General features: G+C 41.6%; 3 protein-coding genes, 1 long non-coding RNA gene and 1 pseudogene across 6 annotated transcripts; 3 read left to right on the top strand and 2 right to left on the bottom strand.

The window, feature by feature from the left end:
* Positions 1 to 4,501: 4,501 nt before the first annotated feature.
* On the top strand, positions 4,502 to 5,875 carry LOC112193310 (protein GL2-INTERACTING REPRESSOR 1). The gene is made up of 2 exons (XM_024333395.2): positions 4,502 to 4,986; positions 5,096 to 5,875. Exon 2 carries the CDS (start codon positions 5,101 to 5,103, stop codon positions 5,440 to 5,442), a length of 342 nt encoding a protein of 113 aa, XP_024189163.1. The 5' UTR covers positions 4,502 to 4,986; positions 5,096 to 5,100; the 3' UTR covers positions 5,443 to 5,875.
* A 3,432-nt stretch (positions 5,876 to 9,307) lies between these two features.
* On the bottom strand, positions 9,308 to 13,268 carry LOC112191587 (serine/arginine-rich splicing factor 6). 2 transcript variants are annotated; one of them, XR_002933018.2, is made up of 3 exons: positions 13,019 to 13,268; positions 10,510 to 12,458; positions 9,308 to 10,376 (listed from the first exon to the last, which is right to left on the bottom strand). XR_002933018.2 is itself a non-coding variant. In XM_024330956.2 (2 exons), the coding sequence occupies exon 2, from the start codon at positions 12,435 to 12,437 to the stop codon at positions 10,614 to 10,616; it is 1,824 nt and encodes a 607-aa protein (XP_024186724.1). In that variant the 5' UTR covers positions 12,438 to 12,459; positions 13,023 to 13,268; the 3' UTR covers positions 10,382 to 10,613. The 2 variants fall into 2 exon arrangements, 1 of the variants encoding a protein (XP_024186724.1); XM_024330956.2 differs by lacking the exon at positions 9,308 to 10,376 and having other exon boundaries at positions 10,382 to 12,459; positions 13,023 to 13,268.
* A 12,836-nt stretch (positions 13,269 to 26,104) lies between these two features.
* LOC112193835 lies at positions 26,105 to 28,767 on the top strand. 2 transcript variants are annotated; one of them, XR_002934049.2, is made up of 3 exons: positions 26,105 to 26,482; positions 26,597 to 26,703; positions 27,900 to 28,767. It is a non-coding gene; the product is annotated as an uncharacterized LOC112193835 (long non-coding RNA). The 2 variants fall into 2 exon arrangements; XR_002934048.2 differs by having other exon boundaries at positions 26,106 to 26,482; positions 27,883 to 28,767.
* A 2,332-nt stretch (positions 28,768 to 31,099) lies between these two features.
* On the top strand, positions 31,100 to 34,104 carry LOC112194271 (annotated as a pseudogene).
* Positions 34,105 to 46,550: 12,446 nt separating this feature from the next.
* LOC112194272 ((-)-alpha-pinene synthase) lies at positions 46,551 to 49,129 on the bottom strand. The gene is made up of 7 exons (XM_024334522.2): positions 48,998 to 49,129; positions 48,644 to 48,920; positions 48,131 to 48,509; positions 47,826 to 48,044; positions 47,575 to 47,713; positions 47,097 to 47,345; positions 46,551 to 47,016 (listed from the first exon to the last, which is right to left on the bottom strand). Exons 1-7 carry the CDS (start codon positions 49,121 to 49,123, stop codon positions 46,723 to 46,725), a joined length of 1,683 nt encoding a protein of 560 aa, XP_024190290.1. The 5' UTR covers positions 49,124 to 49,129; the 3' UTR covers positions 46,551 to 46,722.
* Positions 49,130 to 72,089: the final 22,960 nt, after the last annotated feature.

Consider the following 72,089-nt stretch of genomic DNA (forward strand, 5'->3'; position numbering starts at 1 on the left):
AAGTCACCGAGCCCAAGCTGAGTAAGCAGTCTGCACATGTGACTCCTCCTCCATTTCGAGCCCAAGCTGAGTAAGCAATCGTCAAGTCTCTGTCCAAATGTTTCGTTAACTCGTGACGTGGCAAATTGTAGGACCCATTTTAAGGGTAAAGTTACTATTATACCCCTGACTTCCTCCCCTTTAATTTATTTTTTATTTTTTATTATAAACCAACACCATCAACAGGCCACCATTCGATCCTCCAAACTTGTCGAGGATTGTTACTCCTATTAATATTATCATTATTAAAACTCATCATTCTACTAATTACAAATAAAATACAACCCCCTTTTCACTTTCTTTTTTCCTCCCCCCCTCTCTCGTTTCTTAGTGTTGCTCCCTCTCTCTATTGACCTCTAACCACAAATCACTTCAATTTCTGGGTTTGATTGCATCTTAGTATCAATGTATTGAATTTTAGATTCCAATTCTGCAAAGTGTTCAAATTAAAATAAGAAAATTTTTGGTTTGGTTATTGTTGCCCTTGTTGCTATTAGTAACAGAATTGTGGTAATGTGGAATGTGAATGGGAGAGAAGATGGGGGAGGAATCCTATCGGCGGCGACATGGTGAAGGAAGAGGCTGGTGGTGGGACTGCACATGAGGGTCAACACCCCATCCACCTCCTAATCTCTTATCCCCAAGTCAGGTCCTTTCCTTTTCTCTCCTCCTAATCTCTCTATCTATCTGTTGTTTATTTTCCCAATACCCTCTACTCCACTAACTTCAAATTGTTGCTTCTTCAATTTGGAGACTTGTATGATTCCGCTGCTTCAATTTAAGACCAAATCACCCCTTTTTTCCCTCTTAGAAAGCTCTCAGTTTAGGAAGCAAGACTAAAAATGCTGGTGTTGATGTAATTTCATGTTCAGGTTTCAAAACAAAGAGAAGAATTAAAAAAAAAATTCAAAAATTAAAGGAGAGGAAGTCAAGGCTTTACTAATAATTTTAGGGGCCGTGACCACTTACCCAATTTTAGACTAAAAATTGCCCACTTACTCCACTAAGATTTTTTTTAACCTCATTTACCCAATACAGCAGTGTTTGACAGTATTGCCCTCATTTTAATTTATAAATTACACTCATGTCTATCTCTCTCTCTCTCATCCCTCCAATCTGTGTTTTCGCCCTCTCTCATCCTCCAATTCTTATATGCACAATCCTCTCTCTCTCTCTCTCTCTCTCTCTCTCTCTCTCTCTCTCTCTCTCTCTCTCTCTCTCTCTCTCTCTCTCTCAGACATGGCAGCTACGGCGGCCCATCTATCCAATTAACATTTTGAACCGATCGCCCAACTAGGAAGAAGGCGGACTCGATAAAGAAGAAGGCCACAGAGGTCGACGCCCGAGTCAATGTAGTTGAGACGGCCATGGGGCACCTTAGGGCGGGGCGGCGACGGAGGGTACGGTGGAGGAGATGAAGCCGTGTAGGGCAGCGGCGGACGAGAGTGAGTTCCTGGATCGGGTCTTCTTCTTTCTCGTTCACAGCACCGTCACCATTCTCATTCACCAACAGATTGGGTCTTCTCTGACGCCGCCGGTGTCATCGTCCCCGGTCGATCCTATCTGGTGCTCAGAGCAATTTCTGGGTGCCTAGAGCACTTTTTTTTTTTTTCGTCAGAGGTCCGGGAAGCTCAAAGCTCCATGCCGGAATCGGGTCTGGGCTTTGCTGGCAGGGCTCAGACGACGTCACTCTCTTGGATGGTGTGGTTCTGTTTTTTTTTTTTTTTTTTTTGGTAAATTTGGTAAAAGGCTTATAAGGAAAGAAGAATGAAAAAAAAAATATTGAGTAGTTATACATGTCTATTGCGGGGCAATATTATGATTATTGGGAGGCAATAATATGAGTATTGGGGGCAATAATATGCATATAAATTGATCAATTGTGCCTGTAGTGTATTCATTTTGGTTTTGGGAGTTTATACAATTCACTGGAGAGCAATAATATGATTATTGGGAGGCAATAATGATTATTGGGAGACAATAATATGATTACTGGGGGGCAATAATATGGTTACCGGGTATTATTAGGGGCCAATAAATTCAAACACCGGAATCCAGTTACCAGTCCGATGGCCGGATTCAGGATTCCGGTGACCGGTCGCTGGATTTGGGTCATCGGTCGCAGGATTCCAGTCACCGGAGTTGGATCACCGGACCGCCACCGGAGTCAAGCAAGGTCTCCAATGACTTCTTTCTCTAAGTGACAAAGAAGGAGAGGGCAAAATTGTTCCAAAAATAAATAAAAATGAATTAAAAAAAAACTTAATTGGGTATTAGGGAAATAATCTCTTAGAGTGTTTCGGTAAGTGGACAATTTTTAAATTAAAATTGGATAAATGATCATTTCCCCATAATTTTACCCTTAAAATGGGTCCCACAATTTGTCATGTAACGAGTTAACAGAATATTTGGATAAAGACTTAACGGATTGGACATAATTGGTGGAAATTCAAACGCCAAGGAGTTTTTGGATAAAATTAGAATACGAGGCACTGAAAATAATTTTTTATAAAAAGTATAGGGAGTAAATAGATGATAGTCCAAATATATATATATATATATATATATATATATATATATTAGGACCTAAAACTGAACGGTCAAGATGTGGATATGCAAGCGAAAAGTAACCATAAACTCTAAATGCGCACTTTAATTTCAAAGCGAAACTTCACTCTGGATAATATATATATATATATATATATATATATATATATATTGATATCCTTACATAATTTTGAAATAATTTGCATGGGTTGCTAGTGCCTACATTTATAATTTCAAAAGAGAGAAGGAAAAAAGTTCACGTACTCAAAGCTTATCATTATATTGTTTTCGTACGTGCTCATCTTTTCCGCATTGAGACAAAAGCTCATCAACAATCTGACGTTGAAGTTGAAGCCAACCATTCATTAAACCAATTCTTGCAACTTACGTCGGAATTTATTGAATTGAAACCAAAGGTATCATCATTGTTTTCTGAAAATTCAATTTCAGAACAGAAATTTGTTTATATTCATTTGTTACAATTTCCTAAACACGTGTACACTATACTACATAGTTTCATATACTCCATCCTTTTGGGGACCTGGCTACTACTTTGTCAGCACTAATTCTTAGAATTAGCAAAAGAAATGTCTTAAACAGTGCATTGTCTCAGAATTATTCAAATAAAAATCAATATAGCGAAAAATTTTAATTTAGAAATATATCGTACTTTCTAGTATGTAATGTTATGAGTTTTAAACAATTATATTAAATAACAGTAATTCAAGGATTGAAAAATCAAAATATCACAAGCTCAATTTATAATGACCAATCTTGTTTTCTCCTGCTTTAGGTTGTAGTCAAAAAATTGACATAATGCGATCCCCCCCTCCTTTCATAAATTAGGCCGAAGACTTAGTGTCATTTGCTCGGTGTAAAAGGGTTTAGCATGGTCAATTACTCAATTTGAATTTTGGTGACACTACGTCATCAGCCTAATTTATGAAATAACTGAAAGTTTAAGAAAAGTAGATATGTGGTTGCCATACATAAATATGTGCTTATATCTCGAGTAATTTGAACAATTTTTCCTTATCTCAGTTTAGATTTAAGGGGCTTTTTGGGCACCTATTCAAACAAAAAGAAGAGGGTTTTCTTGGATCACGGATAATGATTTTGAATGCCCTATTTCATAGGGAAACCCTAATTTCAGAAGCTCCATTTGTAAGCCTAGCCTGAGTACACTGGTTAAAAACTTGAAAAAGAGAACCCTAGCTATTATCATTATCAACTTTCCTTTCTTTTTCAATGAATCAAAGAAGAAGGCCTAGATACACGAGAAAACTGTGTGAATTTGTTAGTAATAGCAGATTTGATAACAACATAATTTCTCTGATCGATAGGTATTGATGGCCAACCAAAGGACACATACACCTGATAATACATGTATCACTAGCTCAGCTAATTCTGATCGAGCTTTCAATTTAGACATGTCAGTAATTTTGTTGCAATAAAATTAAATTTGAAGATAATTAAGAAGAAACTGTTCCACCGTTTAATTTGAAAGTTCTGGCAAATTCAAAACAGGGTCAATGATATTTACTCAGCTACCAAATAGAAATGGATATGCATGGCTTCTGATTTAATTTTCTGGGTGTGAAGAATTAATTGCCTGGTGTTCTTTAGTGTTTGATTAAGTTTTTTCCAGGATGCTGTTGAGATATATATAGAGATATATTTTAAATATTATGGTATTAGCTGTTACACTTCAATTTTCCAAGGCTTCCCATTTATGAAGTCTTTGTTTTTCTGAAAAATAATTGAAAATTGTAGCCAGATAGATAGATGGAGGTTTGAGACTTGTTCTTGAATTTTTTTTATTAATTTTTGGGGTTGGGAGAGGTTTTAGCTTTAAAGCCATTGGGTTTTTCCTGTGTTGTATTGCTTTGCAATTAAACACCGACTACCCTCTAATGCAATGAATGATGGAAGCCCTCCCTGCACTTTGTAATTGCAATATTTACTGCAAATTTCCATTTCCTGCATTCTTATTGGGATCTTTTCAAACCATTAATACATTTCCTGGCCTCAATTTACACTCTTCTTCTCTACCCAATACTTCAATTCAATTCACAATTCAATTCAATTCAATTCAGTTCCTATCTCTTTCTCTCTCTACCCTCCTCCACCTCTCTCTCCCCCCATAATTAAATCAAGCATTAAAGAAAATCCATCTTCCTCTCCCCCTCTCCTTCACTTCCCTTGTACTATATATAATGGTGGTCTAAGCTCCATACCATTTCACCATGACCTTTTCTATGTTTCCTCAGCTTGTCATGGTTCTTGCCTAACCTCCCTTCTTCCTCACCAATCTTTCCATCAATTAGGTTCAGAGCAGCCCTGCAGACTCTGTTTCTCCCCTGTTTCACTAGCTAGCTAGAGGTTTCTCAATTCCCCAAGGTATATCATGCATGCTACCATTTTTACTCCTTTTGGTTATCGCCATGTACAACTAATCACATGGAGTCCAATTCCCATGTCTAATTTTGTTGAATTTTGGTTTGTTTAGGTATCATGAGTCGCAGAAACGGAGGCGGCCCGAAGCTTGATCTGAAGCTTAACCTTTCCCCACCGAGGGCAAACCGTACGGCTGAGTCTCCCGGACGATCATCCACCGTGTCCCCCACGTCCCCGCCGAGCTCATGCGTGTCGTCGGAGCTGACTCAGGACGACAACAACAACATGAGGTACTCCAACAGCCCCGAGGCCACTTCCATGGTGCTCGTGGGTTGCCCCAGGTGTCTCATGTACGTCATGCTATCCGAGGACGACCCGAAATGCCCCAAATGCAAGAGCACTGTTCTGCTGGACTTCCTCCATGAGAACAGCAACACCATGACGACAAGGAAGAGCTAAGAGCTTGAGAGAGAGAGCTAGAGTAGCCTTGTGATGATGGGAACCCGTTTTTGCTATTTCTGCGGTTTTAGTAGGACCTAATATTAGGAGGCTCTTTCTTGGTTTCTCTTTTCCCAACCCCTTTTTACCCTTTTGGGGGTTTTGCTATTTCCGCTCCATTTTTAGCTGCATCAATCCCCGCTATTAGAGTGGGGAAATATTTGATCAGTGTCGGTTAGCAAAGAAAAAGAAGAGAATGGAGCATGAATAGCACTACCTGTTTGGTTTTTCTTTTGCTAATCATAGGCATTAGGTTATGGAACGATGGGCAATTTGGGGGGTTCTGCAGCTTTTTCTTAGCACTTTAGCAGAAGACTCTGTAAACCGGTGATTAACTGTAACTGCCCAAAATTTTCATGGTATCTAAAATGTTAGGTTATTTTGCCTTTTTTTACTTTCTTCTCTATTTCCTTTTTGGTATTTTATGCATATGTTATCAGAAAACCAAAAATGGCCAGGTAGTTTAACTGCGATAGAACGCAGAGATTGGTAAAGTCTGTGTCGTATCGAGTATAACTGGTCTGAATATTTATCTGGACTTGTACACTGGAAACTTAGAAAGCAAAAATTCTATGCTGGGGGAGCTTCATCAGACCTGGTTTGCAGTGAAACTGGTACCCACTTTGGGTCCACTTAAGTCCATGAATATTTGCTCCAACTTATGTGCAAAAATATAGGGCAATTGCAACATGGGACCCAATCTAAACAAATGACGTAACCCCAAGTTTATGATTAGAGTTTGAATCTTTTCTTTTTGTTAGTTACAACTCTCGTAAGTTCTGTGTTTTCATTATTTTGACTCTCGTGTTTCTCTTTTTTTAAGGCCAAATCCTGCACTTGTAACTCTTTTCTCGCAATAAAAAGAGGAATGATAAACCAAACGTTGCCAACTACAACCGAAATTTGTTCTTGAACAAATAACCTAATAATCAACTTAGTTGGAAAAGATGGTTAAATCTCGAAATTTCAATATATATTTTGGTACGGATCATTCCTCCATCAATAACGTTTGATAGATAGAAGTTTCACAGCTCTCGAAAGACTTCTACTATAAAAGCTTTCATTGTATGTATATCCACCCTCTTTGGACGCCCTTAAAATAGGCGTAGCTCATCGGTTCCAACTAGACCTGTAAATGGACCGGATTTTGATCGGATCGACCTAAATCCAAATCCGTTTACTATAAAAAAAAAACTGATCCAAACCCGCTCCGTTATCCCAGCGGATCATTGATAACTTGATCTAAATCCGAACCATTTATAATTTCAAATATTTTAAAATTTTAAATAATAATATTAAATTTATATCATGATACCTCATAAAATATTAAAACAACATGAAAAGTATCACCAAAAGTAGAATTACATTATCAGAATTCTTAATGCTTCTTGGAATCTTGGGTGATGGATTGTCTCTTAGATTTCTGCAAAAAATTTGTATTAGAAATTCTTCATATTTTATATTTTATATTTTTTTAAAATAATAATATATTAATAAAAAATAATATTTTATTATTATGAAAACGGATCGGATCGACCTAAATCCGTATTTGATCCATTAAATAAACGAGTTAACAGATTCGGATAATTAACGGATCAAAATTTTTTATCCAAACCCGTCCAATAGCCACGGATCTAGAGCGGGTCCGGATCAAAATCCAGTCCATTTACAGGTCTAGTTCCAACCATGCTCCAACGTGGGTTTGCTGGGGAAGAACATTATGAACCTGTGCAAAGAGTTCAACAAACTTTAAAACGTTACAAACCGCCATTAAAAACATAAAAAACATGACTTCGGTATCTGTCCATATTAGGTGTTTAGAGCATATCTTACACAACCAACAATGTCGCCAAATAACTCATATCTGTGTGCTACTAAATGTTACAGATATGTGATGTGAATTTATTTGGGAGGGCATAAAGGGATAATTGGGTAACTTAAAATGTGGGGTGGTTTGGGTAGTTCGAAGCATTGAAATATAAAGAGGGAGACTATATTATTAGATTGACAGACCATTAAAATCACATAAATGCAAGAGTAATTGAGACAGTTGAGCATAAAGAGGGGTATTACGTCAGATAATAAATACAAATTTAATTCCACCTTCACTCCTTTCTATTTTCTTTGTTTTCTTTTTCCTATTTTTCTTAAATACCAAGTTTGTTTCTGTGTCTTCGTTTTCACTCTCTTTAAAAACCCATAAATGCCATCTTTCTGCTCGCCATTTTCTGTTTTGGTAAGTTGGTATAAGTTGGTATACCTCTCGTCTTTCTCCTCCTTTATTCATCCTCTCATATTCAATTCTGCTCAACCTCCTCTCTTTTTTTCTTTTTTTTTCCTTGTTTTAGTGATTCAATCTTTGTTCTCCCTTCTTCCAAACTTTCCCTAGCTCATACAACACCTACTGGTCAAAAATTTTGCATTAATGATATAGGGAACACAAATAACCGATAAGGGTTACTTGTGCTTCCTAACCTTCACACGCAACATGACATGTTATGTTGACGGATAATTTGGCATGTTATGTTGTCTGATTACATTTGAACGACTAATAAGATCAATTAGTAAATGAACGTTTTATCCAATGCGAATGAGTAAAAAAAAAAAAAAGGTTTATCCAGGTTAACAATCTAACAGCACAAATGCCAGATATCACGGCAAGAAAAAAAGCATCTTAAGAAAAATAGCCGACACTTACAAGGTCACACCAGACTGTAGCTACATACCCTTTCAAGTTCCTTTTCTACTAGAGTATCTATGTAGCAGAACCACAACCATCTATTTCTTGATGCAGACCAGTAATGGCTTCTGATTTTAAGAGAGAAAAATGGTGTGCCACCAAAACATAAAAAGAGAAGGGTCCACAAGCAACAAGACATGAGGTAGAGCTTAATTAGATTTAATGTGCCTTATTAATTGTATAGATCAATCATAGTCAAACTGTAGACAAGGCTTAACAATTTAGACCTTCCAAGCCTAACATGGTCAAAGAGACTTTGTAATAATACACATATACAATGTATACTGTAGCTAGACAGTTACAACAAACAGGGAATAATTTATCAAAGTCATATCTAGAAAAGAACATGTTCCGGGTAAAATTTGGTGAGTTTATGTACTTATAAAGTCTTAGACTATTCTGCAAGTTAAAGCTTGTTTTGACTACTACTTCATAAGAGGAAAAAATAATAGAAAATTATGTAGTCAGTGCAAATTTGCATGAAAGACAAAACTTAGTACAAACTAGTAAATTGATCCGGACGAAGTGATGTTAACTCAGTGGTTAGAGCACCCATTACCTAATGACGAAATCATGGGTTCGAGTCACCATGGGAGTAGGAGTGAAATCATTTGATCATCTTTAGAAAAAAGAAAAAGTAAATTGATCCGCGCGATACTGTGGGTTTGTTTTTTTTTTTTAATTTCACATATAATAGATGAATATTCACAATCTAAAAAACATCGGCGCTATTTAGAATATAATTTATTTTGTTGTTAATAATAGATTAGCAACAAATGCAAACAATAATAAACTTTTTCCACCATTTGTAAAAATTTACAAATACAAAACAGAATTGTTCTACCTTAAAAATAATAATAAATAAATAAATATGAAAGGATATAGCAGAATTGTAAAAAAAAAACAAAAAAAACAAAAATATGGCAGAACTATAATTTCAATCAAAAATCAAGGGCAAAACCGTCACTTCACTGTTACAAGTATACGTATATATATATAATATAATATCTGTCTCTTTATCTTTTTTCGCCACTGTCATGGCTAAGTATATGGCTTAGTCTAGTTTCCTATATACTTTCAGGTATACTTTTCAAAACTTAATAATACAAAACAAAGTTCTTACTTCTCAAATACTAGCAACACATACAATTTCAGAATATGTCAAGCTTCAAGAAAAAATAAAATTTGGCAAAAAGTTCACCATGAAATGAAACAGGAATTGATCTCTGTAGGCCATTCCATGAGTTGGCATAAGCATGTAAAAAGTAAATTGAGAGGCACGAGTACACGTCCGGATGGTAAGCCCTCAATGCAATTTAAGTTTTGGGCCAAGGGGAGCACAAGGCTGCAATTGATGCAAACCAATAAAAACGCTGACCGGTTGGAAAGAGTAGTGTTAAATAAACACAGATCAGAAGAAACTATATATAAAGCAAGAGGGAGAGATCAATTGTTTTGAATGTGATCTGCTATGAGTCAAACTTTCAGTAAAAAGTAACACAAGCAAAAGAAAAACGCAAATAGTGCAAAAGAAAGATTTACCAACACTCTTTCAATCTTCAATGAACCAACATTACAGAGATGAACCAATATCATCAGATGTATCTAGAAATGTGGATAGGACTTTACTAGGGATATAGAATGATCTCACCTCTCCTCTGAAGCCTGTACACAAAGCACTCTTCATTTCTCACCAAACAGATCAGTAGCGATCATCTTCATTAGTTTTTGAGGTATATCCCTCATTCCCTCTTCATCCCAAAAAAAAAAATCTGGAAATGGGCTTGGTTGCTGTTTAGTGTTACAAATTGGACTTGGTTTTAGACTGGGTTACATTAAATGGCTTTGAAATGTATCTTTTTTATCTTATGAGGGTACATAAGATTTGGTTACATTTAATACGGCAGCCAGCAGGCATATTAATGTCCCCTAAAATGACATGTCTAATATTCTAAACCAAAGCATACCTAGGAACGTCAACGGGGAAAAAAATATTACAAGCAGAGTGTACACGACCAACATTCAGTACAATTTTAGACATAACAGTCGGCGGTTTGAGGGCATCATTACTAATAGGGAAACATAAGTAATAGAGAGAGCCACATTAGATCAGGAAGAATGAAATTCCAAATCTGTTATCATCCCCTTCCAAAACCTGTATTACAGAAAATTTGCCATCCACCAGCATCATACAAATGATTGAGGAAAGATATCACGTCATAAGGTCACTACAATTCATTGTAGGGGACTAAATTAATTACAGTAGAGAATATATTCATCAAAATTACCTGTTCAAAAACTTCATGAGAAATCCACTTCAGTTGCAGCTTGTGAAGTTCCAAGATAGAGAGCTGTCAAGTACTACCTACGTTAACAAAAATAACTTGGCACTTTAATGGTTTACCTTGCAAGGGTTTTCCTCATCTATTTCTCCCCATCCACTACTACTTCGGACGTACTTATCAATGATGCCAAACTCTTGGTTCTGAGAAACTCGCCTGGCATAGTTCTCAACTGAAACGAGGCCTTTTTTCAGCCTCCTGTAATAGATGATCTCCCATGGCCAAAGGCGAGCAGAACCAAGATACTCCTCTATCGGTAAATGCCTTTCACTTTCTTCCGGAAGTTCCATGCCATAGTGCTTCAAAACCATGCACATTTCCTCTGAGGATATGCATGTTGAATTGCCATTGCAATAACTGACATGCATTTCTGAAGCTGGGTCCTTCAAATGAGTTTCTCCCACAACCAGTCCACCAGAATTTTCTGGATCAACCTTCTCTTTTGAACCCTGTGCAGACGAACACCCAGCAGCATCAGAACCTGGATTTTGAACCCTCTGGGCATCACCTCCTATTGGCTGTCTCTTTTCAAGCAGAATCTCCTTGGATTTGGGAGTTTCAGTTTTAGACACAGGGCATTTAAGATCTACATGTGCCTTATATGATGATCGGCTTAGTGATTCAGACGACGAAGTAAAGGAGCTTGACCTTGACCTAGACTTGGACCTTATCAATTTTGAGCTGGATCTTGAGTCAGATGACAAAGACTGTGCCCTCATAAATACTGATTGTGACCTAGCTCTGGAACTACTACACCTTGACACAGACTCTGATGATTGAGAAGCTGCACAAGACTTGGATGCAGGGTAATCAGAATGAGGTGGTGATAAAACTGACCTTGCTTTCTTAGGACTATGCCTTTTTGGAGATTCGCCTTCCCATCTACTTCTCTTCTTTCCTCCACGATCCTTCATTTGAGTCCTGTCAGTTGCCTTACTCTTTCCTGAATCACTTGCCCTCATACTCTTCCTGTGCCCAGAAGCACTATCCTTATTCAACCGCAGCTTCTCCAGTGAGATGGATCCAAATCTTTCTAGCTCAGCTTCACCACTACCAATTTTACCAATGGCATCATGCTGCCTATGGTCAAACCTTTTAGGCTTTCTTCCGGATGAGTATTTTCTGGGACAGTCACGGATCTTGTGTCCCAAATCCCCACAGCTGAAGCAACCATTCTGCGACTTTAAATCATTAAAACGGTTCAAAGTAGTGTCAGTGATCTTCACTGTCCTTGCATTCTCTTGAGGTCTTTGTGGAACAGAACCACAACCAGAATATGCCATCTGACAGTTTTCATGTTCATCTTCCCCTTCATGACTTTGGCAAGGTTCATATCTGTCAAATTCCACCTCATTATCAATCCGATTGGCAGTGTCCACCAGTTTGGCAACACCATCAACCGGCAGACCTTCGGTCAAATCATGATGTTCTCTACTATCATCATTAGCATATTTGTTAGGGTCACCTCTGCCTCCATTGAGCATATACACAGAACTAAGCTTTTCACCATCAGTATCTGGTTGATTTATATCTGATCTGTAATCTCTCGGGTCATTTGAACTCATTCTCCTACTAGCAAAACCTCCCCTCCTGGCAGAATGCCTCCCATGATGTAACGCGTAGGATCTAACAACTCTTTGATGTCCCTGGAAAGGTATAGGCTGCTTTTTTGACCATGTTAGTATTAAAGGCTCCCCACAGATATTCCTACCCTGTAGTGCTCTTAAAGCATTCTCAGCATCTTGCGGGAAATCATATACTACAAACCCATAGCGATCTTTCAGATTTAACATACATTGTCCAAACTTCCTAAAGACACGCTGAAGATCATCTCCGCGGGTGCGAGCTGATAGATTGCCAATAAACAAAGACATCTGAACGCCCCTCCCCCTTCCCTAACAAAAGCAAAAAAAAAACAAGAGAAAAAGGTCACCTCTCTATAAGACGACGCATCCACACACCCAATGTAAATTTATGCAAGAGTTGCATCAGATAAGTTACATTCAAATACAACACAGCATCCATTTCACACTAGTCCAAAACTTCAATAACATCCCTATCACCCGATTTTAGCTTCCGCTGTAAGCTACAGTAAACTTAAAATCGTTGCCTGCCAATCCGAAAGCTTTATGGATGCATACGCTTATGCTCAAAATAGCAATTACCAACATGGAAGTTATATTACCTGAAGAGACAAAAAGAGACTCTAGTAGACAAACCAAAAACTAAACCCACCGTAGTTGTAGGTAGCTCTGAAAACCCAATAAAAAAACAAAAGAAACTCGATAAATATTTGTGGGTGGCATTTCATCGAACAGGTGGTACGCACAAACAGTGTAAATTAGAATCGACCGACACGGGTGCGTCTTGAAGGAGCAAGGTTACATGAGATGGTGAATCGGTAGCAGAAACCCAAAAAAAGAGGAAGAGAAAGAAGAGAGTGAAAGGAGATTACCGGTGGTGGTGGTGGTGGTGGTGGAATGGAAACGCGTCCGGCGGTTCAGTGGTTCTCTGACTGTGAGGAGTGAGGAAAGGAAGACCGAAAGCTCCGTATTGGTTGTTGACGCGACTCGAGACGATTTCAGGTTATATTGAGTCTTGGCCCACAAGCTGCTTTTGGCAAATGGTCAGTCGATGCTCGAGAGAGGAAGCGACTATTTTTGTCTTGCACATTTCCCCATAATCACGCGGCAATGTTTCTATTGTTTTTTTTTTGTTTTTTGTTTTTTTATTTTAATAGAAACGTCAATGTATAAATAAGACAAATATTCTTCTAGAAAAAAAAAATTAGAGCAAAAGTTATCATCCACTTTAAGTCCACGAAAAAGTCTTGCGTATGGCAGACGCAAGGAACACGTGGTACTGGCTGACCAATCAGATCTTTAGCAGGGGGTATTTTGGGTATTTCACTTTTAAAAAGCAGAGGCAGTTTCGGAATGAAAGATATTTTTGGTGGGTTCTGATTGGGCAACCGCACGGCCACGTGGTGCAGCTGCCGTCTGTAAGAATTTTTCTAAGTCCACAGTAGTTGTCGAATTTTGTGTGGTATACCAAAAACTAGTTCACTTAGAATCTTTTATTATTTATTAGAGTAAATAGTTACTTACCGTTTGCATTAATAAACGGAATCAATTGCTTTAATACTTTGAAGAAGTTTATAGGTCCCATGTGATGGTCCGCACACCAAACACTTGCGAAATATCATTATCCTATAGTCAAGAATCATCACTTGACAATGTCAGATAATTCCGGTACCATAAAATAATTACTCAAATTCTGACTTTAAATATTGTTTTTATAAAGATAGAGACAAACACATTAAATTTGCAATTAAAACTTGATGGAATTCTAGATTTATTTAATGACAAATATTATTCTCACCCAAAAGCACATTAACCAACAAAAAAAACACACACACGCACATTTACAAAATGTTACATACTTGAAATTGACAATCAAAAACAATCTCAAGTTTATTATAGTCGAGAAAGTGAGGAAGCAACAACTCTGAGTGTACAAGATTGTTAGAGCCAAACCAAAAAGTTAGGCTCAAGGTGCGTAGATAAATAATTAGCAAATTAGTCTGCGCGATGTTGCAGGTTTGTTTTTTTTCCAAATTTCATATATAATAGACGAATACTCGTAATCTAAGAAACATCGACGCTCTTAGTAGATGATTTGATTAGCAACAAATGGGATACAACACAAAATAAACTTTTTACATGATTTGTAGAAATTTACAAATACAAAACATAATTGTTCTCCCTTACAAAAAAAAAAAAAAAACAAAATGAATAGATATGGCAGAATTGTAATTTCAGTCAAAAGCCAGGGGCAAAACTGTCATTTAATTTCTTAACCCAAACTCACAGTGGCACCCCGTAATTGATATAAAAAAAAGAGAAAAAAAGGACAAAACCATCATTTCACACCCTTACGAACAGTTGTGAACAATGCATTCAGTTTTAGTATATAAATAATGATAATAGTCTGAGGGGCCTAGATAAATAGTGCAACTAGTAAAAGTAATAGAGATTTTATCTACACATCTCATTTTTCTAATTGCACACCCCACTTTTTTGCAAAAATTTATAATTTGTTTAAGGAAAACTGAAATTGGGAGAGAATTGAGTCGTGCTTTCATTGATAATAAAGGCCTCTTTATATAGAAGATTATAAGACATAGAATCAGAGTTGTACAAGGAAAGTTAATCGTACAATTAATTGGATATATATGAATATCTCTATTTCCTAACCCTATTACAACTAGGTTAAGTAACCTAGAGTTTGGGTTAGACACATATTCTGAATTTACTTGAACACTCCCCCTTGTGTCGCCCAAACGTGGTCTCATCTCATTGCCTCATTAAAAACCTTGCCGAGTAACAAAAACCGTGTGGGAGAAAAATAACCTCCGTCGAAGGGGAAAAAGAGCACAACACACCCTTCACGTTTCGAGACTCTACATGTAGACATCTCTCCCTAATGTCTGCATCTCCCCCTAATGACTACGGTCATGGGAGTTCGGATAACTTTTACAAACGATGCTCCCAACATGTTTCTCGAAAATGGAATTTAGGCAATGACTTAGTGAGCAAACCGACCACACTATCCTCATATCGAACCTAATTCACATTGATTTTTAGGAGATTCTGTTGTTGCTGATTATCCTTGGTGTTGTCGCTTTTGATGTAGTCTTGCTTCATTTGTTCAAAACAAGCAGTATTATCCTAAATGCTCGTAGGCTCATTTGTGGTAGACTTCAAACCACAATTGTTCAAACATGCGTAATTATGGATCCAACCCATATACATTCACGAACCACTTCGTGAAGAGCAATGATCTCTGCATGGTTCGAAGATATAGTGACTAGGGTCTGTTATGTATACCTCTAAGATATCATAGTCTTTACCCATGGTAAACACTTAACCATTTTGGGAATGACCTTTGTGTGGGTCAGAGAGATACCCAACATCAGCAAAACCTTCCAAAACACTTATATCATTTTGGGATGGGGATAGAGGTTGCATGCCAGTGTTGGCGGTGTTCCTAGTGTGTGATGGATCCGAATCCATCATCTCTCTGTAGGGATAGAACAAGCTCATATCAATCGTACATCTCAAGTACCGAAAGATATCTTTTACACCAATCTAATGGCGTCGCTATACCTTAGCTAACAAGTTCACTGCAAATGAGATGTTCAGTCTTGTGCATTGAGTTAAGTACAATAATGCTCATATTGTACTTAAGTAAGGCACTTCTGCCTCTAGCACATCTTCGTCATCATCCTTTGGATGAAGAAGATCATTTTCAGGATCAAGACTACGAACGATCATGGGGCTGCTTGAAGGTTTGACCTTATCAAAATGCCTAAGCATCTATCAACACGATGCTCAAGTTCCAAACTGAGACATAATCGTGTTCTCCCAAAATCTTTCATCTCAAACTCGAATTTCAAGTGTTCAGCAGTTTCCCTTAACTCTATAAGGGCTTCCAATGAAGATCATGTCTAACATGAACTGCGATAAAATCTGAAACTTGTTATGGAAAAGCGCGGGCATATCCCTTCCCAATCAAGTAGTCACTTTAATGAGCGTTTCAACCTTATTGTAAACGTGCTCTGTGGTCTAGAGCCACTTGACTTGGGTAAGTGAAGTTCATCACGATAGAATCCGAAACTTGTTATGGAAACTCGCGGGCATATCCCTTCCCAATCAAGTAGTCACTTTAATGAGTGTTTCAACCTTATTATAAACGAGCTCCGTGGTCTAGAGCCACTTGACTTGGGTAAATGAAGTTCACCATGACCTTCATGTATATTCCGTATCTAGATCCCTATAGAGATACGTAGTGACCACATTTGTAAGCTGCATGTTCAGTTATTCGAAAACTACCAAACTGACAAGGTAGTGGAGTACAATGATATCCATTACGAGAGAATATGTCTCATCGTAGTCGATTCCAGGGCGTTTTGTAAGAAGCCTTGTGCCATAAGGCGAGATTACTATCTTTTTTTCTCAACACGTTTTCTAACGAAGACCCATTAGTCAATAGGTTTTATGTTAGGAGGTGTTCGCATCACTGGCTCAAAAACCTTCCTCTTCGTTAGAGAATCCATCTTAACCTGGATCGCATCTTTCCATTTAGGCCAAATTTCTCTACGTTGGCATTCATTCATCAATGGAGCGTGGTTCGATATCATCGAACTCAACAAACTCATGCACAACAAAATGCTCAACTACATCATCAATTATGATGGAGTTTCTATCCCATGTCTCATGTACACTAATGTAATTTTCAAAGAGCTCTATATTCTCATGAATAGGTTCTGACGTTAAGGCATCCCCCAACAATAACCATAACCCGGAATTTTCTCATGAGACGGATTTTGAGTCTTGATGTTCAAAGGATAGGAATGTACCAAAGTATCATTCGAATCCACGGGCCTCTCGTAGGGACGTCCTTCTTTGCAGGCATGTTTGCAGAAGATATGTATGATCTCGTCACTTTATTGGGGATCAAGATGAGACATAGTGGGGACAGGCCACGATAATTCATGTTGTTCCTGCTGAACATCCGTGTTCTTATCTCCCGCTAACGATCAGAAGACTGTCTCATCAAAGTGACAACCCGCAAATCTAGCAGTAAAGAGATCGCCTTGCAAGGGAATTAAGTGGCGGACGATTGTTGGAGTCTCAAATCCAACGTAGTTTCGCATTCGTCTATAAGGACCTATCATAGAGCGCTGTGGCGGCACAATTGGCACATAAATGGTACACTCAAACATGCGTAAGTACGATACTTGTACCCAGTCACTAGTTGTAACACAGAGGTAGATTGAGTGGCAGTGAGTAGTAGACGAATTAGCATAGCTGCATGAGATATTGCATCACCCCAAGCAGATATAAGGAGATTGGTGCACATTACCAATGTCCGGGCTACCATAATAGTCGTTTCCGTGAGACCATTGGGTGTGTTCATGAGAATATGATGTCCAACATCAGTCCCAATGCAATAACCATCGAAAGTCTTCGATGTAAACTCTCTAGCATTGTCAATTCCAATTGGCTGAATAGGATGATCCAGGGAGTGAGCCCGTTGTTATATGGTATGTGCTAGGAGTGTAGTATAAGCAGTATTTACAAATGGACAATGGCACAACACGTAACCAGCGTGTTTGCTTGTCAACCAACATCATGAGATATTTAAACGTCCGCAAGTTGGTTGAACTAGTTCACAAAATCCCTACGGATTCTATGTAAGAACAAAATGAGTATTTTCATATCATTTACATAGGACGGTCTCAGTCCTAACTTTCCTAAGGAACAGGCTTTGTAAAATGAGCGAGAAGCTTTAGAAGCAACCAATGAAGATTTTGGTTGGGTCTGAGCGTCTAAAGAGCTATTTGAAGCAAAGTTGGTGTTTGCAGCATCACCTTGGGCGCCATCATCATAATGGACGCCATCCATGGCGTCATGGATAGGGACTATGCCAGCCCTAGGCTGGTGGTGGACGGCAATGGTCACATTTAGTCCAGGAATCAACTTTTGAATTATGTTTCGTTTTTCTCTAGAGAAAGGATGTCCATGTCAAGTCTTTAGTAGATGGATCATCATATCATGACTAGGATGACCTATCCTATCGTGACAAAGCCAATATTGTCTAAATCCAAGAGATCTTCTCTCATAACTTTATTGGATTTAATAACTCGAATAGTGATATAAAGTCCACTAGAAAGACACTGATGCGCCTTTGTTCGCAATCGTTAGAGGCATTGCAAAGGAACTCACTTCCATTATCTACATGCGTTTTTGCATGGAATCCGTTGGCTATTCATAGGTGCGATTTGCCTTAGAAGCGTAGAGAGTTTCTGTGACAATAATCAAGGTGCCATTTGGCAGGGAAACTTGGGCTATTTCATGTCCTTGAATTAATACTGATGGCCCAGCCATCATAGTCACAAAGTAATATGCTCAGAATTAAATGAAGTCATAATGAAAAGGACTCGAAATTTTATTCATAAGCCAACGGAGTACATCATTGTCTCTTAACCATTAGGAGAATCTAATCCAAATGCTAGCTAATGCAAAACAATGGTAGTCGTTTGACTTCTTTCGGTAACTCCAAAATAAATATCACAAGATGAGTAGAGAGATGTCGGTGGAGTAAAGCTCGCTTAAGTACCACTTATCTCAAAACCTTCCTAGACATCATACTCAATTTGGATGAGTCTATGTGAAGAAAAACTAAACCAATGGCATTTACTACAAGGTATATGGAAATTGCCAATTACATCTCTTGGAAAAATAAAGACTTAAACAAAATTGGCGATCTATTGATCCCAGCCAGATTTGTAGTCTTCAACCCTTCACTCTAGATCATCTTCTCGATCTTCTTGTTCCACATAGTGAGCTTCTCTTGCTTCACAATATGCTTTGTAGGCGGTGACAATTTCTTCACGAGCTCTGCAAATGTGTGTCCAATGACCGGATACTCCACATAGAGAACATACATCTCTCTGCTCAAACTCCATTGATAGAGGCACTTTGAAAGCGTCATTTAGATGGCTCTTAGTGTTGGTTGCACCACCAACATGGCCAGAGGCGTTGCCTCCCTCTCTCTTTCCCCGTTGACCTCTTCGGTTCTGTGTTCGCCTATTTTGGCCGTTACCTTCCCAAGTAAAGAGATTATATAGACCCAAAAGTCCAGAAGTATCCATAAGATTAGGGTTTCGCTCTTGGCGCCCTCTCTTAGGGGCGCGACCATAATTGGATTCTGGAATATGCTTTGTTTCTACGGATCTTGAATTATAGTTCTTCACAAGGATGTTGTCATGCTTTTCAGCGACATTCATAGCTCCAATGAGCTTATGAAACCTTGTGATCCGTCCTGCAGTAACATCGATTCAATAGTTCTTAGTAACCATCAATGCAGAGACGGGAAAGGTAGAGAGAGTCTTCTCAATCAACATCGCATTTGTGATCTCTTTACCACAGAATTCCATTAAGGATTTAATGCGAAGTGCTTCCGGGTTGTAGTCAATAACTGACTTGAAATCACAAAAGCGGAGGCTATGCCCTGCATGGAATCACGGACGTTACCAAAGCTTTCTTCGAGTGAGACCCACAACCTTCTGGGGTCTTTTTCATTCAAATACTCGTATTGGAGTGAATCATCCATATCACGAGTCATTAGGATGATGACTTTCGCGTTATTTTCCTCTAAGGCTGCTCTATTTGCTTCCAAAGCTTGAGCTTGCTCAACAGTTAGCACGTCCTAGCTAGTCTCGAAAATCATATCCAGGATTCCATCGGCCTTAAGATGCTGGCGAATATCACGAACCCACTTGTGATATCCAAAGCCAATTGTTCCCAATGGAGCAAAGTCCAATTTGTTTAGGCTACTCATCCTGAAAGAAAACAAGAAAATGGGTTAGTTTCAGAGCGTAAAAGGCTACCACGAAAACAATAGAATTTCTGAGCGTAATCGCTTCCAAGAAATTAGGAATTTTTTAGCGTAGTCGCTTCTAAGAAATCCGGTTCCAAGAGATGATATTGGATTAGATCGAAACAATGATGTAACTGGTCGATCATAAATTCTCTACAAACTCTAAGTTTGGAGATCACAACAAGCTCCAAGCTTAGAGTGAGCACGAACCCCCACAGTTCGGCTTAATTAGGTCTCCCATATGATGAAGAAAGGGGGGTAGAATAAGAGAGGTTGCAAGTCCCCGAGAAAAAGAAGAGAAAAGAAATAAAAACTTAAAAAATGGAAACTTTTAGTAAAAATTACCTCGAAATAGGTTGCCGGAAAATTTGGCAGGAAAAAGTCGCCGGAAAACTACAGGAAAAGTTACAGGAAAGTAGCCAGAAATGTCGTCAGCAATGGCCAGAAGAAGTTGTCGGCGGTGATGTGGCACCGAACTGCTGATGTGGCACCGGATTGCTGACGTGGCAGCTAACATGGCTTGCATCAGTGGGCCTCGGCTTGGGCTACCTCCTCCCCTTTTTTTTTTTCTTCTTCGTCTCTTTTCTGCCAGTTTTCTACAGGAAATTTTGGTTGCCGGTGCAGTAATTTCTAGACCAGTTTTTGCGCTGTTTCTTCCTGTTCCTGAATCTTCAGATCAAGGGGCGTCTATTGACAAAATTTGGTGGAAATTGGAGGTCTAGAAGATGGTGAACCGGTGGAATATTTGCTGCGGGTTGTATGGAGCTTCCATTGGCCGGTTCGGTAGGTTTCCGGCCAGTTCTGGTGGTTCTGCCGCCGGTTCTGGATTCCTGGGGTCGAGGCCTTCAAGTTGTGTGGCGGAGGCCTTCAAGGTTTTGTATTCGGATTTAAGGTTTTAGCTTCTTAAATTAGGGTTTGGCTATTTGTTTCAGGGTTAGGGTTTCGTGCTGATAACGTGTTTAAGGAAAACTAAAATTGGGAGAGAATTTAGTCGTGCTTTCATTGATAATAGGGGCCTCTTTATATAGAGGATTACAAGACATAGAATCAGAGTTGTACAAGGAAAGTTAATCGTACAATTAATCAAATATCTATGAATATTTCCAAGAATATCTTTTATATAGAGGATTACAAGATATAGAATCAGAGTTGTACAAGGAAAGTTAATCGTACAATTAATCAAATATCTATGAATATTTCCAAGAATATCTCTAATTCATAACCCTATTACAACTAGGTTAAGTAACCTAAAGCTTGGGCCATACACATATTCTAGATTTACTTGAACATAATTTTTATTTTCTCCTTCTTTCTAACGACAAAAAAAAATCCTACAGCCCTACTGCAAGTGAATATTAATAATAAATTCAAGCAACCTGCATTATTTTGTTTAGTACTAGTCATATTACCTGCAATTTACACTTCAAAAGTTTCAGCCCAATATTTTTTTAGATGGGTTAATCGATTACAACAGATTTGTTTGTTTTTTTTTTTTTTTGAATGACTGAACTTTCATTGAGGGAGATTAAACAGTTTGAGTAAGATCATACTGCAATACATTAAGTATACAGTTCAGAGGTCGATGATGCGAAACCTCATCATACTGATCAGCTTCAAAAGCTAGAGCAGCAAGCCTTTGTGCTACTTTGTTACAAGTCCTTGGTGCATGTTGAATACACACCCTTGGCATACCACTCATTAACATGAGGATATCATCAATCAAACCTCCACGCTCATCAAGTGCATGGTCTTTACTAAGAATCAGCTGCACAGCTTTTAGTCAGTCAATTTCAATAGTGACGTTATGCAGTTCCAGATCTTTAACCAAGTCCAAATCCTTCGTGATGGAAAGTAGCTCTGCTTGCTTAGCTAAACTAACATGTTGCACTGTGAGTGCAAAAGCCACTATAAACTGCCCCTGTTGTTTGCGCAGAACACCCACCAGTCCCACCCTTTGTCATTTGAGGTAGATATACACCATCAACATTCAGTTTGGATATGTCATTCAGCTCCGATTGCCATCTTTTTTTGGAGCCTTGGACAGTACTGGTACATACAGTTCGAGCCGCCTAAAATTCTTATAACCATGTCAAAGCTTGCAAACTAAGGCTCTGTGCAGTCAAGGCTAGGACACATTGTCCCACAATATGCTATTTCAATTTTTCCATGTAGCCAAATCATCTACATCAACTTTTCCCACATTCCCTTCTTAAGATGTACAACACAATCAAGCAACCATTCTTTAAAGTTAATTGAAGGAAGTAAAGTACTCTACAATTAGAAAGGAAGTAAAGTTTCTATGGGCAGCTCAGAAATAAACTAGTAGACAAACCAAAAACTAAACCCACCATAGTTGTAGCTCTGAAAACCCAATAAAAAAAAAACTCAATAAATATTTGTGGGTGGCATTTCATCAAATAGGTGGTATGCACAAACAGTGTAAATTAGAATCGACTGACATAGGTGCGTTTTGAAGGAGCAAGGTTACATGAGTTGGAGAATTGGTAGCAGAAATCCAAAAAAGGAAGAGAAAGAGTGTGAGAGGAGATTACCGGTGGTGGTGGAATGGAAACGCGTCCGGCGGTTCAGTGGTTCTCTCTGTCACTATGTGAGGAGTGAGGAAGGGAAGACATACAACCTTGTATTGGTTGTTGATGCGAGTAGAGTCGATTCAGGTTATATGAGTCTTGGCCCACAAGCTTCTTTTGGCAAATGGCCAGTCAATGCTCAAGAGAGGAAGCGAATATTTTGTCTTGCATAGTTCCCCATAATTTATGTGACGATCACTCGTTAATGTTTCTATTGTTTTTTTTTTTTTAAATAGAGAAAAAGTCAATATATAATAAGACAAAATATTCTTCTGAAAAAAAAATAAAGCAAAAATTGAGAAGGTTATCATCCACTTTAAGTCCACAATAGTTGTCGAATTTTGTGTGGTATACCAAAAACTAGTTCACTTAGAATCTTTTATTATTTATTAGAGTAAATAGTTACCTACTATTTGCATGAATAAGCGGAATTGATTGCATTAATACTTTGAAGAAATTTATAGGTCCCATGTGATGGTCCGCACACCAAACACTTGCAAAATAGCATTATCTTATTATCAAGAATCATCACTTGACAATGTCAGATAATTCCAGTACCATAAAATGATTACTCGAATTTTGATTTTAAGTATTGTTTTTATAAAGATAGAGCCAAACACATTAAATTGCAGTCAAAACTTGATGGAATTCTAGATTTATTTAATGAGAAATTCTACATTATTCTCACCCAAAAGCACATTTACAATAATAATAATAATAATAATAATAATAATAATAATAATAATAATAATAATAATAATAATAATAATAAAAAATAAATAAATAAAAACACTTTTACAAAAGAAAAATACTTGGCTAACCACGTATAGTCAGCCCTTCCTAACCATGTCTTACGTGTCTCTCCCATAGCCAAACACTTGTCTTTTGAATTCTAAAAGAGTTCAAAGTTCTTCTCTTCTTCTTTGGTTCCTTCTTCTTCTGAGCTCTTGGTTATGGGTTACAATAGATTTTTTTTTTTTTTGAATGACTGAACTTTGATTGAGGGAGATTAAGCAGTATGAGTAAGATCATACTGCACTACATTAAGTATACAGTTCGGAGGTCGATGATGCCAAACCTCATCATACTGATCAGCTTCAAAAGCTAGAGCAGCAAGCCTATGTGCTACTTTGTTACAAGTCCTTGGTGCATGTTGAATACACACTCCTGATATACCACTTATTAACAGGAAGATATCATCAATCAAAGCTCCATGCTCATCAAGTGCATGGTCTTCACTAAGAATCAGCTGCACAACTTTGAGTCAGTCAATTTCAATAGTGATGTTATGCAGTTATAGATCTTTAGCCAAGTCCAAATTCTTTCTGATAGCTAGTAACTCTGCTTGCTTAGCTAAGCTAACATGTTGCACTGTGAGTGCAAAAGCCCTTGTAAACTACCCTTGTTGTTTCGCAGAACACTACCAGTTTCGCCCTTTGTCATTTACGGTAGATATGCACAGTCAACATACAGTTTGGATATGTTATTCAGCTTCAATTGTCATCTTTTTTGGGAGCCTTGGATAGTGCTGGTACATACAGTTCGAGTCGCATGAAATTCATCTAGCTATCTGTGACTCAATATCGATCACCATCTCTTAATAAATGTCTATTGAGGGGCAATAGACATCTATTGGGTCCCCAATAGACGTCTATTGGGGAGCAATAGATGATTTGAATTGATGTAATCTCCTCGTTTTTTTTTTATTTAATCAAAGTTTTATTTGTTTAATTTTCAGGAGATTAGTTCCCATTCTGGCGACCGAAAGTTCTATTGGGGGGGCAATAAATGTTTTGAATTGATATAATCTCCTCGTTTTTTTCTTTAAACAAAGTTTATTTATCTAAATTTAGAGAGATTAGTTCATATTTACCAAAAGTTCTATTGGGGGGTAATAGAGGTCTATTGGGAGGCAATAAATATTTCCGGCGACCTATGAGATCTCTGATGACCTTTTTGGGGACATCTGGCGAGGTTTTCAGAGAAGTCTCGTGGACGGCGGCCGGTGACCTGAATCAGGAGACTGGAATCCTGCGGCCGGTGACCGGCTCCGGCTTTGGTGAAGTCTCCTATGGTTTCTTTCTCTTCCACACACACACTCTCTCTCTCTAAATAAAAAAGGGGTGACCGGGTGAGGGTAAAATAGTATTCAAAAAAAAAAACACAAAAAAAAAAAATCTTAATGGGGTATTAGGGAAGACCTCCTTAGAGTGTTTTGAGTAAGAAAGAATTAAAAAAACTTAATGGGGCAATTGGGAAAAAAATATCTAGAAATTGGGTAAACGGACAAAAACCCTTGTTTAAAAATGCTTTTGTTTCTCTTTGAAGTGTTTTTGTAAAGTTTGTGTATCAGCATTCTGTAGACCCCGTGAAATTCCGAACGTCACTTTTTGACGGGAAAATTTTTCGCGACCTTTGTTCGGCTAAATACTTTTGGAAATAGTTTGGGCTTGGGCCTTGGGCCCGAGAATAGCGTAAGGTTAGAGTCCAAAATTTACTCTGGACACCCAACAGACGGGTATGCTAGTGAACCTAGCCCAATAAGTTAGTCGACCTTTGACCCAAACCTCTTCCTTGATCCAATATGGTTGTAGCTCATAATGACATCTTTGCATAATTTTGAAATATACTTGTGCGTGCGTTTACGATTTTCTTATTTTACCTTTCTTAATAATTGGCGAAATTTCTGCTCGCCTTACTCGAAGCTTACTCGTCTAGCATCTCACCGACTTTCAAAAACACAATTTATTTACTCCTTATGTTTTTCAAACTCGAGCAAAACTCCGACAAAACTTGCTTGCCATTTTTCTATCTAAAAATAAGTTTTGTGAGACCCGATACTTATTTGGCATTGTCAACACTTTAATTTGAGTTTTCTTGTATTTACTTATTTTACTTTTATTTTCCCCATCATTTTGGTTTTTACCACCTTATTTTTTTACCCTAAATTTATCTGCCCAAGTTGAGCCTTCTCCTTCACACGCAAAACTCAGCTTTTCCTCTTTCCTTGTTCACGTCAGACAATGGCGGAACTATTTGGGGGCCGGAGTGGGCCTGGCCCCCCCCCAATTATTTTGAAAAATGAAATTATTTTATTGGTAGGCTTGTATTTTTATCATAATTAAAAGCTATTTGACTAAAATTTATAATTATGGCCCCCTCAAATTGAATTTTTAACATTAATTATTGCAGTAAACAGATAACTATAATAATTACCTTAATTAATAGCCTTATGCATCTTATAGAATCCTATAAAATATAAATTAATGAGTGCATTTAAAGGATAATATTAATGCATGCTTGATATATGGCTTTGAAAATGAAGAAAAAATAGTTTTCCTTTCTTGTTATTCAATATTTGTTTGTATTTGAATTTTATAGTAAATTTCAATTGTAAAAAAAAAAAAATGTATCAAAATTTTTGGCCCCCTCAAAGAGAAGTTTCAAGTTCCGCCACTGACGTCAGAGTTGGGCAGAGAGAAAGGGAGCCTCGTTCAGCTCTTCCCCTCCACGTTTCCATCATGCAAAGGCAAACTCCTCCTAGAGAACCATCTCAGACCTTCAAAAGAATCCAGGCCATAAATCGTCATTCACCCTTCTCTTCTCACCTTTCCTCTCGTCCCTGGACACATCAGTCTGTTTACGAGCCCCAAAACACCTAGTTAGAAACCTCCGATCAAAAAACTTTCTTCACCAAAGTTGTTCGTCTATGTATCCTCTATCTAGCCTCAAAATTTCAGCTCCATTGGAGTCGATTTGAGTCCTGTACACCCCTCGAAGCTGAAGCTGTTCTGAAACGAGCCTGTTCCGGATTTCTGCTTGAATTCCCTCTCTTGCTTCACTCGAATCCCTCACATCTTACTTGAGACTGATACAAACACTTGGTAAGATTCTGGAACCATCAAGTTCCCCTTTCTTTCTTCAATTTTTAGGCTCAATACGTTCAAAACAACTATCCCACATATTGAGAAGTTTCTGTTGCACTTTGCATGTTCGAGATTGAGCGAACTTCTTGGCCTGCGGCTGGACTCGATCCAATCAGCTCCCTCAGCTCTCTTTCCTGTTGAAATCCTCAAGAGAAACTCACCTTTTTGATTAGTCTTTGGTGAGTATCATCTTTTCCATAAAACTCTATGTATTTTTGGTTGTTATTACGAATTCTTGAAGAGTATGAACTTGTCACTGCTGTTGTTGGTATCTTGCTGCCTTAATTTTGATTTGTCATCCATTCTAATGTCTAGGGATTCTGCTAGGTCATGGCTACCCTTGAGTATTAGAATCGTATTTGGTTCAAAGGTTATTTGTTGTTTGTAGCTGTCCAAATATCATGTTTCAATGCATTATGTCATCGAGCTACAACACCTGCCCATATACTATTAGAAAGTAACCTGAGCTATAGATCATTAGGAGCATTAGACATGCCTCTTAAGTGTGTTGGATTTGTGCTAGAACATGGTTATTTAGAACATTGAAATCATGCTTGATCATAGAGTTTATTTGTGTTATTGTTGTCCAAACACCATGTCTTCAAAACATCATGTTAGTGAGCTACAAGACCTTCCCCTTATAGTATTGAAGGGTGACTAAGACTTTAAGCTTTTAGAAGCTTTAGATACTTTCTATAGGTGTCTTAGAGTCTACTTAACCAGCCATTTTGGGTACCAAAAGAGCTTTACACAAAAGAACCAGTTTCTGCAGATTTTCAGTTTTCAGTAAAATCTGACCCAGTTGCACTCATTTCAAAACTGGAGCTAAACCGTTGAGAATTTGGGGTCAGTTTCTTCTAGATAAATATATTAGACACATATATGAACATTACAGAATTTGAATCACCCCAAAAGCATTTTTCTAGAATTAGTTATGCAATTTTGAAATAGGGGGACAGAAGCTTGTATTTCTGGAAAGAATCTGCACATTGTTTTACTTCAGCCTTTAAAACCTTTACTCTTTGTTTGGTTTCACTTGAAATTCAATAACCATTTCAATCTTACTGAGTTGGTTGTCAAGCCATCATTCTTTCAAAATTTCTCAAGAATTTACCTCAAGTATTTTGAACAATTCCGTGACCCTTGACAGCTCCTTTAAAACTCTGTTTTCGGCTTTCAGCAACTTGTCTTTTAAAAAGTGTTCTTACCCCCTCTTCCTAACAACAAACCCCTTATTGGAACCCAAATGGTCTGGTTACTAGTTAGTAATTAGGTCAAAGGAAATGTTTTCTTTGGAGAGTTATGTGAGTGAATAGCTAGCCTAGTTTATCGTGATTAATGTCACTTATTTGGTCTAGGCTTGATATCTTGGTAGGATCTTGTGAAGTGGTGGTTGCTACAAGGTTGCATTGAGGCCAAGTGCTGCAAGAGAAAGCTCGAGTTCCAGGTAGGGGATGCCTTTAACTCTATCTATGCTTTTCTTGCATATACTATGTTTTATATGAGGCCTCTTGCATGTTTTGGAAATTATCTGTTTTTACAACTTGAAATGATTTGCGTGGTTTGGATTATTGTGTTGGCAATTGATGGGGATGTAAGGAGAGGTCAGTTCCTCCTTGAGCCACCGGTGGTGGGCAGTGTGCACCATGCCCTTGATATTTGTTATCTCCCCTTTGTCTCTAGCCTTGTGATTATTGAATTCCGGAAAGTGATTGACTAGATGGACGGTTGTGATGGAAGTGTGAAAGATGATCAATTGCCGTGGGATTGTAGTTACGTGGTGACGACCACGTGGAAGCGCAAACCGGTTTTTATCTATTACTTTTTCTCAAAACGATAAATCATATTTTTAAACTTAGATATGGGGGCGGGCATGGGCAATGACTGGATGTAGGAGCCTAACCCCTACTTTAGTTTGTTTTGTAGGCTGTTGTTGTCGAAGCTTTTGGGTACGGAGGATAATCCTTGGAGGACACAATTTGTTTTATTCTATTTAAAGTTTATTTCTTTTTGGCTTGCTTGATTTCACTAAATTTTTGTAACATTATGTATGGTTGATGATGTGTGTGATTGCTTACCACCAAAGTGGAACCCTAGGGTTAGAACCTCCATTTGAGTTTAGGTCCTAGTGGGCTAGACCTAGAAGACTCACATAAATTACCATTTAATGAACTTAATGCAAACTTGGGCTAAGAACTAAAAATTGACATAGGTTCTAAAACTCAACTCAACACCACCTTCCTTTCCTCTTATACGCCTAGTTCGTAATCTTGTGATTACGAGCCAAGCCCACTATACAAGCCCAAGAATTTCGGGCTTATAGATTTCTTGTTCTCCAACCCAAAGGCCTTATCTCTTTGAGGAATCTTAGGCCCAAAATACTTTCTCTCTAAGTGTCGCGGGCGTAGGGTTCCTTGGGGAGGCGGCGCTGTGGTAATCCGGTCTCCGGGTCGCCACACAAAAAGAGCTTTACACAAAAGAACCAATTTCTGCAGTTTTCAGTTTCTAGTATAATCTGACCCAGCTTCATTCCTTTCAAAACTGGAGCTGAACCGTTAATAATTTGGGATTGATTACTTCTAGAGAAATATAGTAGACACATATATGAACATTCTAGAATTTGAATCACCTTAAAATAATTTTTCTAGAATTAGTTATGAAATTTTGAAATAGATGGACGGAAGTTATTATTTCTGAAAAGAATCTGCACATCGTTTTACTTTAGCCTTTAAAACCTTTACTCTTCACATGACTTCACTCAAAATTCTATAACTATTTCGTTCTTTCTGAGTAGGTTGTTAAACCATCTACTTTCCAAAATTTTCCAAGAATTACCTCAAGTATTTTGGACACTCTTCCTTGGCCCTTAACAGTTCCTACTTAAACTCTGTTTCCAGCTTTTGACAACTTGTCTTCACTACACCAAAAACCTCAACAGACTACGCTTTTCACACAACGAAAAAAAAAATTTCCGTTGTGTGTTGATGGAAATTGCTTCATACAACACATTTAAGAAACTTTCGTTGTGCAAAGATGTTACAATTCAAAATTTTTTAGATAGAAGAATATTGCACAACAGTTATAAAGAATGTTATGTTGTCTGAATGAAAAAAAAATAGCGGGATATTTTCCCCCTACCTTTACTCATATTTGGCTCCAATTTCTAACTCACATGCCCTGCCAAAGTACTACTTGTACAACAGAATACTTATATGTGTTGTAGGATTGGAACTTGGAAATTGTCACACAACATGCAGTTTAATTGTGTTGTCCAATTGAGGGAGATTACATTGGAGATATTTAATGTGCCCTAGAATGAGTTTCATTCCCCCCAAAACGACCAAATTTTGGCAAATGATTTGTAAGCTCCTACAACAGAACGACATATTTTTGTTGTGTGAATGTAAAAGCCATCCTAGCTAGCGCCAAAAATGAGTTTGTACTTGCACATAATAGGCGGGAGTTTTCATTCTTTGGTCTCTCAGCTGAAGTATAAAGTAGACAATCAGACCACACAACATCATTTATGTGTTGTCTGAGTTTATTATAAAAAATTGAAAATAACTTAATGCGCCTTGTCCTCCCACACTAGAGCAAACTCATTACACCTAGCCGTTTTCTAACACACAGCAAAACACTTGGTGGACTTCTTCAAGGAAAACGCTGGTACCATCTTCATCTCGATCAAAACCCATCTTCGCAAAACACCATCACCATTTTCGCAAAAAACACCATCTTAGCCATCTTCTTCTCAAAACCCACCTTCGCAAAACACCATCCCCATCTTCGCAAAACCCATCTTAGCCATCACCACTTCTCAAAACACTAGATTCAAGTTGAAGATGAGGAGAACGAAAATGGGGTTCTTCTGGGCTATTGGATTAGATTAGGGTTCTTCGATCTCTGGGTTTACAACGTCGATTTGGGGATTTGTGGGCTACTCGATTTGTGGGTTTGACGGCTACTCGATTTGGGGTTTTCATGACTCTTCGTCCTCTCTTCGCAATCGCACTCGTCGTCTTGTTCATTGCTTCTGGTAACTATTCCTCTTAACTTTTTTCACCATTTAATTTGTTTTTACTTAGGGGGAATTCTGAAGTTGAATGATAGATCTAGGTTTGTGATAATTCTAGTAATTTGTGATTTCTGGGCGTGGATCTACAGGTTGGTATTTGGCGTGGAAGCTATATATCTCATTGGCCTCATACTCGCCAGTTGCCAACAAACGACACGCAACGAAGAAGAAGATAACCAAATCCCAAGACTCTGTAATTTGCTTACTCTCACTCTCACTTTCTGACTCCAATAGAAGCTCTGGGATTTCCGTCTCTGAATACTCACACCATTTCGTGCTCTAGTTTTCAGAAACGAAAACCCACCAAATTACCATATGAAACAAACCATTGTTCAAGCTCTTCTTCAATACCGAAATGACCCTCTTACAGAACCACCATTTTATAAGTAAATTCTCAACCTTTGTCATGTTCTGGTTACTGGGTTTCTCTTCTTATTTAAGTTTTCTTGTCTATTTTCTAACTTGGGTTGTTTCTAATTCTGAGTAGGAGTGCTACAAGAATGCAAGCTGACAATGAAGATTTCGAGTTGAAGCAAATGAGAGATATGGCTGCTACCAAAAAAAGATGGGATGCTCTGGTATGCTATGAAACTGAGAGTGAAAGAGAGAGACTTCCTCTTTTACTTTACAGATTGTAATGATTTATGTTGCATTTAGATATATTAATGTGGTTATTTAGAGTTTTAACTGTTTGATATAGATTAGGGACAGAAAGATTAAACCTTTAACACCAACGGAAGCTGGGTATGCAATTCAACTATCTAACAAAACCTTTCTTGATGTTAATTTGTCCATCTATAGAACACAAAAAGGTAGACACAGCTTAATATTGTTTCCTTTCTATATTTGTTTTAGTGACTATGCTTAAATTTTCTCAAGTGTGTTATAGGCATGGGTTAAAGGCTCAACTTGGATTCCAATTTTTGATGTTGGTGACAAATTCGATGTTGGAACTCTTTATAGAAAGATTATGGGATTCACTATGGGTATTGTGCTATCTTGTCTCTCTTAACTATGATCTAGTTTTACATTACTGCTATGCTTTATGCTTTTGATTTCGGGACAATTTTTGTGGCTCCCTAATGAATAGTTGAAATAATATCTTTACAATATGTTATGGGTGAAGGTAGTATTCCCTTGGTTAATCAAATGGCTTTTGACTTGAAACTTATCATTGCTTCTTATTTTTGGTTGTTTTACTCCACAATGTTAAATTCTTTTTTTAGCTTTTGTGTAGGGGGTTGGTGGAGTGGTGTGCCTACATTGGCGTATAACAAGTATGTCAGTTTTGGAGTCACTTCAATGAGTTCAATCTGTGCCATGGCTTTCTTGCTTTTCATCTTGATGTTGTTAGTACTGCACGAGTTAAGTTCATTGATTACATAGATTCAGAAGGGTATGAAATAGAAATAGAACATTGCAATGGATAGAACTTTTAATTGTTGCTTCACATGTGCATGGTTGTTCGGTTATCTTGTTAAATGGAAGTGTTCTTTTCTCCATCTCTATTGTTTATTTTAAGGGGCAATTTGTTGGCATATGTTTTCAGCAAAAATCAAGTGATAGAATAACTTGCACATAATTATCAGTGCGATCAATTCTTATTATTTCTGGCATGCTTACATGGGTGAAGCCTCTTCAAGTTTTACCAGCCTTTTTACAGGATACCAACATGGTACTGCAACCTGTTAAAGGCTTCCTAAGCCAACTGAGTTGGTGATGAGATCTTGTGCACTTATTTTATAAATTCATCAGCATTTGATTTGGCCTTGTAGTTTTAAAGCATCTTTCTTTGTTTTTATCATATTGAAAAGTAAAGAAAGAAAGTCCTTGTAGAACTCTGCTATGTTTCTTGTTGTTTATACTTTGATTTAATCACGGCCTTATGGCTGCGAGTTTTACCTGTCAGTTGCCTAAGTTTTTCATTTGTGAAATTTAGTTTGGAGTTGGTTCAGTTGTGTTACTTTTTCCATCGCTAAATTTTACCCTATTATTTCCTGATGATTGAAGTAAGGAATTGTTTAACTGAACCTTGCTTAATTCTTCTACTTTACTTGTTTGTCTAAAGATTGTAAACCCTGTATGGCTCTAGCTTTTGGAAAATCTAGAAATTACATGCATCTGTTTCGTCTTCAATCTGGTATTTCTCGAGTTTTTAAGAGGCGTTGACGTTTGGTTAATCCAAGTTTGTGCCTTAATCAGTTTCTAGGCTCACAAGTATCCTTTTCAGATATCTAGGTGTATGGGGAAAGGAAATAGGCTCACTTTATTTAGGCTGTTAGGAATTCATTTTGTGAGTGGTGCGGTTTGGTTAAATAATAAAAATGATCTTATTTTTGTAACTGGCTTTCTTCATGTGATGAATTATTGTATTTGCATATTCATTGGTTTTCCTCAACAGCCAGTTGTCAAAGGTTGATCAGAAATTTCCAAAGGATACCAATCTTATCGTTGCATGCCAGAAGGGATTGAGGTGCCCTATCTATTCACCTTTTTGTAGTATCATTTGTCTGGTTATGAAAATGATCTACCAAGTAAGATTGTGGCAGCCAATTAAATATAACTATTGTATTATGAGGCATTTGGAATTTCTGCTTTGACATAACTGTAATTTATTTTTCATACAATTAATGCTATCCAGTGATTTGATTGCATACATAGTATATATGGTTATTACATTGTTATTCCTATTTAATTATGACTCAAAAACTTTCTAGGAAGTCCAAATAGAACTAAGCAATACACTGAGAAAGGCTTTTAGCAAACAGTTCTGTTATTCAAACATAATGAAGATCATGTGGTCATTTTCTCATTTATATTCTTGCCTACAGAGTAATGATCTAAATTAGTAGAAAGTTGAGCACTAGATTTTCTCATTTATATTCTTGCCCACAAAGTAATCTACGCTGTATATTGCTCACCAATTTCATTACTGTCACATTTTATTGGCAGATCTATAGCTGCTTGTGAGGTGTTGTACAATGCTGGCTACAGAAACCCCTTCTGGGTTCAGGGGGGTCTAGAGACTGCTGAAGACGAGGTAATTATGGTTGTATTGTAATTTTGATGTTGTTTTGTGACTACCATTTCCATATTTCTATTCTCTTTGGGTATTTCGCTGTGAACCACTGAAAACGTCTTATGTAGGAGCAGGATCTTGTCAGAGAAGCTATTTTTGTACTTGCTAGATTTTTCTGGAGATATCCAATGTTGTGCATAGTATTAGCTGTGCTATTAACTAATCACTTTGAAAGAACATAGAATGTAACATTTTAGTTTAGAGTTGCATAACTGAATATTGTTGCTTTGTCTGAATTATAGGTTTTGTACTTCATATGGTATTGCTGGTAGAAGTGAGAAGGGGAGCAAGGGTAGAAGCTTGGGGAGCTTTGGAAAGATGATGAAGTGTCTTTGCTCGAGAGAGCAGTTAAGAACACCACATATGATTTGGTATTTTCAAATGTGGAATGAGTGGGCTAAGTTTGTCGTCAATAAATATATCTAGGAGCTATTAGAATGATTTTTTGTATTTTAATGTATAGATGATTGAGAAATACGTTCTTTATAGTACATTTGATTCTCTAATGTATGAATTGGAATACTTCAATAGATGAATTGGATTCAAATTTCTATCCAATATTGATCAGTACCATTATTTAGGTAATAATGGAGTATTAATTTTGTCCAATTCTGATCACACAATGATCAAGTAACAATCATACCACACTAATACTCTACAAACTGTTGTGTGAGGAGTAATGATACAACAGAATTAATTAAACTCTGTTGTCGTAAAAGTTAATCACACAACAGAACCAATTGAACTCTGTTGTCCTAAAGTTAATCACACAATAGATATAGTCCAAGAACTGAAGTTTGAAGATCAATCAGACAACAGACAAAATAAAAAAATGTTGTCTGACACGCTTAACATACAACAGCTTAAAACTGGCACTGTTGTCTGAAGACAGCGCCTCAACTGCTGCGCAGCTGCGCTTGGCATCTGCCGAGCTATCACACAACAGTTATAACACATACCTGTTGTCTATGTGTTTATCACACAACTGTGTTCCACCGTTGTCTGATTTTTCATCAGACAACGGCTCACTATACAACGGTGGGACTCCAAATCCCACATCGGTTTTCTGCCGTTGTCTGATAAGATTTTTGGTGTAGTGCTTCTAAAGGTGTTTTTGTCACTTTTTCCTGAAAAACCAACTCTCCCTTAGAGCCCTAATGGTCTGGTTATTAGTTAGTAATTAGGTTAAAGGAAAGGTTTTCTTCGGAGAGTAATGAGAGTGAATAGCTAGCCTAGTTTATTGTGATTAATGTCGCTTATTGATCTAGGCTCGATATCTTGGTAGGATCTTGTGAAGTGGTGGTTGTTATAAGGTTGCATTGAGGCCAAGTGCTGCAAGAGAAAGCTCGAGTTCCAGGTAGGGGATGCCTTGAACTCTATCTATGCTTTTCTTGCATATACTATGTTTTATATGAGGCCTCTTGCATGGTTTTTGAAAATTATCTGTTTTACAATTGAAATGGTTTGCGTGGATTGGATTGATGTGTTGGCAATTGATAGGGATGTAAGGAGAGGTATGTTCCTCCTTGAGCCACTGGTGGTGGGCAGTGTGCACCATGACCTTATTATTGAATAATCCCCATTGTCTCTAGCCTTGTGATTATTGAATTTCAGAAAGTGATTGGCTAGATGGACGGTTGTGATGGAAGTGTGAAAGATGATCAATTGTCGTGGGATTGTAATTACGTGGTGACGATCACGTGGAATCGCAAACCGATTTTTATCTATTACATTTTCTCAAAACGATAACTCATATTTTTAAACTTAGATATAGGGGCGGGCATGGGCAATGACTGGATGTAGGAGCGTAACCCCTACTTTAGTTTGTTTTGTAGGCTGTTGTTGTTGAAGCTTGGGTACGGAGGATAATCCTTGGAGACCACAATTTTTTTATTTAAAGTTTGTTTTTATTTGCCTTGTTCGATCTCGTTAAATTTTTGTAACATTATGTATGGTTGATGATGCGTGTGATTGTTTACCACCAAAGTGGAACCCTAGAGTTAGAACCTCCATTTGAGTTTAGGTCCTAGTAGGCTAGACCTAGAAGAGTCATGTAAATTACCATTCAATGAAACTAATGTAAACTTGGGCTAAGAACTATAAGTGACGTAGGTTCTAAAACTCAACACAACACCACCTTCATTTCCTCTTCCTCGCCTAGTTCGTACTCTTGTGATTATGAGCCAAACCCACTATACAAGCTCAATGTACCTACATGTGCATTTGCAAGCATAATTAGCTATAATGAGCCACGTTCATTATACCGCCAGAGGTACAGACTCCCGCTAAAGGAGTGACCTACTGAAGCATTGCCAGGCGGGCTACCGCCTGAGCCCCGAATTGCCCCCAGATCACTATTGACGCGCCGCCACGCGCCGTGCCAAGATAGCATCAGAAGCTCAGGACGCTGGGAATTGAAGCACATCAGTCCCACATAGAAAACAAGAAGAAGATCAGTCTTCCCCTCACCTATAAAAGGTTATCTCCTCTCTGCTCATTAATTACGCATTTTAGTACTCACCTATTGTTGTGCCGCCCATATGCATTGACTAACTTAGGCATCGGAGAAGTGAAGACCGCCCAACGCGGTCTCCCTCTGACGCCCTATTTCTCGTGTGACAGCTAGCGAAGGCTATACATCAATCCTCAGAGTAGCAATCGGCCCACCGGACCTGCATTAAACAAAAGATCGGCTACCGCAGGACTTTTAGCATTAACATTGGCGCCGTCTGTGGGAATCCTTGAACAAAATGTCATCCCACCACAATCACCATGACTAACGATAGAAGGGGAAACGCTGAAGAGCAGGCAGACCAGTCAGCCATTCCCCAACCCACCAACCCTGCGATAAGCATCAACCGCGCACTATTTAGCACCCTAGTAAACCCTGGCGGTGAGACAAACCCAGGTAGCAGCCGCCCACCAGGCCAAGACCTCACCTCTCTATATGAGCTGGCACTAGTGGATCTTCACAAGGCAAACAGAGAGCACGAACAAAAGCACAAAGAGAAGGCCGAGGCCCAAAAGCAGGTGGCCACGCTGGTGTCACGTTTTGAGGAGCTAAAAAGAACGCTACCGCCAACCCAGCACGGAGCGAATAATCACGAAGCACCAGGCGCAGCCGGCCTAGTACCAGCGCATTGATACCAGCACCAGTAGTGCATATGCAGGTCCCGCTGAACCCACCAGAGCTATTGGGAATGGGACCACCCCCCGTGCCCCAGCTAATGTTGGAGCAAGAGGCAGAATCATCGCTGCACACCCACCGCTCAAGGGCTAGGGCAAGAACCGAGGGAAACCCACCTGCCCCCAGGTGAGGATCAGTCCAGCGGAATGCCCGGCCAGGCCCCGCTGGCGACGCAACCGCTCAAATACTAGAAAGGATGCAACAGTTGGAACAAAGGCTAGTCCGAGCGGAATCAGGCGCCCCAACGCCAATTTCAAATCCGCTCTTCGCATCCAGGCCAAGACCATTCACAGCTGCGATTTTGCAGGCTGTCAGACCAGCGTACGCAAAGACTCCAAAAATTTCACATTACAGCGGTAAGACTGATCCCTTCGTCCATATGGACACCTTCAAGAAGGTCACCAACAACAAGGGATTCGATGACGCCACCCTGTGCCACTTGTTCAGCGAAACGTTGGACAATGAGGCAATGAACTGATTCTTCGAGTGCCCGCCGAGATCCATTGACTCATTCCAGGAGTTATCACGCGCTTTTCTTTCTCGATTCATCCTACTGTCCGCCGGACACCACAATACAAGCCAGCTGTTTAACGTCAAGCAGGGGACAGAAGAAACACTAAAGGCATTCGTCACAAGGTGGCGGGCGGCAACATCTCAATGCCGCGATCTTGAGAAAAACAATGGCTTCGACGGCTTTCAGGCAGGGATTTCTCAAGGGGCCATTCCTCTATCACCTCAACTACAATCATCCAAATGCGGTGTACGATCACCTCATGAGTGAAGCGGTCATTCATGCCTAAGCAAAATTCATCACATATGGAGAAACCCCACCGCCACTAGTAACACCAACAAAATCAACACAACCCTCCTCCAGCCATCAGGCGACCGCTAGCAAAACTCCCACCCCACCATCAACTAACAAGAAGAGGGAGTGGCAACAGGGCCATTACCAGAACAAGCGGCAGAAGAACCAACACTACAAGGGAAACCACCCATCCCATGGGGACAACCGCAACAAACAAACGGAGCCCTCTTAGTGGTATGCAGTATCTACAGTCCTCACAGCCTCGTATGAGGAAATATACAATCAGTGCAAGGATCAGATCCCACCACCGCCCCCAGGAAAGTACCCAAAAGCAGGCAAACCAAGAAACACCGGTAGGTGGTGCAAATACCACGAGGACAGCGGTCACAATACCAACAGCTGCAACGCTCTCAAAACGGCCATTGAGACCTTGTATCGTGATGGCAAGATGGAGTAGTTCAAGGTGCGCCAACAACCGCCACCTGTGATGGCCGACATTGAGCCCTTGGGCAGCATCAACACCATCGACAGCGGTGCTCCAATCATCAACATGTCTCATAGGGCAAGAAAGCGTTATGTACGAGCTAATCACCCAAAGGAAGTCTGCAACATCCGCTACGAAAGATCCGCTAAACTCCCAAAATCTGGTTGGGAGCCCATTACCTTCTCAGAGGAGGAGGAACGTGGAGTACATCTGCCCCATGACGACCCATTCTTGATCGACACCATTCTCGGCAAATGGTCAGTGGGAAGAATCCTGGTGGATAGCGGGTCTGCTGTCAATGTCATATTCAACGGCTATTACAACGACCTTAAGCGAAATAGAAAACTACTCTAAGATCATGAGCCACTGCTTAGCTTCTCCGGTGACGTCACACAACCGCTGGGTTCTGACTATATACGGCTAATTATCGGTGCTAGTCCATGTATGGCAAAGATACATACAGAGTTCATAGTTGTCGATTGTTTCAGCTCATATAACGCCATCATTGGTCGGCCAGCACTCAACAAGCTCAAGTGCATCATCGCCGGATACATGCTGCTCATGAAGTTCCTCACACCCAACGGCACAGGCTGTGTCAAGGGAAGTCAGCAGTTGGCACGAGAATGTTATTCAACTACAATAGCACGGTCATGAGATCCTAGCGGTGGGCAGTCAGGCACCGCCACCAAATATCTTTGAGGATCCTAGGGATGACGAGAAGAAGTATGTAAGGAAGGAGCAGGTCAATCCAGAAACGTCATTAAAGGTCGTCAGCATCTCTGACAAGCGCCCTGAGCGGATAGTCCGCATAGGCACTCAATTAGACCCAGAGGTGGCGGCGAAACTCACTCAGTTCCTATGTGACAACCCTGTGGTCTTTGCCTGGTCATATGCAGACATGCCAGGTATCTCCCCTAAAATCATCACACACAAGTTGAGCATCAAACCATCCTTCTATCCTATGAAACAGAAACGGAGAGCCTTCGACGAAGAGAAATACCGTGCAATAGGAGAAGAAGTTGCCAAGCTCCAGGGCATTGGATTCATCCGCCAAGTCATCTATCTCCAGTGGATTTCCAACCTGGTTATGGTAAAAAAGCCTAGCAGCAAGTGGCGGATGTGTGTCGACTTCAAAAACCTTAACAAGGCAAGCCCAAAGGATAGTTTTCCACTACCCCGGATTGATCAACTGGTTGATGCTACCGCCGGACATGAGCTCCTCAGCATGATGGACGCTTTCTCCGGCTATAATCAGATCAAGATGCATCCCAGCGACCAGGAGTGCACCACCTTCACCACTGACAGAGGCCTATATTGCTACAATGTTATGCCTTTCGGTCTGAAGAACGCAGGCGCAACCTATCAACGACAGATGAACGCCATGTTCGCGGAACACCTGGGTAAGATAATCGAGGTCTACGCTGACGACATGTTAGTCAAGAGCGTAAAAGCCAGCGGACATGTGGCAAACCTCAAAATCATAGTAACCATCCTCTTGGCTTATGGTATGTGCCTCAACCTAGAAAAATGTTTCTTTGGCGTCACTGCCAGCAAATTTCTAGGTTATATCCTCAGTGAACGAGGCATCGAGACTAACCCTGACAAGGTGCAGGCCATCCTCGACTTGAAGGACCCAGAATGGAAGGTGCACGTCCAAAGCCTCCAGGGCAAGCTAACCGCCCTATCTCGATTCATCTCCAGACTCACTGACAGGTGGGCCCCATTTTTCAAAGTCCTTAAAACGACTCACAAGAAAGTCATCAACCGGAACCCAGAGTGCCAGGCGGCGTTCCAAGGCTTGAAAGAATACCTGACGGCAGTTCCACTCCTTTCCATTCCTATGCAAGGAGAAACACTATACATACACCTAACGGTATCACAATCAGCGGTGAGTTGCACAATCGTCTGGCGGGAGAACCAGGATGAGCTCCCAGTGTTCTATGTCGGTAGAGGCATGAACAGAGCGGAAACAAGATATCCTCCATTAGAACAACTTGCTCTCACACTCATCGTTGCCGCCAGACGCCTTCGCCAAGACTTCCAAGCCCACACAATCCATGTGTTAACCAATCAACCGTTGAGGCAAGTAATGCAAAACCCTGAACATTCGGGGCGCCTCAGCAAGTGGGCCATTGAGCTCAGCGAGTTTGACATAGATTACAAACCAAGAACCGCCATGAAGGGCCAGGCGGTGGCAGATTTCATCGCTGAACTCACTAAGCGTCAGCTCGAATCCAATATCGAGGCAGAACCAGGAACGGAGATGGTAATATCTGAAGAGCCGTTTCCCCGGCAGTCAGACTGGAACCTGCATGTGGACGGCTCCTCTAGCGCAAAGGCAAGCGGCGCTGGAATCATCTTAACAGGACCTTGGGGGCTAAACGCGGAATACGCATTGAAATTCAACTTCAAGGCTTCCAACAACATGGCGGAGTATGAAGCACTCATTGTCGACCTACTCCTCGCCATCGACTCGGGGGCCGACAATATCAACATATTCAGCGACTCTCAACTGGTAGTCAACCAGGTCAACAATAGTTTCCAGGTCAAGGACCAACAGTTAGCGGCATACTTGGGGTACGTCAAGACACTGCTCAAAAAATTCAAATTTCACACCATCACACAGATCCCCAGGGAAAAGAACGCCAAGGCTGATTCACTAGCAAGACTGGCAACAGCTCAGCCACATCAAAGTCCAGCAGACACAAGAGTAGAGTGTCTCAACAGGCCAAGTATCACAAAAACCCTGGTAGAGATCTTCAACATTGAGGTCAGCCCTACCTGGATGGACGAGATTATTGAATACAAGCGCGACGGGACATTGCCAAAGGACAAAGTCATGGCGCGACAGCTCAAGCGAAGAGCAACCCGCTACAACATCCAGAACGACAAACTTTACCGCCAGGGATTCACTCACCCCAACCTCCGCTGTCTAACCCCAGAGGAGGGAAAGGTCGTGCTAGCAATGATACACAGCGGAGAATGTGAAAACCACTCGGGCGCCAGATCCTTGGCCAATCGCACAATGCGGCAAGGCTACTTTTGGCCTACACTCGGTGATGACTCCCGTTCGCAGAAACGGTGAAAAATAAAATATTTACTCTCTACAATAAATCGTTCACTCCAACAAAGATATTGGGGGATATATCAAAAATTTCATAGATAATTTTTTTTTTGGTGAAAATTTCATAGATATTTTAATCCTTGGGCAATGTTGCTGTGATGCCCCGGAAATTCGTATTTGTTTTCCGAGAATTTTTCGGAATTTAAATTGTGGGTATCGGACGGTTTCGTGGCTCGTGGACGGAGCGGAAGTGTTTCGGACGAATTTTTATTCGTAAAGTGTGACTTTAGGGGGGGGATCAAGGTTGACTTTTGATACGTTGGGATTCTCTGAAAACTTCCTTCACGAAAGTTGTAGAGCGCGTCGATACGAGTTCGTGGACATGTGGAACGCGGAAATCGGAGTTTGTATGAGAAAGTTATTAGTGTTTGAAAAATTTGGAAAGTTATTATATATAGGGGTTTCCCTTTCGGGAAAGTTACTATTCTCATTTGGTAAGTTTCCATTTTCGGAAACTCTCATTTCTCTCCGTTCTCTCTCCTGATTTTCGACTGACCCGACCCAGACCCGGATTTTCCGACGAGCTCCGGCGACGGCGGACCACCAGACGAGCCCAGATCTGTTCGCCTCCTCTGTGCGCTCCTCCCTGTGGTGTTGGTTTGCACGGCGGTTCACCGGAAGGTAGTGATCGGAGCCGCTACAGTAGACGAATCGGGACCCGACAGGAAATCCACTTTTCCGGTGACTTCTCGGCCGATCCTTCTTGGTTTTGGAATCTCCTCCTCCTTCTGATCATCCTCATGCCCACCTTGAAGGACAATTTTGCGTGTGGAGTGGAAGATCTAGGTTTGAAAATCTGCAGTGCACAACGAATCTGGGGTTTGATCAGACGGCTGCGATTGGCCGATCTTGCAAGCTTGATCTAGGACGATCTAGGCCGAACCAAACTTAGCTCCAGGTATGAAAGTTGCTCTACTCTTCATGATGAACATTTTTGGTTGGCTTGATTTTTGTGGTTTTGAGTTTTGGTCGGTGGTGGTTGTGGTGGTTGCACCGCCGACTGTGGCGGCGTTATGGTGGTCTTTCGGCCATGTGATGGTTAGTTTCTGGTATTGTATATCATCCACTCGTCGATTCGAGCGTTTTGATATATAATACGCAATTTTTGGAGATCGTATGAATATATTGTGATTTTTACGGTTTCGGACCGTTTGATACTTCGATCCGTGAGGATCCGAGCGTCCGATCGACTTGTGGTTTGGACATATCGATCGTAGAAGTGTTCCGGAGACATTGGGTGGTCTTGGATGTGGTTTCGCCTCGATTGGCGTCACTTTGGGGATTTAGTTCAAAACAGGGGTTTCGGACTTAAATTGTTTGTGAATCGTTATTGATTTAAGGTCATTGGTGATTAGGTGCTTCTAAAGGTGAATTGGACGAGTTGTTGGTGATAGTTTTGGTTCGGTTCTGTATAGAAGACGCAGCGGGAGTCTCAAGGTGAGTAATCTCACAAGGTTCATCAATGAACAGAATTACCATTATCGTTTTGGCGTTAATTATTTAACTGCAAACTATAGTTGGTATTAGTAGGCATTCCTGAGCGAATGACTACGTATATATATATATATTTACGTGAAATATATATATATTCTTGTGGTTGATGTGTGATGACTAATATGCATGATGGGTTCATATTATTGTTGAATGAGACTTTTCATAGAATCAATATTGTGGAAAAGATGTTTTCTATTGTTTGAAAAGTATTGAGTTTGAGGTTACATTTTGGATTCAAGTGTGACTCATTTTAAATGTATTGGTCCTTGTACCAAGGGTCACAGATGGTGAGCAGGGATAGGGAAAGCCGGAACTAGATGGTCGTAACGTTTTTAGGTCAGGTGTGACTTACTTAACGTTGACTTAAGACCAGATGGGGTCTGAAAAGCATGGGTCGCAGATGATGACCAACGGTTGGTTCTAAGACCAGACGGGGTATGAAAACCAAGAGTCATAGACGGTGATAGGTTGCAAATGGTGACCAATGATTTATCTGTGTTATGAGTCTAGTTACCATGTTGTCTTTGAGTTATGGAATTAACTGTGACTATAGATGATATTAATGGCATTTCTGAGTGAATGATTACGTGTGTGCATATATATATTATGGGATATATATATATATATATATATATATACATATGTATTCATATATTGGTGGCATTTCTGAGTGATTGACTATGTGTGTACATATATATATTATGGGATATATATATATATATATATACATATGTATTCATGTATTGGTGGCTTCGTGGTGAATCTGTGTTGTTGTGTTGTGTGTCTAGGTTGGACTGATTTGTTGTTGGTACATCATGGGGGGTAGCGGGGAGCTATCTGATGCTCATGAGTGCGTGTTTTTAAAAGGGAGTTTCGGGGATTCTTTCTTTTAAATGTCCTGGGAGGACTTGTTTATCATATTTAATTGTCAGAGTTTCAATTATTATGATTTTGTCACGGGGTGACTTGTGTTGATTTGAGAACGTGTTTTAAAAGGGAGTTTCGGGGATTCTTTCTTTTAAATGTCCTGGGAGGACTTGTTTATCATATTTAATTGTCAGAGTTTCAATTTATATGATTTGGTCACGGTGTGACCTTTATTGTTTCTTTTGGGAAAAGAATGTACTGTTTTGGGAAAATATGGTATGTTTTCCTAATTCTCGAGTTGAAAGGTTTTCCTCGTGTTTGGCGTGAGTTGTGCGGGCTTTCATCCCGTGAATTGGTGTGAGTTGTTTTGAGTTACTCATACGGGCTTGCAAAAGCTTACCGGGTTTGTTGTGTGACAACCCGGTACACCATTCCAACGATGTAGGGGTTATTCTGCAGGTCAGGTTGATCGTGGCTGATGCTGAGGTAGCGTGCTTGCAGCTTAACGGTAATAAGTCAATTTTGTGACCTTACCGTTATAGAGACTTCCGTTTATAGTGAGCTCTGAGGAGTATTTACGTTTTATTTTGTTGTTGACAATTTAATTCGTAAACTCATGTGTTGTGTGACTCTGTGGGGTGAGTCAATATAGAATTTGTGGGTTCAGGGCATCAATATGTACTTGGGTTAAAAGGGAATAAGTTTCTAAGTATTTTGTATTGATGGCTGAACATTTCACGCATATATAATTATGGGGTTATATATCGATTTATTGTGTATAAAATCAGGGGCGTGACAGTTGCATTACAAGAGATTACCAAAGAAGGAAAAGTGTGGCGCGCACTTCAAGAATGGATAGAGAGGACTATTCGTTCTTAAACATTCTCAATGCATAGTAAGGATCTTTATCTGGTTGAGTCCAAAAGCTGAGAGCTCTTGGGTGCAGTTTATTATCATAGTTATAAGAATTGTGATGTATGTTTTTGGCATGTTTAAGGGCCTAGCTATTTGACCCATCGTCGATCATGAAAGGATGTGATCAATTGTTGTTCCCGCACTGGAGGAGGGTAGTGAATTTGCTAACATGGATGGTAATTTATTGGAGTGATTGAAACAAAAGCATGGGGCTGCAATACCCAGTTTGGATTAAACCCTCGAATTTTCTCGTGATTAATTGTTCATCGATCATAGTTTGCAACGCGGTGCTTATTTTCATTATGAAATTTGAAGAACTAATTTCAGTTTACCCCCTTAAGGTTAGGGGTCATCATCATGTTAGTCCCTCTAGTTTCAATTTAATCAGTAACACCCTTGTACTCTCCAAATTCATCAGCCGTGTCTAATTTTTGGACCTTCGTCCAAATTGATCGTTAAAACTGTTATGTGGGCCCCACTTAGGGGGTAAAATGTTAATTTTGAGCTCCAAATTATAAAAAATAAAAAAATCTGGTTTTCCCCTTCTTCTTTTTTTCCCTTCTTGTTTCTTAATTTTTTTTATTATTATAAATTTTGCCTTCAATCTATACACCACAAGTTATAAAAGGCATTCGAAATGATTGTAATCGTTAATTGATTCAATGAAGTTTATTTTCAAAAAAATAAAAGGTTTATAAAAAAAAAAAATACTCTAGGTGGTTAAAAAGTCGCTCGCTGGTCTATGATATTTGTGATATATCTCCAATAAAGCGAAGAATTTTAGGATATATCTGTAAAATATAATAGGTTTATAAAGTGAAGAATTTTAGGATATATCTCCAATAAAGTGAAGAATTTTAGGATATATTCCCAATAAAGTAAAGAAATATCTGTAAAAATGATTAAAAAATAAATACATATATTTCTTCACTTTATTGGGGATATATCCTAAAATTCTTCACTTTATCGGAAATATACCACAAATATTGTAGACCAGCGAGCGAAGAATTTTAGGATATATCCCCAGTAAAGTGGAGAAATATTTGTATTTATTTTTTTAATCATATTTTACAAATTTTTCTTCACTTTATTGGGGATATATCCTATTATTCTTCACTTTACAAACCTATTACATTTTATAGATATATTTTACAGATATATCCTAAAATTTTTCGCTTTATCGGAGATATATCACAAATATCGTAGACCAGCGAGCGGCTGAGTATTTTTTTTGTTTTTATAAACCTATTATAACTTGTGGTGTATAGGTTGAAGACAAAATTTATCAAAATTAAAAATTAAAAAAAAAAACTAAGAAATAGGAGAAGAAAAAAAGCAAAGAAACACCTAGAGTATTTTTTTTTTTTTATAAACCTATTATAACTTGTGGTGTATAGGTTGAAGACAAAATTTATAATAAAAATAAAAAATAAAAAAAATGAAGAAACAAGAAAAAAGAGAGAGAGAAAAACAGAGGAAAAAACAGAATTTTTTTTATTTTTATAATTTGGAGCTCAAAATTACCATTTTACCCCCTAAGTGGGGCCTACATAACAGATTTAACAATCAATTTGGACGGAGGTCCAAAAATTGGACACGGCTGATGAATTTGGAGAGTACAAGGGTGTTACTGGTTAAATTGAAACTAGAGAGACTAGCATGATTACGACCCCTACCCTCAGGGAAGGTAAACTGAAATTAGTCCAAATTTGAAATTAGGGATGTGTCCTAATCAATTTATTAATCTTTTTTCTGAACTTCACATTCACATTATATGTATAAATTCATGATTTGATTTTATATAATAATTCTAAGAAATTATCGTGTTTTAAGTTGAATTGACTAATCCAATTGGCATTTCCTCAAGATAAATAACATATATATGTTATGAAAATTGTCACATATATGTACTAAATATTCTTCATTTTTATTTAAAAAATGTAAAAATCTTTATTAAAGCTGAGCTTGAAACATACACAACATAAGTTACGAGCTAGACATTCAAACAATTAAATTAGCAAACCCAACAATAATAAAAAGGATAGCACCCCAGTATGTGGAACACTGAAGCACCAATTGATCGATCGAGGTCCATCGTCTTATTTTTAAAGATATATTCAATAAAATGAAAAAAGGCTAGGAGATTGAATCATGACTGATATCCAAGTTCAGAGTGGCACTGGATCAATAAACAGTGAAGCAATATTGTCTTCCATCTGTTTTCCAACATGCGTGAAGGCATCTCCCCTTTTGTAAAGGAGATCAACCATTCGAGTTACGTTAAGAACACGATTAAGCACAGGCATTGGCGCAGCAGTGGGTCTCATAAACTCTTCGTTTATATCCTTCCACGAATCCACAATTCGTTTGTTAAAGACATCAATTGTCTCTTGCTCTGAGACCCCATATTCATTCATGTAGCAATCGATACTAGAAGCAACATGCCCTCTCTCTTTCTCAAACTGCAAAACCAAATCAAATGTTAATTCCAAAAATATATACTATAGCATTCAATTGCAGCTCACATTTAACGTAGGAATACCTTGTGCCCAGCAATGTCATCCATAAGCCTAAACATGATATTCGAAGCTCGAAGAATTTTAGGATCATTGGTCAACCACTCAAATGTCTCTTTTGTTATAATGTCTCCCATGTCTACTAAAGATACCACTGAAAGCATGGTGTTACCTATAGAAGATGCCGCAACACGCATATACTCATCCATTCTTGGGGTGCATCCTTCGTGGAACCATCTGGCCTCAGCAAAGTAGAGCCGGGCTTGATTCTTCATCTGCATAGACAAATATATATCGATGCATCGATCATATATATGTTAAACAAATGAAAAACTTCATGTACTCCATGTAGTTGTAGACTAATCTACCATTGCATAGAATTAATATATCACGGCATGGAGCTGGCCTAGTTTATGTATCATTGGATAGTGCACTGTGAATATTCCATACTATAAATAAATATTGAGAGCAGTTCTAAAGCTTAATTTTCATGCTTTGACATACAATTTCTTTTACATAGTAAAGTTGGTATGATCTTCCTTGCTTTATCAGTTCCTCCCCAACTTCATTGACAACATCCAGAAGTGTTTGATAAAATGGTTGCATATAGTCTGGCAGTTGATCCATGCAACTAGCATCCCATCTGAAAGTTGATTAAAATTTATCCATATTCATGTTAGCATATAATGTTAAAGATGTATACTATGCCAAAATTGAATCAGGAGTAACTGAAAAGGTAACGGTTTGTTTCAGACCTCTCAATTGCTTCAGTTAAGATGACGAGTTCTTCGAATGTACCGAATGCATCATATATATCATCCATTACTGTTACTAACTCAATCAGCTTCGTCAGAATGTTTCTCCCGAACACGTATTGGGGTTCAAAATATATTCCCGTTATCCAAAAGAACATCTCCACGAGCCTATCTCGAACAAAAGGCAACCTCCTTGCAAAGTCTAGTCCCTTATACCATCTAGTATATATAGAACAATATTAGTGGGTTATAATTTATCTTGTATACATATATAACTAACTACTTGATCGGTGGCCTAAAATTACCTTATGATGTCACTGAGTTCCTTTTTGTGTAAACACTGAACAACATTGAAATCTAACTTGGCAAGTTTCAGTAAATCTTCATTGTGTGAAGCTTCATCTTGGTATATTGACATGTAACGCCGAGCACCTAACCTCTCTACAGTTTTTAATAGAGGTCTCTCTAGGGCTTCAGTTATTTGTGCTTTCAGCAGAGAGCTTGCACCGGTTAAAGTTGTTGCAGTCTGGAGATGAGTGGTGGTAAAAAGGAGAGCCTCTTCTAGTAATTTTTCTCCATGCACCATTAGATGGGCTGCCTCATAGAAGCTTAGCATACCAGAAACATCAGTAACTAAGCTTTCCTTGAAGTCACCACTAGCATCTTTGAACTTGTTGAATACATCTGCGTAATTAAGTACATATATGGTTTAAAATTAATGGACATATATATGTACGTATAAGAATTGAAATATATATACGATACCTAGACTACTTAACCGACCCTTTGCCAAAAAAAAAAAAGGCTACTTAACCTACCGCAGGAAACATTATATCCATGTCGTCTGAGTAGTCGAAAACGAAGAGCAACATTGAACAGATCACCATCATCATCATTAATATGTTGGTAGGTAGCATGTATACGTTCCAGGGCTTGTTCTATTTCAGTTTCAAAATGGTAAGCCACACCGAGGCGCTGGATTGCATCAATTAGCTTCAGTTGATGTGAAAAATCATCAGCAGCATCAGTGAATACTTCCTTCCTCACTACTTGTTTCAGCTCCTCAACTTGTTTTTGCATATGAGCTTGAGTTACCTGCAAATTAAAACAGTTTAAATGATCAGCAAAACGTGTGTCCATATGTATGTTGTAGTAATAAAACTTAAACATACAATGTCTTCAGCATAGTTAGCAAACCGATCTCCCCAAATGCTAGGTTCATAATTTGCTGTGCGTCGAACAACTTTTGGCTTAGCATTGATCTGGGATTCAGCTGCTGGAATAGTTTGGACAGACATGGTTAGTTGGCGGTACTTTTGGAGCAGCTATAGGATTATGCTAGGAGCTTCTGTATAAGTATGAACAACATTGCTTTTAGGACCATCTATTTATAGGGGAATCCATCCATATCTGGGAACAGATGCTGATAATGAGTTTGGCAGATATTTTTACCGTAGAACAGCTATGCATATCACCTTTGTAACAAAACGACATAAAAAGGACATATTTCCATTTTTAATATAAGGGCATATACTTCCATTAAACATTAGCAACGTGAATCACAAATCTGACAGGGGGAAAAGGAGAAACAGTAAAATAAGTGCCATTATTTAGGCCCATTACCTGACACATAGTAAAAAAGAAAACATTTCCCATCTAAAATGATGCAAATTATTGGATTTTTTGCATCTGCAAATAATTTGATCTAGAGTTGGCCCCACTGTGCAGAATATTTATTTGGAGTTGACCCTCATTAGTCATCGCTGTGCAAATTATTTGATGGAAAAATGATATGTATGGTACCCTATATTTACCTCTTTATAACTTTTGGTACTTTAATTTTGAAAAATATCAATACGGTACCTAAGGTTCTTAGCCTGATCGAGGATTGATACATATTGCCGTTAGCTCTATTATGAAGGTTGCTAAGTGGCATTTTTTTAAGGGCACTTTTGTGCATTTATATCTTAATTAATTTTTTTTTCTTTAAGCATTTTTCCTCTCTCTGTGTTCTTTTTATCTTTTAGACTAAATACTGTTTACTCCCTATACTTATAGGGTCTCGACGTTTCAATCCCTGACTTTTCAATTTCACCTAAATAGTCCTCGAACTCTCAAATTTCATGCAATAGGTTCTTGTCGTTAGCTTTTCGTTAAAATCCCAGTTAAATCGGTGATGTGGCATCCCTTTCACGCCAAAATGTTCATTATACCCTCACTTACCAATTTTTTTTTTCTCTTTTTATTTTTATTTTTTCTTTTTCCTCTTCCTCTTCCTCTTCCTATTCCTGCTCTCTTTCCTCCTCTGTTTATCTTCTTCTGGTTATAAGACCCACTATTATCCAGAAGCACCCTCCAGCATCTTCTCGCTGGATCGAGAATGCATACCCATGACCAAAATAAAAAGTAAAAAAATTACATATCACTCAATCACAGATCCCCAAATTCGCAGATCTAACTACACTCATGAAAGCCTATCTAATTAACCCGAAAAAAATAAACTAACCCAAACAATCGTCCATAACCAGCAGCACTGAATCCAAAGAATCACAAAAAATCGATTGATGTGCAAAGTATCCGGCTCAATTCGAACCTGGCAGACGCATAAAACCCAAACCAATCAGAAAATCACAACCCTAAATCAGTGCCAAATAACACTAGATCTAAACAGCAACAAACAAACAAAAAAACCACCAGAACCTAAATTGAAAGAAACAACCACATTTAGCAAATTGTTTGAAATGTTGAATTGCTGGAGTTGGGGAGGTGCAACACCAGAACAGACCCCGAAAGCTTATTGTTTTCGAGGTACAATGTCCTTATCCTAGTGAGATTTTTTGAACGACGGTGAGATCGAGCCGGAAAAGTTGGTGGAGGCCAAGTTGAGCCTGACCAAATCATGCAAGCTGTATAGAAACTCCGGGATTTCGTCGGAGAACAAGTTCCTCTGCAAGTAACCCCAAATCTAAGAGTAACGCGGGCATTGATTCCGGCACAGGAACATGGGCTGGGGCGGGTTACGTCCCAAAGGAGGGTCCGGCCGCCGATGGCTGAGTGGAGAGCACTGCGCGGTCGAAGCTCAGATCTGATGTTGCTATCGGAAGCAAAACCAGTAAGCTTCCAGGGTCTGTTCCACCATTCCTTTTCGATCAGAGCAATGACAGGGGTGTCAAATTCTTTGACAAATTACTTGGAAACGTCGCCGTTTTGGCGAGCGTTAGCGATGGCGTTGTTGAAGGTCTGGAGATGGAAAGAGAGCTGGGTTTGTTTTTGGAAGAAGAAGACACAAATAAACAAAGGAGGAGATGGATGCGGAAGAAGAAGAGGTAAAAAGAAAAAAAGAAAAAAAGATAGAAAAAAATAATTTAAAAAAGTGTGAGGGTATAATGGACATTTTAATGTAGAATGAATGTCACGGCAGCGATTTGACGGAAAGCTAACGACAAGGACCTATTGCATGAAATTTGAGTGTTCGAGGGCTATTTGGGTGAAATTGAAAAGTCATGGACTGAAACGTTGAGACTCTATAAGTATAGGGAGTATACAGTATTTAGTCCTTATCTTTTTCTTCCTCTCTTCATCCTCATTCAAAATTCCAAACCCAAGAAAGTGACGATTAAAAAAAAAAAAAGGAAGGGTTTGAGCAAATTGATGTGTATGAAAGCCTACATCATTCCTTTTTCCTTTTTTTTTTTTTTCCATTTCACCCAAAGAGAAATTTTAAATACACTCCCTCAATTACTTAATACACATCTCTTATATTTTTTTTATCAAACTTCCATCTATGCCCCTCTTTATTAAATAAATAAATGATGAAAACTTTTTTAAAAATTAGATCGGCTATGTATCACAGATTTTTATTTAATACATTCTTTTACTATAATTTTTTTATTTATTGTGAAATTAATTGCTAATTAATTCTGGCACATATTAATATGGTAATTATTAATTATATTTCTTTTTTCTCACATCAATAAGGTTGATATATCGCTGAAAAATTTAATAACTTAATTTTCTTATCTTTGTTTTTCTTCAAGTTGAAAAACTTCACGCCTCTAAGATTTTTAAAGAGTCAATATCTTCATAATCTATATAGTCATGGTCAATAGTAAAATAGGTAAAGAATAAGGCATGGTGGTTGTTTTGCAAACGAAGTGATTGATGATGATGTATTCAGTATGTTTCAACCAATTTGGTTGCTTGTTAATTCTTTATATGGACTACAATTATCTCATCTGTCATTAACATTCACGTATGATCTTGAAGAGAAGTCGATTATATCATGATTGAAGACGAGAAGAAAATTTAACCTATAAGAAAATATGTAATTAATATTTAAATATATAAAGCATTGTTCAAGTAAAACCCTAATTTGTGTTTGGCCCAAACTCTAGGTTACTTGACCTAGTGATAATAGGGTTTAATTAGAAGAATCTAGAGATTATCTTTCCTTGTATGATTTAGACTCTATGCCTTGTAATCCTCTATATAAAGAGGGCTGTATTATCAATGAGAATACATAGCAATTTACTCTCAATTCTGTTTCCCTAAAACACGTTATCAGCATGAAGCTCTAACCCTGAAACCATAAATTTGTAGCCTTCAAACCCTAGCAACCACCGACCCCTACCTTGAAGCTCTCAATCCTAGGAGCCCAGAACGGCAGGCTGCTTACCGGAACCGGCAGGAAAAGTACCGAACCGGCCTCCAGAAGATAAAAAAAACAAATCGCTACCCGGTTTGCATCCTCCCACGCCGCCTTCTACCTTCAAACTTGGTCACCATCTACACCTTGATTCCATGAACCAGGAATCGGAGTCAAAATTTCCAGAACCTGTCAGACAATCACTGGACCGGCCAGTCAAAGTTGTGCAAGATCACGTCGGATCGGCCAGCCCAGTTCGCTACCCTGCCCACTTCCAGCCTAGCCCAGTCACAAGTCATCACAGCCCTTTGCTCGCCCAACTCACCTGCAGCCTCCTGCACCGAAGCAGCAGCTCCGCCTCAAACCAGAAAACCAAAAAAAAAAAAAAAAAAACAGAGAGGAAAGAAGATGACTTCGGGTTTTCGGTCAAGAGGAAGGGAAGAAAAAAATAAGGCGGCCCACCAAGTGACGGAGCCCAGTGCCAGAAAAATAAAAAATAAAACAGGAAAGTCTGTAGCCCACTGCCAAAGAAGAAGAGAAGAGAAGGAAAAAGCAAAAAAAAGAAGGAAAAAAAGGGAGCCAAGCTCACGTGCGGCAGAAGGAGAAGAAAAGAAAAGAAAAGAAAAAAGGGGAGGCCCTGACCCACGTGGAGGAAAAGAGAAAAAAAAGGTCAAAGAAACGTCAAAATCGAAGAGAAAAAAAAAGTAATTTTTATTAAACATTTATGCTTTCCGTACTTTTAAATTCTTTTCTTTTTCTTGGGGACTTGCAAACTCCCTTCTTCTACCCCCCCCCCCCCCCTTTCTTCATCATAGGAGAAACATAATTAAGCCGAACTATGGGGGTTCGTGCTCACTCCAAGCTTGGAGCTTGTTGAGATCTCCAAACTTAGAGTTTGTAGAGAATTTTTGATCGACCACTTACGTCATTGTTTCGATCTAATCCAACCCCTCTTGGAATTGAATTTATTGGAAGTGACTACGCTCGGAAATTCCTAATTTCTTGGAAGCGTCTACACTCAAAATTTTTTATTGTTTCGTGGTAGCCTTTTTTCTCCGAAACTAACCCTAATTTCTTGTTCTCTTTCAGGATGAGTAACCTGAACAAATTGGACTTTGCTCCATTAGGAACAACTGGCTCTAGATATCACAGGTGGGTTCGTGATGTCTGCCAGCATCTCAAGGCCGATGGAATCCTGGATACGATTCTCGAGCCTAGGACGTGCTAACTTTTGAGGAATCTCAAACTTTGGAAGCAAATAGAGCAGCCTTAGAGGCAAATAAGGCGAAAGCCATCATCCTAATGACTCGTCATATGGATGATTTGTTCCAGTACGAGTGTATGAATGAAGAAGACCCCAGAAGGCTGTGGGTCTCACTCGAAGAAAGATTTGGCAACGTCCGTGACTCCCTGCTTCCTGACCTAGAAGTGAGATGGCATAGCCTCCGCTTCTGTGATTTCAAGTTAGTTCTTGACTACAACTCGGAAGCACTTAGCATTAAATCCTTAATGGAATTCTGTGGTAAAGAGATCACATATGCGATGTTGATTGAGAAGACTCTCTCTATCTTCCCCGTCTCTGCATTGATGGTTGCTAAGAACTATCGAATCGATGTTATTGCAGGACGGATTACAAGGTTTCATGAGCTCATTAGAGCTATGAATGTCGCTGAAAAGCATGACAACATCCTTGTGAAGAACCATAATTCGAGATCCGTGGAAACAGAGCATATTCCGGAATCCAATTATAGTCACGCCCCTAAGAGAGGGCGCCAAGAACGAAACCCTAATCTTAGGGATACATTTGGACGTTCTGGTCCATAAAATCGCTCTACTTGGGAAGGTAACTGCCAATATAGGCAAACACAGAACCGAAGAGGTCAACGTGGAAAGAGGGAGGGAGGCAACACCTCTGGCCATGTTGGTGGCGCCACCAACACTAAGAGCCATCTAAATGACACTTTGAAAGCGCCTCAATCAATAGAGTTTGAGCAAAAAGATGTATGTTCTCGATGTAGTGTCTGATCATTGGGCACACATTTGTAGAGCTCGTGAAGAACTTGTCACTGCCTACAAAGCATATTGTGAAGCAAGAAAAGCTCACTATGTGGAACAAGAAGATCAAGAAGATGAACTAGAGTGAAGGGTTGAAGACTACAAATCAGGCTGGGATCAATAGATCGTCAATTCTGTTTAAGTCTTTATTTTTCCAAGAGATGTAATAGGCAATTGCCATATACTTTGTAGTAAATGCCAATGGTTTAAGTCTTTCTTCAAAGTAGGCTCACCCAAAATAAGTGTGATGTCTTGGAAGGTTTTGAGATTAGTGGTACTTAAGCGAGCCTTGCTCCACAGACATCTCTCTACTCACCTGGTCACATTTATTTTGTAATTACTGAAACAAGTTAGACGACTACCATTGTTTTGCATTAGCTAGCATTTTGGATTAGATTTTCTTTGGTCAAAGAGACAATGATGTAACACTGTTGGCTTATGAATAAAATTTCGAGTTCTTTTCATTATGACTCAATTTTGATTCTGAGCATATTACTTTGTGACTACTATGGCTGGGCCATCAGTATTAATTCAAGGACATGGAATAGCCCAAGTTCCACTTGCCAAATGGCACCTTGATTACTGTCAGAGAAACTCTCTACGATCTTAGGGTAAATCGTACCCTATGAATAGCCAAAGGATTCCATGCGAAAACGCATGTAGAGAACGGAAATGAGTTTCTTTGCAATACCTCTAATGATTACGAACAAAGGCGCATCTTAGAGAAGTTTATGTGTCTCTCTAGTGGACTTTAAGTCACTATTCGAGTTATTGAATCTAATAAAGTTATGAGAGAAGATCTCTTGGATTCAGACAAATATTGGCTTTGCCACGATAGGATAGGTCATCCTAGTCATGATATGATGATCCGTCTACTAAAGACTTCACATGGACATCTTTTCTTTCGAGCGAAACGAAGCATGAATCAAAAGTTGATCTTTGGACTAAGTGTGACCGATGCTGCTGCCTAGGGCACCACCTCCGTCCACCACCAGCCTAGGGCTGGCACAGTCCCTATCTATGACACCATGGATAGCGTCCATCATGGTGATGGTGCCCCAGGTGATGTTTCAATCACCAACTTGCTTCAAATAGCGTTTCAGGCGCTCAGGCCTAACCAAAATTCTCATTGGTTGCTTCTAAAGCCTCTCGCTCATTTTACAAAGCCGTTCCTTAGGAAAATTAGGACTGAGACTGTCCTATACAAAGGATATGAAAATACTCATTTTGTTCTTACATAGAATCCGTGGGGATTCTGTGGACTGATTCAACCAACTTGCGGACGTTTAAATATCTCATGATGTTGGTTGACACGCAAACACGCTGGTCACGTGTTGTGCCATTGTCCACTTGTAAATGTTGCCTATGCTACACTCCTAGCACATACCATATGACAACGGGCTCATTCCCCAGATCATCCTATTCAGTCAATTGGATTTGACATTGCTAGAGAGTTTACATTGAAGACTTTCGATGGTTATTGCACTGGGACTAATGTTGGACATTATATTCCCATGAACACACCCAAATGGTCTGGTGGAAACGACTACGATGGTAGTCCGGACATTGGTAATGCGCCCTAATTTCCTTATATCCGCTTGGGGTGATGCAATATCGCATGCAGCTATGCTAATTCGTCTATGACCCACCGCCACTCAATGTACCTCTGTGTTACAGCTAGTGATTGGGTACAAGTATCGTACTTACGCAACTTTGAGTGTGCCCTTATGTGCCAATTGCGGTGCCACAATGCTCTATAATGAGTCTTTACAGACAAATGGGCAACTACGTTGGATTTGAGACTCCAATAATCATCCGCCACTTAATGCCCTTGCAAGGCGATCTCATTATCGCTAGATTTACGGGTTGTCGCTTTGATGAGACAGTATTCCAGTCTTTAGGGGGAGATAAGAACACGGATGTTCTACAGGAACAACAAGAATTGTCATGGCCTGTCCCTACTATGTCTCATCTCGATCCTTGTTAAAGTGATGAGATCACACAAATATGCTGCAAACATGCCTGCAAGGAAGTACGTCCCTACGAGAGGACGTAGCGCCACCCTACAAGGGGGTAGGCATGGCACCAACGCCAAAGAGAGTGGCACTCTGGCGTTATAGGCCATGGCCCCAACTAGGATGTGTGGGAGGCCCGTGAGTTCGAAGGATACTTTGGCACATTCCAATCCTTTGATCATCAAGACTCAAAATCCATCTCATGGGAATCTTTCGGGTTATGGTTATCGTTGGGGGACGCCTCAACGTCAGAAATATAATATAGAGCTCTATGAAAATTACGCTAGTGTACATGAGACATGGGATAGAAACTTCATCATAATTGATGATGTAGTTGCGCATTTCGTTGTGCATGAGTTTGTTGAGTCAGATGATATCGAACCACGCTCCATTGATGAATGAATGCCAACATAGAGAAATTTGACCTAAATGGAAAGATGTGATCCAGGTTAAGTTGGATTCTCTAACGAAGAGGGTAATTTTTGAGCCAGTGATGCCAACACCTCCTAACATAAAACCTATTGATTAATGGGTCTTCGTTAGAAAGCGTAGTGAGAAAAAGATATGGTAATCTCGCCTTATGGTGCAAGGCTTCTCATAAAATGCCCTGGAATCGACTACGATGAGACATATTCTCTCGTAATAGATGTCATTGCACTCCACTACTCTGTCAGTTTGGTAGTTTCCGAATAACTAAACATGTAGCTTACAAATGTGGTCACTACGTATCTCCATAGGGATCTAGATACGGAATATATATATATATATATGAAGGTTCATGGTGAACTTCATTTACCCAAGTCAAGTGGCTCTAAACCACAGAGCGCGTTCACAAAGAGGTTGAAACGCTCACTAAAATGACTACTTGATTTGGAAGGGATATGCCCACGCATTTCTATAACAACTTTCGGATTCTATCGCGGTTCATGTTGGACATGATCTTCATTTGAAACCCTTATAGAGTTAAGGAAAACCGCTGAACACTTAAAATCCGATTTTGAGATGAAGGATTATGGGAGAACACTATTATGTCTCGGTTTGGAACTTGAGCATCGTGTCGATAGATGCTTAGGCATTTTGACAAGGTCAAGCCTTCAAGCACCCCCATGATCGTCCGTAGTCTTGATCTTGAAAAGGATCCTCTTCATTGAAAGGATGATGATGAAGATGTGCTAGAGGCAGAAGTGCCTTACTTAGTACAATAGGCGCATTATTGTACTTAGCTAAATGCACAAGACCGGACATCTCATTTGCAATGAACTTGTTAGCTAGATATAGTTTTGCGCCAATGCGACGCCATTGGATTTGTGTAAAAGATATCTTTCAGTACTTGAGATGTACGATTGATATGGGCTTGTTCTATCTCTACAGAGAGATGATGGATTTGGACCCATCACACACCAGAAAGGCGGCCAACGCTGGCTTGCGTTCTCTATCCCCACCCTAAAACGACATAAGTGTTTTGGAAGGTTTTGCTGATATTGGGTATCTCTCTGACCCATACAAAGGTCATTCCCAAACTGATTAAGTGTTCACCATGGGAAAAGACCGTGATATCTTAGAGGTCTACAGGACAGACCTTAGTCGCTATATCTTCGAACCATGCAGAGATTATTACTCTTCATGAAGTGGTTTGTGAATGTTTATGGATTGGATCCATAATTACGCATGTTCGAACAATTGTAATTTGAAATCTACCATAAGATGAGCCTACAAGAATTTAGGATAATGATGTTCGTTTTGAACAAATGAAGCAAGGCTACATCAAAAACGACAACACCAAGCATAATCAGCAACAACAGACTCTCCTCAAATATCAAAGTGAACTGGGTTCAATCTGAGGACAATGTGGCGGACTTGTTTACTAAGTCATTGCCCAAATCCACGTTCGAGAAACATGTGGCAAGAATTGGCTTGCGGAGATTATCTGAACTCCCATGATCGTAGTCATCAGGGGGAGACGCAAACATCAGGGGGAGATGTCTACATGTTCACCTCGAAACGTGAAAGGTGTGTTGTGCTCTTTTTCCCATTCGACCGAGGTTATTTTTGTCACACTGGGTTTTTGTTACTCGGCAAGGTTTTTAACGAGGCAACAAGAGAAGCACAGCATTTGGGCAACACAAAGGGGAGTGTTCAAGTAAAACCCTAATTTTTGTTTGGCCCAAACTTTAGGTTACTTTACCTAGTGGTAATAGAGTTTAATTAGAAGAATCTAGAGATTATCTTTCCTTGTATGATTCAGACTCTATCCCTTGTAATCCTCTATATAAAGAGGCCCATATTATCAATGAGAACACAACAATTTACTCTCAATTCCGTTTCCCTAAAACAAGCATTTAATTCTTATTTTATTTTTGTAAATTCTTCTTTGTTTTTATTTTTATTTATTTATTAATGAGGAAGGGTAAAGCTGGATCTTTGATGACAAAAAAATATAGGCTGTATTAAGTAATTAGAGGGGTGTATATAAAACTTCTCTCACCCAAAACCAGTACAAACCTCACTAAGCTTAAAACTTGAATCTCAATTAGGAAAGCCAGCCAATTTTTGGAGATGCAAATTCCAACCAAAAAAAAAAGGAAAGAGCCAAAAGGTAGGCGTTGGTATGAGAGACAATAGAGACAAATGGAAAGGACGATGCAGCAAATATCAAATCAATTTCTAGGAACAGCTCCAAACCAGTTGCATACATAATTCAAAACCACTGATCACTCACTTTACTGTGACAAGTTCCAATCACCCCAAAGCCTACATACCCTGACATTGTTGGTGCTCCAGATGGAACAAGGAGGTTGGAGCTCTCCAAAGCCAGTCTCCGCCACCAAAGCAGTACAAACAAGCCCAGCAAAAACCCACTTCCAAAATCTCATCTTTCCTCGATCCTCGTCTTTCTTCAGCTATAAAACCAGTAGCCCAAGATGGTAATGGCGCTGGATATTCGAGTCAAATGAGAAAGATGGGTTCTTTGCAATCTGTTTTTCTTCTTCTTCTTCTTCTTCAACCACTCTGCAATTCCTTAAAAAATAGAATCTCAAACATAATCACCGATCGAATATCAATCTCTTATGGGATAAAAAAACCTCCTGAACTTTGTTTGAAAAGATAATTTCTCTTATCTGGGCTATGTCCTTGAGCTTATGTAAAAACAAAAACTCATGAATCTGATTTCACATGACTATACTTTTGTCTGGGAAAGACAATTTAATTAAAATGGAGAAGATGGATTCGAAATAATTGAATTATTATTTGGAAGAATTTCGACAATATCCGACTTAAGCTCAATGTTTTGTTGGAATTATTCATTCATCTGGGTTTGTAGACTTCTGAGTTAGTTTATGTAAAACTGGTCACTTCCTGACCTAGTGCTACTGATGCTTTTTGTGGTGGTTGGTTTTTCTGAAGCAACCACCAAATTGGTGGCATATTTGTTCTTGTTTCTGGGTTTCGATTGCAAACAAAGACCCTGTTAATGCTCAAGTCCGGCGGTAGCCGATTCCTTGCTTAACGCGGGTCCGGTGGGCGGACCGCTACTCCTAGGATTAGGTGATTCCTGTTACTGCAACACGATAGAGAGGGCGTCAGAGGGAGACCGCGTTGGGCGGTCTTCACTTCTCCAATGCCTAAGTCAGTCACTGTATGCGCAGCATAACAATAAATGAGTAGTAATTGCGTAATTAATGAGGAGAGAGGAGAGGACCTTTTATAGGCGAGGAAGGGGTTGATCTTCTTCTTGTTTCCGATGTGGGACTGCTGTGCTTCGATTCCCAGCGTCAGGGGCTTCTGGTGATCTGGGGGCGGTCCGGGGCTTGAGCGGTAGCCCGCCTGGCCGTGACTTCGCAGGTCATCCCCTTGGTGAGATTCGGTACCTCCGGCGGTACAATGAGCGTGGCTCATTATAGCTAATTATGCTCGTTCTAGCGTATGTAGGTACAAGTCCCCCAAGTCCCCAGTCAAGGAGGGCAATCTTGGTTGGGGAGTTGATCAGCGGTGTGAAGCGTTACTTCCGGTAGACTTGCAACAACATAATTAGAGTCAGTGCGTCGTCAACCATGGATTTACTGAGCAAACGCTTTATACCCTTTCGGGTGGGCCCCTGCTAGGCCCGCCAGGGAGTCCCCCACTCCCTAGCCAAGACGGACCTCCGGATGGTCGGCAAAATGTTTGATGAGGGGAAGCTGCGCAGAGCAGAAGGTGTTGGGTAGTGAGCCCAATCTTAGTACCCTAGTGGCAGGGGTCAACGTACCTGATCAGGGTCGTCGTAGACTGTTGACAAGTCCCCGTGTCCCGTAGGGACGGTCTGACCGCAACGCCGCGTGGCGGTCGCTGGCAGAAAGGAGGCGTAGCCTGGGGATCCGCCTTTGGTAGATACCCCCCCCCCCCGCTGGATGCAGCAGGAAAACAGCGCCGGGTAGACGTGTTCGGCCTTGGTTACTAAGCGGAACTGCGCTCAGCAATACACGGGGTTTGCAAGATGGAGAGGGCCCTGCCGGCGGTGCCATGTATAGCCTAGGCTGCCCCTTGCCAATTGTCAAGTGAGAAGTTCCGCTAGCGGGGTTTCGCTCAGCGGACCTCGATACTCGGGGGATGACAAGCGAGAAGTTCCGCTCGCGGGGTTTCGCTCAGCGGACTTCGATACTTGGAAGATGACAAGTGAGAAGTTCCGCTAGCGGGGTTTCGCTCAGCGGACTTCGATATTTGGAAGATGACAAGTGAGAAGTTCCGCTAGCGGGGTTTCGCTCAGCGGACTTCGATACTTGGGAGATGACAAGTGAGAAGTTCCGCTAGCGGGGTTTCGCTCAGCAGACTTCGATACTTGGAGGATGATAAGTGAGAAGTTCCGCTAACGGGGTTTCGCTCAGCGGACTTCGATACTTGGAGGATGATAAGTGAGAAGTTCCGCTAGTGGGGTTTCGCTCAGCGGACTTCGATAATTGGAAGATGACAAGTGAGAAGTTCCGCTAACGGGGTTTCGCTCAGCGGACTTCGATAATTGGAAGATGACAAGTGAGAAGTTCCGCTAGCAGGGTTTCGCTCAGCGGACTTCGATACTTGGGAGATGACAAGTGAGAAGTTCGCTAGCGGGGTTTCGCTCAACGGACTTCGATACTTGGAAGATGACAAGTGAGAAGTTCGCTAGCAGGGTTTCGCTCAGCGGACTTCGATACTTGGAAGATGACAAGTGAGAAGTTCCGCTAGCGGGGTTTCGCTCAGCGGACTTCGATACTTGGAAGATGACAAGTGAGAAGTTCCGCTAGCAGGGTTTCGCTCAGCGGACTTCGATACTTGGGAGATGACAAGTGAGAAGTTCGCTAGCGGGGTTTCGCTCAGCGGACTTCGATACTTGGGAGATGACAAGTGAGAAGTTCGCTAGCGGGGTTTCGCTCAGCGGACTTCGATACTTGGAAGATGATAAGTGAAAAGTTCCGCTAGCAGGGTTTCGCTCAGCGGACTTCGATACTTGGAAGATGACAAGTGAGAAGTTCCGCTAGCGGGGTTTCGCTTAGCGGACTTCGATACTTGGAAGATGACAAGTGAGAAGTTTCGCTAGCGGGGTTTCGCTCAGCGGACTTCGATACTTGGAAGATGACAAGTGAGAAGTTCCGCTAGTGGGGTTTCGCTCAGCGGACCTCGATACTTGGAGCCTTCTAACCAAAAGTTGTGGCTTCGGTCGGACGCTTCATCTGATGGTGGTGGACACGTGGCAAGCCCCCAAAGGGTTAGCGTGTGGAGGCGTGTCTCCTTCGTCGAGCCGTCTCCTCGCCATTAATGTCGAGCAATGATGGATTTCGTAACCGAGGCGACGCCTCGGTTAATCCGGAGAGTAACTGCAGCTGTTGGACACGCGTACAGCTGGCAGTCGATGTCGTTTTTTAAACGGACGGCGTGGGATTGTTTGACGTTGACATAAAAGGGGGGGAAGGTCGCATATTTGGCACTGCTCTAAACTTCGAACTGTGCCCTCGTCATCTTCAAGTGTTCTGTGTTTGAAATCGGAGGAGAAAGGTGAGGCGATATCGGCGAGTTCTTGCGCGTGGACGAACAGACGATCTCCGGCTGCGAAGGGTAGTGTGGACACTGCTGTCAGAGGCTCCACTGTCAAGGTTGGTAATCTGGCCTTTTTCCTGTTTGATTGGGTGTCTGCGTTGTTGGATTTCTGTGTTTTTCCGTGATATGCCCTGTCGACGTACTGTGAGGGTGTGAGTGGGTTTGGGGAAGGGTGGTTGTGATTGACAATTGGGGTTGTTAAGGCTTTTCTAGATGGTCGAATCTGGGTTTTAGTCTGCGTTCGTTCTTGTTTTGGCATTTTCTGGGTTGGGTGTTGTTGATGTTCTTGGGCACTAACTGTTATAGGGATAGGTTAGATCCTGTGTGAGCTAACTGATTTGGGTTTTAGGGTTTTTTGGGATGGCCGACGTCATAGAGATCTCGAGCAGTGAGGATTCCGGATCTGAAGTGTCGTTCAGCGCGGCGGATAGAAATTTTATTGACTCGTTGCGTCCGTCTGCCCGTGCAGGAATCTCACTGCCAGAACCGCTAGAAGTCGAGCCGCTACAGACCATTCCGTGGGACGTAGATATGGGTCGTGCGTAGCCTCCGGAAAGTTCTAGGGCGGGGGAAGCTGCCGCTGCGCATACCTTGCATGAGGAGCGGCTAGAAAGTAATAGTGCCGCCAGCGGTTCCGCTGGCGGGGGAGGTAACACGGGGGAGGATACCGAGTCTGCGTGGGTATTCGAGGACGGCACTCCTGTTGACGAGGCGGGAGGTAGGATGACAGCGGCTGCCGTCAACAGACTGAAGAGGGTGTTCCGGTTGCCCGGGGCAGTGAAGCTACGTCCACCATCGGTAGAGGAGAAAGCTTCGATTTTGGCGGTGGGTCATGCCGCGGTGCACGAGGCCTTATTCCGGGAGGGAGTGACCCTCCCGCTGGTGCCCAACCTTCAGATTCTGCTGTGCGAGTTTCGTATCGCCTTTGGGCAAGTGTGCCCCAACATGTGGCGGTTACTGCTGTCGCTCAACTCGCTGTGGCGGTTGTCTGGTTGCGAAGGACCGACCGTGGCGGAGGTGCTGCACTTCTATGAACTGGTGTACGTGAAGCGCCAGGGTTGTAGAGGGCAAGTGAATCTCAGCCGTCGGCAAGGAGCGCCTAAGCTGATCGAAAACCTGAGGGACTCCATGTCGTACTGGCGGGGCTCGTTTTGCGTTGCCACAGCGGGATGGGAGTACCAGGCGGGGGCTAACGAGGGGGAGCCGTCGTTTAGAATTAAGTCAGAGTTCCAGCCCATCCGAGGTTGTTTGTTGTTTTCGTTGAACACGACTGGCGTGGTTTGTGTGTTTTTTTTTTTTTTCTCTACTGATGATGATGACCTGTTTGTGCAGCGGGGTTGCGGTACAACCTTACTCATGAAGAAGAGTGCCGGGTAGCGTGCATCAGAGGTTGCTGGCGGAACCGCAACCTGCTGGACTTCCGTCTTCTTAGCGGGTGGGAGTTGCTGGTAGCCCAACAGTTGACACGCGCTGTTGGTAAGTAATCTTAGCTGTATCGTACCTTTGGTGGGGTTGTCCCATGCTAACTGGCCTGCCACTAACTTTTGCAGAGACTCCACCGGGAAACAAGGCTAGCCGCGACGCCTTTTCTAAAGCCATGGACCGCGTTGAAATTGATAACTTCCTGGAAGCCATGTATGCTTCCGGGATGGAGGCACAAAAGACGGTGGTGGATCCGGAGACACTGGCGCTGAGCCAGTCAGAGGTTCCCGTGGTGCTGCCAATGCCACACCACTCCCATCTTGGTGGTGATAGGCTGCCCTCCGTCCAGGTGGGGAACGGCGGGGCGAGTGAAGCAGCGCCGAGGAAAGAGAGGGCGCCGGCCCTTCGGCGTGGCGTGGCGAAGAAAGCGGTGCGTCCCACCGAGGGTGTTACCATAGCGGGGTTGGCACCGCTGGCGGGGGGTTTGAGGCCAACCGTTGCTGGGAGCACGCGGGTGCTCCAGCGAAAACGCCGCCAGCCGGACTCTGGTGATGAGGAGGAAGTGGAGGTAACGGGGGCCCGAGAGCAACCCAAGAAGTCGAGGCAGGCTCCGCCCGGGGCTGTTGCGGATGTGGCGGAAGAGGTGGGTGCAAGCGGCCTGGACTCATTCGCTGCCTACGCCGAGTTCCTTAATGATGGTGAGCGGGACTTCCTGTATCACCTCTGCGAGCGGCTAGGGTTCGGCGGTCTGGAGGGGATTGTTCGGTCGACCGCTGTCAGCGAGTCGCCCTTCAGCACAGCCTTTGGGCACGTCGCCGTTGGGCTTCACGAGATGTTCCAGGCGGCGACCAAGCAGCCTCTGGTTGAGCGGGAGCTGAGGGAGGAAGTGGCGGGCCTCTAGAGGGACTTGGGGAAGCCCCAGGAGAAGTTGGCTGACGTTGAGCAACGTCTGACAAACGCCGACTGCGATGCGGCGGATACCAGGGGCAAGCTGAACGTTGCCATTGAGCGGCACCTGGACCAGAATGAGCGGTACGCCAAGCTGGAGCAGGATATGTCTCTTGTAAGGGACCGGGTGACCGCGAAGGAGAAGAAAATTGAGATCCTTCAGTGGGAGTCTGCCGCTAAATAAGCTGAGATCAAGCGGCTGGAGGGTGAGGTCGCTCGCCTGGAGGCTGAGGGAAGCCGTGCTGCGGCTGTCGCTGTTGAATCGTATAAGCAGTCGGCAGAGCACAAGAAGGTGCTGAACGACGCAGCCAAGGCCGGTGCCCTGGCCAATGTGGAGATGTTGCGGCAGAAGGGCGCCATTGACTGGGCGAAAGCGGCAATGCCAGTCGTGCAGCCAAGGAAAGAAGCGCCGCCGACAACCAGTACCGCTCCCACTGCCGCAACTGGTCTCGGAGTCCTCTCGGGTAGCTGGGAGAGTGGCGAGCCTCCAGAAGGTGACTCCCAGCGGACGCCTACGCAGTCCGAGGCGTCCCGCGCTGGGTTCTTGGAGCCCACACCCGGGCGGATGGCACGATAGAGACTCTCAGTCCCACGACCCGAGGGTCCGACCAGACGAGCCTCTCCCAACCTCCGCAGGCCGCCGGTGGAACTGCTGAAGGTAGCAGGGTCGACCCAACCAACCCTGCTGATCCCGCCAATCCCGTCAACCCCTAAATAGTAGGAAAGTTTTTTTGTATGGCCGCTGAGGCATAATGATGTAATTCTGTTTTGAGATGAATGAAAGTTGATGGCACCCAAATTCCAAGTGTTTCTTTCTGTTTGTGATAATGTGTGTGCCGCTAGAAGTCTTGATACCTGCTTTTGGTCATGAATGAAACATTAAAGGAATTAAAATTGGTCCAAGTGCACAATGTAGCCGACGTAGTCCGCTGATTGGCATTGCCAGTTGCCCTTAGTGCTAGACTTGCTAACAATGGTTTGAATAATTCCTCGTTTCATTGATAGCTGTCTGAACAGCATTTACAAAAGCGGGGACGTACCCGTTGGGTAGCTTCCCTTAGCTAAATATTGAACAAAAATTTAGCTAAGTCAAGATGCTTTTGGGTAGCGGTATGACTATTTGTAGTAACACCGAAGGTGTTCGGTATTCCAAGGGTGGGTCGTTGTGACGCCATCCTTGTCCATTAAGTAGAAGGTGCCCGGGCCAACGGCGTCTACAATTTTGTATGGACCTTCCCAAGTTGGGCGGAGTTTCGTCAGTGGGGGTATAACTTCTTTCATCACCCAGTCCCCTAGTTGGAGGTTGCGGGCCTTAACCCTGGCGTTGTAGAAACGTGATACTCGCCGCTTATTCTAGAGATTGCGCAAATGGGCTGCGTCTCACTTTTCCTCTAGTAAATCCTTGTCGAGGTTAACGCCGTCGCAGTTGGTCTCGGGGCAGTAACCTTCGACCCTAGCGGTTGGTTGGATTACCTCGACAGGCAGGACAGCCTCGGTCCCAAACATCATACAAAAGGGGGTTTCACCTGTGGCGAAGGTTGGGGTTGTTCTGATGGCCCATAGAACCTCTGGGAGCTTCTCTGCCCACAAACCCTTTGCCTCATCGAGTCGCTTCTGCAATAGTTTCTTGATTATCTTGTTTGCTGCCTCGACCTGGCCGTTGGTTTGGGGATGGGCGACTGATGCAAAACGCATCTTGGTGCCCAGATTGGCGGTGAAAGAGATGAGTTCCTTATTGTTGAACTGTGTGCCGTTGTCTGTGATGATTGTGTGCGGGACACCATAGCGGTAGTAGATGTTCTTCCAGAGGAAGTGGATTACCTTGGCGGTAGTTATCGCCGTCAATGGCTCCGCCTCTATCCATTTGCTGCTGTAGTCAATGGCGACAATGATATATTTGAATTGACCTTTGGCAGTTTGGAATTTTCCCATCAAATCCAGGCCCCACGTTGAGTGAATCTAGGGGCTGACGATAACCAACAGAGGTTCCGCCGGAGCGTGTGGTAGATCAGCAAATTGTTGGCATTTGTGACAGGATCTTGATATCCGCCGGGCGTCATCACCAAGCGTAGGCCAAAAGTAGCCTTGTCGCATTGTGCGATTAGCCAAGGACCTGGCGCCTGAGTGATTTCCGCATTCCCCGACATGTATTGTTGCCAGCACGACCTGTCCCTCTTCTGGGGTTAGACAACGAAGGTTGGGGTGAGTGAATCCCTGGCGGTAAAGTTTGCCGCTCTGCATGTTGTACCGGGTTACTCTCCGCTGGAGCTGTCGCGCCTTGATTTTGTCTTCCGGCAATGTCCCGTTGTGTTTATATTGGATAATCTCATCCATCCAACTAGGATTGGCCTCGATGCTAAAGATCTCCGCCAAGGTTTTGGTGATACTTGGCCTGTCCAGGGACTCCACCCTTGTGTCTGCTGGGCACTGGTGTAGTTGGGCGGTTGCCAGTCTTGCCAGCGAATCAGCCTTGGCGTTCTTTTCCCTGGGGATTTGTGTGATGGTGTGGAACTTGAATTTCTTGAGCAACGTCTTGGTGTACCCTAGGTATGCCACTAACTGCTGATCCTTGGCCTGAAAGCTGTCGTTGACCTGGTTAACGACCAGCTGAGAGTCGCTGAAGATGTTGATACTGTCGGCCCCTGAATCAATGGCTATGAGTAGGCCGGCAATGAGTGCCTCATATTCCGCCATGTTGTTAGAAGCTTTGAAGTTGAATTTCAACGCGTACTCGATGTTAAGCCCCCGCAGTCCTGTCAAGATGATTCCGGCACCGCTAGCCTTGGCGGAGGCGGACCCATCCACGTGTAGGTTCCACTTCGACTGTTGAGGTGCCGACTCTACAGCCGTAGCAATTTCTGTTCCGAGCGGTATATCGATCTTGGTTTCGGGCTGATGCTCGGTGAGCTCAGCGATGAAGTCTGCCACCGCCTGGCCTTTCATGGCGGTTCGTGGTTTGTAATCAATGTCAAACTCGCTGAGCTCAATGGCCCACTTGCTGAGGTGGCTCGAATGTTCAGGGTTTTGCATTACTTGTCTCAGCGGTTGATTGGTTAACACATGGATTGTATGGGCTTGGAAGTACTGGCGGAGGCGTCTGGCGGCAACGATGAGTGCGAGAGCAAGCTTCTCCAATGGAGGATACCGTGTCTCTGCTCCGTTCATGCCCCTACTGGCATAGAAAACTGGGAGCTCGTCCTGGCCTTCCCGCCGGACGATGGCGCAGCTCATCGCTGACTGAGATACCGCTAGGTAAATGTACAATGTTTCTCCTTGGACAGGAATGGAGAGGAGCGGAACTGCCGTCAGGTATTCCTTCAGGCCTTGGAACGCCGCCTGGCACTCTGGGTTCCAGTCGATGACCTTCTTGTGGGTTGTTTTGAGGACTTTGAAAAATGGGGCACACCTGTCGGTCAATCTGGAGATGAATCGAGACAGGGCGGTTAGCTGGCCCTGGAGGCATTGGACGTGCACCTTCCACTCTGGGTCCTTCAGGTTGAGGATAGCCTGTACCTTGTTAGGGTTGGCCTCGATGCCCCGTTCACTGACAATATATCCCAGAAATTTTCTGGCGGTGACGCCAAAGAAACATTTCTCCGGGTTGAGGCGCATGCCATAGGCCAAGAGAATGGTTATTATGATTTTCAGATTTGCCACATGTCCGCTGGCCTTTCTACTTTTGACCAACATGTCGTCTACGTAGACTTCGATTATCTTGCCCAGATGTTCCGCGAACATGGCGTTCATCAGCCGCTGATAAGTTGCCCCAGCGTTCTTCAAACCGAAAGGCATCACATTGTAACAATACAGGCCTTTGTCAGTGGTGAAGGTGGTGCATTCCTGGTCGGCGGGATGCATCTTGATCTGGTTATAACCGGAAAAAGCATCCATCATGCTGAGAAGCTCGTGTCCAGCGGTTGCGTCGACGAGTTGATCGATGCGAGGTAATGGGAAGCTATCTTTCGGGCATGCCTTGTTAAGGTTTTTGAAGTCGACGCACATCCTCCACTTACCGCTAGCCTTTTTGACCATAACTAGGTTGGAAATCCACTGTGGATAGATGACTTGGCGGATGAACCCAATGCCCTGGAGCTTGGTAACCTCTTCTCTGATAGTGCGGTACTTTTCTTCGTCGAAGGCTCTGCGTTTCTGTTTGATAGGGTAGAAGGATGGCTTGATGCTCAACTTGTGTGAGATGATTTCAGGGGAGATACCTGGCATGTCTGCATATGACCAGGCAAAGACCGTAGCGTTGTCAAATAGGAACTGGGTGAGCTCCGCCGCCAACTCTGGGTCCAATTGAGCCCCTATGCGGACCGTCCGCTCAGGGTGCTCGTCCGAGATGCTGACAACCCTCAGTGATGTTTCTGGGTTGACCGGCTCCTTCCTTACGTACTTCTTTTCATCCTCCCTGGGGTCCTCAAAGATGTTTGGTGGCGGTGCCCGACTGCCTACCGCTAGGATCTCGTGGCGGCGGGCCGATTGTGCCATTGTAGTAGAGTAACACTCTCGTGCCAATTGCTGACTTCCCTTGACACATCCTGTGTCGTTGGGTGTGGGGAATTTCATGAGCAACATGTACCCGGCGATGATGCACTTGAGTTTGTTGAGCGCTGGCCGACCAATGATGGCGTTGTATGAACTCGAACAATCGACAACTATGAACTCCGTATGTATCTCAGCCATACATGGACTACTGCCCATAACGAGCCGCATGTAATCAGAACCCATCAGTTGCGTAACGTCGCCAGAGAAGCTGAGCAGTGGTTCATGGTCTTGGAGCAATTTTTTGTTCCTCTTAAAGTTGTTGTAACAACCGCCGAATATAACGTTGACAGCGGAGCCACTATCAACCAGGACTCTTCCTACTGACATTTTGCCCAGAATAGCGTCAATCAAGAAAGGATCGTCGTGGGGCAGATGTACTCTGCGTTCCTCCTCCTCCGAGAAGGTAATGGGTTCCCAACCAGATCTTGGGATTTTGGCGGATCTTTCGTAGCGGATGTTGCAGACTTCCTTTGGGTGATTAGCTCGCGCATAGCGCTTTCTAGCTCTGTGAGACATGCTGGTGATTGGAGCACCTCTGTCGATTGTGTTGATGCGGCCCATGGGCTCAATATCGGCGATCACGGGTGGCGGTTGGCGTACCTTGAACTGCTCGAGCTTGCCGTCCCGGTACAAGGTCTCAATGGCCGTTTTGAGGGCGTTGCAGCTGTTGGTATTGTGACCGCTGTCCTCGTGGTATTTGCACCACCTGCCGGTGTTCCTTGGTTTTCCTGTCTTTGGGTATTTTCCCGGGGGCGGCGGTGGGATCTGATCCTTGCATTGATTGTATATTTCTTCATGTGAAGCCGTGAGGACTGTAAATACTGCATACCGTTGGGAAGACTCCGCATGTTTGTTGCGGTTGTCCCCATGGGATGGGCGGTTTCCCTTGTAGTGCTGATCCTTTTGTCGCTTGTTTTGGTACTGACCCTGCTGCCATTCCCTCTTCTTGTCAGCTGGCGGTGTGGAGGTTTTATTAGCCGTCCCCTGCTGACTGGAGGAGGGTTGTGTCGACTTTGTCAATGCCGCTGGTGGCGGTGGGGCCTCCCCATATGTGATGAATTCTGCTTGGGCATGAATGACCGCCTCACTCATGAGGTGATCGTATACCGCATTTGGATGATTGTAGTTGAGGTGATAGAGAAATGGCCCTTTGAGGAGTCCCTGCTTAAAAGCCGCCGAAGCCATTGTTTTATCGAGGTCACGGCACTGAGATGCTGCTGCTCGCCATCTTGTGACGAATGCCTTCAGTGTCTCCTCCGTACCCTGCTTGACGTTGAACAATTGGCTTGTGTTGTGGTGCCCGGCGGACAGTAGGATGAACTGAGAAAGGAAAGCATGCGATAATGCCTGAAATGAGTCAATGGATCCCGGCGGGCACTCGAAGAACCAATTCATTGCCTCATTGTCCAGCGTTTCACTGAACAAGTGGCACAGGGTGGAGTCATCGAATCCCTTGTTGTTGGTGACCTTCTTGAAGGTGTCCATATGGACGAAGGGATCAGTCTTACCGCTGTAATGTGACATTTTAGGGGTCTTTGCATACGCCGGTCTGACGGCTAGCAAAATTGCAGCGGTAAATGGTCCTGGCCTGGCCGCGAAAAGCGGGTTTGAAGCTGGTGTCGGGGTGCCCGACTTCGCCCGGATTAACCTTTGTTCCAACTGCTGCATCCTCTCCAATATTTGAGCGGTTGCGTCGCCGGTCCAGGCGACCACTCCGCTGAGCTGATCCTCGCCCTAAAGCGGGCGGGTCTCCCTCTGTTCTCGCCCTAGGTCTCGAGCGGTGGGTGCGTAGTGATGACTCCGCCTTTTGTTCCAACATTGGGTGGGGTGCGGGGGGTGGTCCCATTGCCGCTAGCTCTGGCGGGTGCAGCGGGACTTGCATATGTACGACCGGTGCTGGCATCAGTGCTCCCATGCCGGGTCGGCTATGCCTGGTGCTTCGTGACTGTTCACTTCGTGCCGGGTTGGGGGTTGCTTCTAGCGCTTTCTTTAGCTCGTCGAAGCGGGATACAAGCGTGGCCACCTGTCTCTGGGCTTCGGCCTTTTCCTTGCATTCTTGTTCACGTTCTCTGTTCGCCTTGTGAAGATCCGCCAGTGCCAGCTCGTACAGGAAGGCGAGGTCTTGGCCTGGCGGGCGGCTGCTACTTGGGTTTGTTTCACCGCCGGGGTTGACTGGGGTGGTGAAAAACACGCGGTTTACACCTACCGCTGGGTTGGTGGGTTGGGGAATGGCTGATTGATCTGCCTGCTCTTCAGCGTTTCCCTTGCTATCATTAGTCATGGTGATTGTGGCGGGATGACCTTTTGTTGAAGGGTTCCCACAGACGGCGCCAATGTTAATGCTTAAGTCCGGCGGTAGCCGATTCCTTGCTTAACGCGGGTCCGGTGGGCGGACCGCTACTCCTAGCATTAGGTGATTCCTATTACTGCAACACGATAGACAGGGCGTCAGAGGGAGACCGCGTTGGGCGGTCTTCACTTCTCCAATGCCTAAGTCAGTCACTGTATGCGCAGCATAACAATAAATGAGTAGTAATTGCGTAATTAATGAGGAGAGAGGAGAGGACCTTTTATAGGCGAGGA

The sequence above is a fragment of the Rosa chinensis genome, chromosome 3 (genome assembly GCF_002994745.2).
Source record: "Rosa chinensis cultivar Old Blush chromosome 3, RchiOBHm-V2, whole genome shotgun sequence".
Lineage (NCBI taxonomy): Eukaryota > Viridiplantae > Streptophyta > Magnoliopsida > Rosales > Rosaceae > Rosa > Rosa chinensis.

Bases quoted from the DNA above. Each gene is read 5' to 3' on its own strand.
- LOC112193310 (XM_024333395.2), top strand. From the start codon at position 5,101: ATGAGTCGCAGAAACGGAGGCGGCCCGAAGCTTGATCTGAAGCTTAAC.
- LOC112194272 (XM_024334522.2), bottom strand. From the start codon at position 49,123: ATGTCTGTCCAAACTATTCCAGCAGCTGAATCCCAGATCAATGCTAAG. The intron at 48,510-48,643 runs GTAGGTTAAGTA...TTAATTACGCAG, and splicing joins TGGATATAATGTTTCCTGCG to ATGTATTCAACAAGTTCAAA. The intron at 47,346-47,574 runs GTATGTCAAAGC...TTGTCTATGCAG, and splicing joins TTTACTATGTAAAAGAAATT to ATGAAGAATCAAGCCCGGCT.
- LOC112191587 (XM_024330956.2), bottom strand. From the start codon at position 12,437: ATGTCTTTGTTTATTGGCAATCTATCAGCTCGCACCCGCGGAGATGAT.